We start from the raw sequence: 72,089 nt of genomic DNA, 5'->3' as shown, positions 1-72,089 counted from the left end.
TGTTCCATTTTGGTCTTTCAGTCAAGCTGTGTTCTCAAAGTTAGTTTTACCAAAAAACTGTATACTTTGAAAAATAAAGTTAACACCACATTCTAGTTCCTATACAGCTCCTGTGTGTATTTCTTAGTGTGTTAACCGCTTTGGTGAGAAGGATTGTGATTGATGAATGCCCCTGGATCCAGAGAATAATATGTGAAAATAACAGACCGTATCAGCCAAAGCTGGCACATATGGTTGGGGAGAGGGTGGATGGGAAGACTGAATGTAGAGATCTGGTAGACTCACTTTCAATATTTGGCTTTGATAATTATAAATACTGTATACATGCTATCTATATAATATATGTAATTATGTATCTATGGCAGCTATCTCAGAGATAAGGGATTATGAGTTTCCATCTTAACTGTATTTTTGAGGAGTTTACTTCAGATTTTCTGAAATGAATTTATGTGATTTATATACTACACAGGGAATAATAAACCCCATTGAAAAATAATTCTAAAGCAAAGGGAAGGAACTTCCTTTGGTAATAATATGTTCCACTTAGTGTGCTGAAGAGAACTTTCTGTTCTCCGTCTGCTTGATAGCAGTCTTGCCTGAATACTGATACACACAGAACACCTGCACTTCTAGACTGGAAACGAATTTCAATAGTTCCCGTGTTCACACAGTGCATTTTCTCAGAATAATGCTTTTATCATAACAGTAATTTACTATTTTCAAGAATAAGATCAACTTCTAATGGGAGTGGCTTGTCTTCTAATTAAAATGACTGGCAGGTTGCAGACACATAGTTCATTTTTGAAAGGATTTGAATTAAATTTAGACTCTAACCAGATTCTGCAAGAGGTTTTATTAGCTCAGTATTATATAGTGCCAAGCCTTTTGCACTTATTCCCAAGAAAACAGATTTATTAATTCATTAAAAAATTATTGATCACCTACTATGTTTCAGGCACTAGCTTAAGCACCAGCAATGTGAGGTGGTGTTCAAACACACATGATTCTTGACAGATTTTACTGTTCTCTAGGGAGCCTGCTTAATTCCCAGATAGCCTTTCTCTTCTATCTATGCTATAAATTTAATAGCCTTTCTTTAGTCTCAAAAGTGCTTGTGAAATCTTTATAACTTTCATAGTTCTCATGTAGTATTTTTGTTCTGTAGATTTTGTTTTTGAGCAGATATGGCAATTTCAGCTGATTTCTAATAACTTTTTCAAAAAGGATTTTCTCTATAATATAAAGAATATACATGGTCTTTGAATTATGTAAGGAAAAGTTAGTTACTTTTCTGCTGTTATTTTATGCTAGAACATAAGTGCTAGTATACTTAAAACACAGGTATACATACATATATTGCTTTCAAACTGGGGGTCTTATATTTTCACTTACCCATACGTGTAAGTGTTATGCTTCACTCCTTATCTGAAATTTCCTCCACCTCATTCCATTGACTATCTCTAAATCTTCTTTCAGATCTCCCCTGTTCAGTCCATTTCAAGCAAGTTTGTGTCTCTTCTGAGGCCCTAAAACGTTTATGTTGTGTACCATATGGTCATTTGACACTTATAGTGGGAAGAAACTATTGTCTATCACTGTTATTCACAGTTGCCATCTCTTTGTTGTGCAGCTATGCATGCTATTTTTAATATGTTCAGCAAGAAAAAGTATCTGGCACTTTTAAAAGTAGAAATAAACTTAAATGAATCTATATAATTTGATAAGAAGTTAAATCTACTGAATTTTAAATCCTTGAAATGTGAGCAAAATCTGTTGTTGATTAGAAAAAGATAGTCATAAATGAATATGCCAAGCATAGCCATCATTTTTGCTGTTCCTTATTTTCCCTGATTATATGAGGGGATAGTTGCAAATGGTCAGCTTCTTCCTCTTGCAGAAATGTAGCTAAAGCACTTGCCAAAACAGCCTAGTTTGGCTGTAAGAAACTTAAGTTTCAGTAGAATTGTTAGCTTATGTGGCCCTGACAGTTGAGACTGTTCCAAAGGAGGCTTCAGGCACCCAGATGAGTTTCATGTTTTCTCTCAATAGGGTTAGAATAACCTATTGAAAGTGGTTAAGCACTGATAATGATTAATTTTACTATGATGATGCCTCACCATACTTAGAGTAATAAAGACTGATTCCCTTTTTTGAAATGTTACTGTTGACAGCTTTTAAGCCCACCGTATCTTTTCCTCCATGCCCCAGCTCTGGGCAAGCTGATAAGGAAGCCCAGATGCTCCCTCCTTTGTTCCTGTTGATTCAAACCATAGAAGCTTCTGCCCATATATGGGAAGGCACCCGGCCCCACTCCCTAACTGCGTTAAAACCCCCAACCCTCCCTGTTTCTTTCTGCTCTCACAAGCCATTTCTGGCTTACTTGGGAAGCCCACCCTGCTCTGCTCAGAAAAGCCTTAATTATGTAACTAACAAACCACTTCATACCCTCCTGATGTGTGTGATGTCATTGGCCTTGACATGAACTGAATTTTGGGTGAGGGGGCTATCTGCTTTTAAAGCAGGATAGCCACAAAAGCCAGTGTTTGAATTATAAAATCTTGCCATAGATTATATTCATTTAAAATGATTGGCCATAATGTTTTGCTGTTTTTTTAATAGTAAAAATACAGGTTGTTAGCTTACAGTGGCTCTTACTTATCTAAAAATGTGAGCAAACTTGGACACATGGTCATATAGCTATAGCATAAAGCCATAACTGCTCATCTGGTGACTGATTCTTGAATTAAAATTGTAAGCCTAAAACGAAATTAACAGGCGTATTCATACATGCTCACCTTAGACACCTGAACCAAACTCCAAGGGGCTTGGAGTGCCATTCTTAGAACCCTGTAAATATTAGGACTGGAAGGTAGAGGACTTGTCATAGCTCTTGTTAATGGCTTGTGTTGTTAAAACTTATACGTAACCTAATCAACCTAGTAATCCTTGAAGGCAGGGGCTCCTGCCAGTTTAACTTCCCAATAACCTAGTAATAGTAATTCTACTACTGCTACTAGCTAACTTACCTATTTACTATTATGTTCCAAGCACATTGATAAACTCTTTTCATCTATTAGCATGTGTAATTCTCCAAAAGCCCTATTAGGTAGGTTTTAGAGCTACGCCTCTTGAGCAGATGGTATTTGTATCAGATAATCCCCAGTCCGGGGTCACACTGCTGGTGTGTCAGGCCTGCTTGGCTCCAGAAGCTGCTCTCTATTGACTTCCTTGTGCATCGATCTCAGTCTCTTGTGTGGACTCTACTCTCGATATGGCTAAAACTTATTGAGTAATTATAATTAATTTTGTATGGAACATGCTCATGGAAAAAGAGTGTTGAATAGGTTGTTTGCACACACAGCTTTGAATTTCCATCATGCTACCTATCAGTTGTATTGATGTTGGAAAATTGTATGATTGTCTGGAAAAAGTATCCTTCTAGAGACTTTACTTATAAATATTACAGGGTTGGATTAGGTCTAGGGTTCTTATCCTGGGATTCGGAGAACCCTGAGATTGTATGCAAATGTTATTTTTATGTGTGCATATGCATTTTTCTAGGAACAGTATTTGTAACAGATCTTTCTCAAAGGGTTTCATAAAAAATCTATAACTGGATGATTACATTCACTTATAGTTATAAAAATATTATGACTCCATCCAGCTTGAGGATGACAGAGAAAGAATAGAAAGGATAAGGAAATGACAAAGAAAGGATTAGATTCTATGCTTTTATTTAAACGTTTGGTGAATTTTTTCCTAAACCTGGTATTTAAAATAAATACAAACCTGTAGAGCTTTCTTTTTTTTTTACAAAGCCCAAATCTACCTCTTTATATATAAGTGGGAAAAATAATAAATCTGGTTTGATCAAGATACAAACAGAGAGATCTTAATGGTGTTGTTATGAAATATAATCCATTTTAGGAGGAAAAAATGAATCCCATAACCATTACATGCTTGAATAAACTTATCAATGCCTTTGGTTTGGAAAAATAAAAATGGAGAATTATCTATTGCATTGCACTAGCTGCCCTTGGATTTTGTACCCACTTGACTTCAGAGCTGATAAATCCAATTATTAAAAAGTCATTTTCTTTTCTCTTTCAAATAAATAACTAAAAACCCTGAACCTTCTGATTATGTGAGGCTGTGGAATTTCAGGAGAAGTGAAGAGCTTATTATCTTTCAATTTCTCATACTTAAAAATAATGATATCCTAGGGGGGTAATAACATAGTACGTGTATCCTGATCACATAACAAGATGTCCACCACACTGAGTACAGCAGGGAAGGTGCTGTTTAAACTAATCTCCTTGATTGCTTTTCAAGATACAGAAAGTTTCAATGAGACAGCATCTCCTTCTCATTAGGAATTTTTCTACCTTCACAATTATATGGAAAAAAATCTTAGAGATCATAGGTAACACACAATATCATTGTCTGGATTTGTTAATTATGCATGGCATCTGCCCATAAAATACACTTATTGCCATTAGACTGTAGTCATGTTTGAAAAAAAAAGAGTTTGTCAAAAGGATTATGATCAGTATTCCAATTAGTTTAAAGAAGTTAAAGCAAATTTTCAAAAAATAGGTGTTCATTTCTATCATCACCCATTACTTTAAGATCTTTTTGCAATTTGGCTTCTCCATCTCTAGCACCCAGTCTTCATTCCCTCTTTCTCTCTCCAAGCCTGTTTTTCCTCATTGCTCATCAAATAATCTTGTCACCAGTTTTAATGGTTATTTCTGAGTGACTGACTTCCATATGTACTCAGAAGACACTACTGATCTCCATCGCTTTTTTTTTAATAACTGTGTCTTTCTCTTACTTTCTGTGATTATTTTTATTCCTCTGGTTCTTCTCTACCTTCCTCATCTTTTCCTTCTACCCTCTAAAAGTAAGCTTTCACAAAGGTAATATTTTCAGTCCTCCTTTCATTCTCTCACTTTTTCTTGAGTGATCTCATGTTAAGCGTAGATTCTAAGTGAAACACAATTAATTAACTTTTTTATTTACTAAAACCATAAAATATTATAATTGAAGGGAAATATTATGGTGGTTATTGAATAAATATATCTAAGACAGTGAAGCTACTTGCCTAAAGTGCACTAGTGAAAAGGGGTAGGAAAAGGGGAAATGAGACTCAGATCCAGGTATTCCAATTCTAAATGCAAACTATGTTCCATTATACTAGGAGCCAGGAGGTCACAGCTCAGAGAAGTAGCAATGGAGAAAGAAGCCAAACACAGTCATAGGTGAAGCTACTCAACACACTTTAGCTGAAAGCAATTAGATAGAAGAGAGGTGGCTTTCAGTGACAATTTGTCTAGATGATGATTTGTCTTTTGTAATGAATATTATGTCACTGGTTTGTTTGTTTTCCCTTCCATATTGGCATTTGTTGTGGCCCCATTAGTCTTGGTTTCTTGAAATACTCTAGAGGTCTTCCAAAACATTTCCTTTCTTTTTTTTTTTTTTTAATCTAAGCTTGTTTAAATATCTGAGCTACTTGCAATAAACGAAACTTGCCAAAGATATCTGTATTTGGAGTTTAGTAGAATATATAGCTTACTATCTCCTCACTAGTGTGACCATTACTGAACCAGGTTCATTTTGCCCAATACACAGCAGACCAAAATGCTGGGACACCGAGGTTTGCAGCAGAGAGGATTTCTTCTCAAGGTAGCCAAGTGAGGAGACAGTTGGACAAGTTTCAGATCTGCTTCCCCAAACAAAAGGGGCTCCGTGTATTTATGGGATGAAGAATAAAGAAACAGGGCTGTCTGAGAGTGGGGAGCACCCAAAAGGGGATCGGAAAAATGTTCTATGTAAGGGTAACTAAACTACAAACCTCCGCACGTTCAAAAATGGAGGCGCTTAGCACAGTCTGAGGTTGGAGTTTTCTGTCCTCTAATTGACAGAAGGTTATGGAGTGGACACTCACATGTACCCAGTTGGAGAGTGGGTAGTAAACTATCTAATCTTAACAGGCTCAGCTGCAACTAAGTACAGCTCACTCCAAGTTGTTGGAAGACAACTCTGGCAAACATCTTATTGTTTAGACTATGTGCCACTTGAGGGACATGCAAGCCTGTTATAGCAACAATGAAAACAACCTTGATTAGTGAAGGCAGGTTGCAGGTGAAATGGATTTAACTAATAATTACCCAAGGTTTTGTAACTTGAGTGCCTTCCAGTGGGACCACTAAATAAGTTTAATCTCTTACCCATCTGCTAGGCTGCTTCACAAGTTTCCATTTGTACATGCTGTTACATTACCTAAAATTCCCTTTCCAAATATTCACATTCCCACTTTCTTTATTAAAAAGTCACTTTCTTTTTAAGAAGCCTTCCTTAACTATCTTTGTAAAATTTCAACCCCCAGCCTTTCATATCCTTTTCTGTTTTTTTCTCTACATAGTATGTATTGCTGTCTAACATACTATGTATTTTACTTATTTTGCTTATCACATTTCCTCCTATTTCCTGTGTGCTCCCTGAAGGCAGAGTTACTATCTGTTTTGCTCACTCTTCTGTCTTCCTGGATTTTGGCAGGTGCTTGTCACAGATATTACTGTGTTCCACACAGAAACCTTGTTTACGTCAGTGAGATCAAATGAAGAAAATATGCTTCTAGAGCAGAATGAAAGAAATTCAATTTCTTTATCAAAAAAGATGTCAACATTGGAAGAAAGAACATGTATATAATGTGAAATAGTCAAATCCTGTCTTCCACGTCAAAAGTCACTCTTTACCGACAGCCTTTGCTCTTGGGATCCTGATTAGCAATCCTGTCCTTACCTTCAGTTGTCATTTCAAAACACGGAACACCTGAGATTGTGCCTGTTTTTTGTTAGGAAACACATGCTCCTGTCAGTGCTGCCAAAGTCCAGAAAAGTATCAAGGAAACAATGATTTCCTATTCCTTTTTATGTTTGTTTTCTTAAACAAAATACAAGTAACAAAGAAAGTGTGGGTTGTTTTCAGAATTCGTTATTCAGGCATAAAGCAGTTCAGATGTCAGGAAGCCGGCATGTATCCTCCATTCTTGCCCTCGGAACAGGGTTGGAGGACAAGGTCAGCTGGCAACTTTACCTCCTTTTTCTCATAAATGTTCTAATTTCTCTTAAGAGAAAATTAAAAAAAAAAAAGACTCCTTTCATTGCAATGAAAAAAGTGAAAATTTTCAAAGAAGAAGGACCATTGAGATTGACTCAGTTCACGTAAATCTAAACCAGAACTTGTAAAAGTAGATTTTGATCTCAGAAAAGGCAGAAAGCTTCGTGATGTTCTTATATTTTTGAACTACATACCTTCTTTTCTTTGCTTGGTGTAGTAAAAAAAAGAGCATAAACTTTGAAGGCAGACAGACTGAGATTTTGATCTCAACTTCAGAGCTAATAGCTCTGTCACCTGGGGCAAATAATTATACCTGCTTTATATGTTTCCTACCCTGTAATTTTCTTAGCATATTTATTAGGATTGTTGTATTAAATGAAATAATTGATATGATATACATGGTATAATGCAGGCAAATAGATACATAAATTATTTCCTTCCCCTGACACACACACAGGCATGCATATCCATTTTTCTTACAATGTTAATTTATTTAACATTATTTATTTAGTGTTAATTTATTTCACTTAATTACTAATTTAAAGAAAAGAATGTCAGGGAATTTAATTTTTGATTATGCTCTAGTCTTGTCCTATTTATTTAATGTAGGTATTTTGGCAGTTTGCTGACAATAGCAAAAAGCAACTCTGATGTATTTTTAAAAGGGGTAAAGTTGCAGAGACTGTGGTCAGAAAACTGGGTCAGAATTCCTAGATTTATTTTCTGTGGCTAATGTTGAGGTTGTACTGTGAATTTCTATAACACTGGTGCTCTTCCAAGACATGATTGTCTCAGCAAGTCAAATTTAATGTGCTTGAAAATATTATCCTTAGGATTACTACAGTACTTTTTAGGGTAAATTACTGAGTTATCATTTTTCATTTTGGGTGAAAATGTTGTGTTTCATTTATTATAGTTTTTCATATCAAAAGAATTTAAACTGCCTGAAAAGCTGTTCTTGCTTTCTGTTCTCTGCATTTTCTGCAAGTGAGAAAATGTAATTGCAGTTAAGCCTTAATCATCTGAACATAAGTCTTACACAGTCCGTTCTGGGACTTCTGATTAAAACAGATGACAGAGGCTAAATTGTATATAGATGTCTTTTGCTTAATGCATTAATTATTTTTACATATTTTTATAATTATTTAATAAGTATTTGGCAACTATAAAAATATATCATCTCTTCTATATATATGTTCATTTATGTAAATCTTTGGTCATGTTACATAACTCCAAATTTTATTACAAATACATAGCATCAAGACCCAACAGGTATCATGCTGAAGAATGTTTTCTTTATTAAAGCACCAAAGTATTTCCTTAATCTTGCTTGAAAGGACTAAGTTTTAGGTATTAGTATCCTTGTCAAACTGTCAAGCAGTTACCAAAATAGGAATCAAAAGATTACTGAGGCAGAGACAAAGTAGAATCTTTAAATGTTTATTAGGTGCAAAGTAAAAGATCCAAAGGGCTTGTTTCAAATAACATTTTGTAGCTTTATTTATTTTCTTTAACCTGAAAAATGTCTTGGAGATCTTCTAGTTCAACACCAACACGCCCTCCACCACCATCCTGCACCTTCCCTCTGCAGGAGCATGGTGTCCCACACCGGTGCCCCTAGGATCCCACATTCCAGCTCTGTGCACTCATCCCCCACCTTCTGAGTGCTTTCTTGTGACCTTTGGAGGGTTGCAGTGGCACCTTCTCACCTGTAGAGATTGCTGGATGTACAGAGAGTTCTTGGGAAATGCTCTATTTCCGAAGCCCCCAAGGTCAATGACTGGTGCAGGAGTTCAAAAGCCCAGCTGCTTTTCATGCATAGTGTGATCTTACTATAGGTGTAATTTACACCTCAAAGCTCCTCTTTGTATCAAACCAATTTTTCTGAAAATTCACCTGTGCTTGGTTTGTCTTATTTCCCTTATTCTGCTCTCCTCACAGCCTTTCTGATTACTCCTGGAAGCATGTATATTATTTTCTTTCATTGGAATCCTTGTCTTGGGTTGACTTTTGGAAGAACTTGCCCTGTGACACTTCCTACAGCATTTTATAAAGAAACATATTAGACCTAAGCAGGTTAAGTGCCTAGATGCACTCATGAAATTTGCAAAGTGAGAGAGAGCAGAGGGTGCATATACTCAGTGCTTAAAAGGCGGCTCAGTCCTTAGAGCAGAGATTTAATTGCAGATGCCCATTAGCATCGCATAGGGAGCTTTTTAAAAAAAACACTGATGCAAAAGCCACATTCTATACATATTAAGTAAGAACGTCTCTAGGGGTGGGGGCATGGCAGCAATATTTTTAAAGTCCCCAGGTGATTCTAGTGTGCAGCCAGCATTGAAAACCCCTGCTATGGAGTTAAAACACATGGTAATATTTTTAACATAAGTGGTGAAATAGAAGTAGAGTTGGGTAAGGAATAATAAACAAGGTGAATGTGAATTTGGCAGTGTTAGAATATTTCTGTTTATTCTTTCTGATCTGATAGGGAAACAGGAACAGATACGTCTTTTAAAACAAAGTTTACAATTTTGCATGGCATGAATAAATGAGTACAGCAGGCAAGAATACTCTTTTTTACAAAACTTTCCTTTACTGCTTGATATTGAACATGTAGAAAGTCTATGCTTCCACCATATGCTCCTCCCCTCTCTCACACCCACCTTATTTTGAAATACATAGCCATCTCTGCTGATACTTTTTTTTCCCTATTTTTGACAGAGTATCAATATCAGAACATTTTTTAAATGTTCATCTGTAAAACCATTAGGCAACAGACACTTGTCCTCAGGCCAGCAGAAGCAATAGGAAGACAGAAATGCCCTAAAACCATGAGGACAAGCTACAGCATAGCACCAGCTGAGTATCGTCTTTTGGGGATTAAGGGCCAGTATTGCCGGAAATTTGATTTTTTAAAAGGCCAGCTATTTAGATTTTGTGGGAATTCACATATATTTAAATGTTGACAAATAATTTTATTTTAAGTTTAAGAAGCTGTGATGACCAACATGGTCATCTGAATAACTGCAATAAATTTGTGTGATGGATTTTTCCTGCAGGTCACCAGTTTTTCACTTCTGATTTATAGTATATTTGTAAATCTATATTTTTGAAAATGTTAATTTAATTCAGAATTTTATTTCACATTGCTTTACCACCTAATTTTCAGTGATCTGTAAATTTTATTAGCTTTATACGATTCAATATTGCTTCTCTTCACACTAGATATTTATTTATGTATGCTTATGGGGACATCATTTGATATATACACATGAAAGTGAATGTGCACATATATTATTAGTTTACATAAATTCAAAGATTAAATTTCCACCACAGTCTTCTGGATGGGAATATTCCAATAACACTTACGTAGGTTCTAATAAGGTCAGACTAAAAATGTTTTAGTGGGATTGTATTTTTTTATTGAGGCCACATTTCTTATATTCTTTTCCCTTCCTGTTTCACAGAGCTTCTTGCTAATCAGTAATCTGTAGCTGTTCAATGTATATTTGCAGAAACGCTGTGTTTATGTGAGTTTGTGGGGTGAGAACATATAAGAGAAAGGAAAATTAGGATCTAAAAATTTAAACATCTGTAGTCTCTATAAATCAAAATGTGAACCAAGGAGAGAGTTGTATCTCTGAAACACCTTGTCAAAGGAAAAAATACAAAAAATGCTTTCTAGACTTCTAAATGTAGTCAGAGCCCAGAGAAAAGGTACACAGTGAGAATCTTTAGCTGTAGAAGAAAAATGAGACAATGACTTTTCATGTCTACATATTTATCATTGCAATTAAATATCACAATATTGGAAATTTGGATCTCAGGGTGGAAGCAAGATAGGATGACAAATTTTTTATAAGCCTATCACATGAATAAATGATTTACTTTGCAAGAAAAAACTTAATGTCTGAAAAGAAAAGAATAGGAAAGGGAAGGATGGAAAGGCTTGTTAAAGGCCAGCTCTTGCTTAATTAGCAATCAGAGATGGAACAACAAATATGAAGGCCTGAACAATCTTTTGTGTCCATTAATAAATGTCTGAGTGGAATGGGAACATAAAGATAATTACGGCAGGAGGTATACATCGTTATAGTAGGTGTGCTTCAAGATAGCAAGAAGAGCCCTACTGGAGAGAGGTTTATAAAATAGGTGCCATAGCATTTTGAATTCGTACAAAATGTTAAATAATAATCTAATTTATGAGATGTCACAAAGAAGTGTAGGATTTTACAAAAAGAGATGTGTAAGTGCTATGAGTTCACAGGACAAAGGAAGTTCATGAAAAGAAGTAAGATGAGTTCTATACCACCTCAGTTGAAGTGTTAAACATTTTTAGGTCAAACCCAGGATGCTAATCTTAATTCTCTTTTGTTTTAGTGAATATCTTTGCTTAGGTTGATACTCAGTTCTTGTTATAGGCTATCTCTTATCCTGTCAAGTGATTTGTAGTCTATTAAGAGTTCTGTTGTTCTCCATTTCTGTTTAAAATAGCAGGACAGGAATTTTGATTGTTGCCAGTAAACGTCTGTTTATTTTCTTTTCCTTCACATTCTTTCTTTCATTAGTTCCCCCTCTACTCATCTTCCAGAATTTTCTTACAAAATGATGCTACTTAGGAATGAAGCCTTTGTATTCCTAACTGCTCTGGAAGAGGTGATTATTTAACCATATTACATAATTTTGGAAAATAAAAAAATAAGCATAATTAGTCATATATTTATGCAAGTTCTTTAACATCAGATAGATTTTTAGAAAAATAAATATAAAATCATGGCTGTGTAGTATTTGAATATTAACTTAATTAAAATTTTATACCATTTTTAACATACATATTGACCATTAGCTATACTGGGTGTAAAAGTTATTAACAATAGACTTACCTTTGCATGTTTAGAGTGTTACATATATTTGTATAAGACAGTTCATTTTCATTTTTTAAATAGGAAATAAAAGGTAATACCTGACCACAAATTTTTTTGGTTTTGGTTCATATAAAAACATATTAACTGCATAGGACCTATAATTGCTATCACCGTCTTTTCCATGTTCTCTTTGTTTTTCTTGTTCTTCTCATCCTCTTCCTCTTCCTCCTATTTTTCTTTTCTTTTTTCATCATTTCATTTCATAACAAGAAAGATATCATGGGGTCTACTTCCAACAATAAAAAGGATGTGCATTTGTCTGGGATATTCTCTGTAAAAAAACAATATTTTACATAAAATAGTTCTACATGCATTTTAAAAATGTGGAATAGACATACAATGGAATATTCATGATAAAAAAAAAGGAAATCCTGTCATTTGTGACAACAGGATGAAACTTAAGAACGTTATGCCAAGGAAATGTCAGACAAAGATACTGTTTGGTGTTACTTATATGTGGACTCTAAAATACATAGATAGAGTAGACTGGAGCTGGGGATGGGGGAAATAAGATGTTGGTCAAAGGGTAATGAACTTCCAGTTGTAAAATAAATAAGTTGTTAGGATCCAATGTACAGTGTGGTGACTGTCGTTGACAATACTAGATTGAATACTTGAAAGTTGCTAAGAGAAGATATCTTAAATGTTTTTACCACGCACAAGCACACAAAGGTAATTATGTGTGATGATAACTAATCGTAACTAATCTTACTGTGGTAACAGTTTCACAAAATATTTGTGTATCAGATCATCATGTTATACACCTTAAACTTACAGAGTGTTTTATGTCAGTTATATTCAGTAAAGCTGGAGGAAGAGAAAAATGTGCCTTTTAATAATACTCATAATTCATAGCAGAAAATAAGAGTAATATGCAACTATACTAATTTAAACAAATAAGGAAGGATAAGGAAGAAGTCATAGCAACAGGCTTTAGACTGTGAGCAAGAAGAAAATTTCACAAAGACTAAAAAATCTGCATATGACTAATAGATCAAATGAAGAATTAAATAATATAGTAGTAGAAACCTAAAACACCCATAAAAGCAAAGTGGTTTTAGGAGGTAGAAGATTCAGGATTTGGCTTATTTAATAAAATGAATTATAGTGAATTATATTGATAATTACATATATACATTTCATCTGGCATTTAGATAAATATTCATGGATTGATAATTCCTATACATTAGTAATATGAAAAATAATACTAAGCATAAAAATTACATTTTGCAATTATAGATACCATATCCACTATGTTTAAATAGCAGGAAGAATAATTATGATCATATATTTTAGACGACCTTTTGTTTGTGGGTGGTTTTATTGTTCATAATAATGGTTGTATTTCCATGGTGTTGACATTGGGGTGGTACACTCTCTCTTTATTCAACCTCACGTGTCAGGAGCGGGGACTGGTGGTCTGCCCTGCTTGTAGCTGCCTCATTTTGGTTAAACATTGTGGGGATACAGCTTGTTTCCCCCATGAGTCTCCTGAGAAAGATAAAATAGTTTCTTATTTTGGGGGAATAAATACAGTGATGCTAGGTTGCTCTCAAATTTTAATAGTAAAATGGGACATTAATTAATATAAAAAAGGGAAGAAAAAATACTGAGCAATCCCATATATGTACCCCATGCTTACAATTTTATCTTTTTAAAAAATTCAATTATTTATTCCTTTTTACTTATATCCTACCTAGTCTGGAATAGATTAGAAATATTCTATCAATTAGGAACATAAATTAATTAAAAATTAAAAGTACTTTAATCAAATCATTAGAATACGAATATAAAAGGATCAGTAGCCACATGGTGAAGAGAGGAGATGGTCTCCTAGATCAAAATCAATTAGGCAAAAAAAAAAGCCAATCACCATTTTAAACACTATACATGTACTCACCCATTTAAGCTTCTCAACCACCCTACAAAGCAGGTATTGTCATTCTTATCCCAATTTTAGGGACCAGAATACTGAGGCACAGCAAAGTTAAATGACTTTCTATCACATGGCTGACAAGTGGATTGCCAGGATTCCAACTGAAGATAGTAGCACGTCTTTAGAGTATCCCCCACTCCCAGTGAATGCCATATTCCAAGGATATAGAGGAAAACTTACTAGAATAAGTGAACTGGGGCAGATATATTCAAATTAAAATTAATTAAAATGACCAGTTACCTCTACTGGCCTTGCCCTAAAACAGTCTTAAGTAGATGACTAGCCCAGATGAAATAACTGTTTGAGTAATGAGCTCAAACATAAGCAGGGAGTTACATACGATACTACAAAATGAAAGGAAGAAAAGAAAACGAACTGAAGATTAAATAAAAAGAAAGGTTAATGAGAACGTACATTTAAAATTGAAAATGATTTCTAATAAGAGGTAATAATCAAAGAAGACATGAATGGACTAGATGAAAGAACAGACAATAGGAGAGAGTGAAAGAGGATCTCCCAGATGTTAGGAAATAATAAAAGTTACAGTAAGGGCATCACAAAAATAGAAGTCATCTTAAAAGCAGAAAAAATGGAATTAAATCTGCTGAAAAATTGTTAAGGAAATGGAGGAATTTTGTAAATTGTCATTAAAACTATTTAAATATAGAAAATAAAAGTGATTACAGATGAATTGAGGTGTATGAAAGATAGACAAAATGTATTCAATTTATGCTTTTTTTCCCTAAAGAAAGCAGAGCAAAAAAAAAAAAGCAATAAGACAGTTAACTGTATTATAAAAGGAGCATTTTTGAAATAAGGCAAGTTGTGTTCCTGGAAAAACGGATAAAGAGAAACTAATCCCTGGAAATACCTTGATGAAATTGTCATACCTCAAGGAGAGAGTTTATACAGAAAAATGGTGAGGCAGTTATGAAGGGAAAAGCAGACTGGCCCCAGACTTCTTCAGTGCTAGAAGATGGGGTCATAAGTCTAGAAGACACAGTGGAAAGAAATGGCAATCAACTAATTATATAACTAAACAAGCTATTATTCCAATATAGACAACAGACGTTATGAAACACAAAACGACTTAAGACATTTAGCACTTGTATCATTATTGAATGTAAAAATACAATACTTGATGGCAAAATTAATCAGGACTTGCATCAAAATAAGTAACTAAAATGATGAAGTCACATTATAAATGAAGAAGTGAAAAAGGCATTGATAACTTAAATTTTGGATGAAGGCCAAACTTACAGAAATTGTGGTTTGTGGGACAAACTATTGTATTATGAACATTAAAATGTAAAATGATTGACTAATGAAAATTTGGAACTGTATGACAGATGATTAGAACAACGCATAAATGCAATTCATTTTCTTCTGTGTCAGGAATTCAAAGGGATTCTAATTTATAAATAAATACATAGGTAAGTATATTAGCCAGAGTTACAAAGAGTAACTCTGAAGGAACCAAAAACAGCCTCTAAGAATTGACTTGGTACCGGCATACTTTGGATGAGAACAAGAAAGTACAAAAGAGCTTAGTGGCCTTTGGCAGCACCAGAGAACTTATAATACTGCAGATAGAAGTGAGCTGCCTGCTATGATGGAGCAGGGGGTGGGGTGGGGGTGGGGGGAGACCACTTTGCAGCTTATCCATGGGAGAAAAAGAGAAAAGCAGACCAAGTGTCCAATGTTCGGACTTTACCGGGAGTTGCCCAAGGGTCTAGTTTCTGACCTGACTCTGGAATGAGGAACTGACATGCTTTGTAAGCATGGGGGCCATTGAGAACAAAAGAGTAGCTTGTAGTAGTGCCAGAGAACCTGCAGTACTACAGAAAGACACCAGGTGAAGTAAGAGATGACCAGCTCCTGACAAAGAAACTGTCCAGACTCTCCAGTTTGGAAGCTAAATGCCCAAGCCCAGAGACAGTGCATGTCCACAAAGGGTGTGAGAGGCCCCCAGAATCTTTAGCTGGGCTAACTGGTGAAGGTATTTTCCTCTATGAAGCCAGTTCATAAAGACTGGGAAAGATGGGTGTTTTTCCAAACACAAAATCCAACAAAATATAACAGGACACATGAAGAAACAGAAAAACATGGCCCAGTCAAAGAAACCAAATAAATTTTCAGAAACTGACCTTACAGAATCAGAGATATATGAATTACCTGACAAGTATTGCATATAATTTTCTTAAAGAAGCTCAATATACCACAAGGGAACATGGATAGACAACTAAGCAAATCAGGGTAACTACACATTCACAAAATGAGAATTATCAGCAGAGAGATAAAAGCTATAAAACAGAACCAAACAGAAAGTCTAGAACTAAAGAATATTTAATTCCCATGGTAACCATTTAAAGAAAATACCTATAGAATTTGCACAAAAGAAAATGAGAAAGGAATCAAAGCATGCCACTACAGAAAAATCAATAAAACACGAAGGTAGCAAGAGGGGAAATTACGTACAAAATAACTATAAGACAAACACAATTAACAAAATGGCAATAGTAAGTTCTTTGCTATCAGTAATCACTTTAAATGTAAATAGATCAGACTCCTCAATCAAAAGACAGTGGCTAAATGGATTTAAAAAAAAAAAAACAAACAATGTCCAGCTATATGCTGCTTAAAAGAGACTCACTTTAGATATAAGAATGAAAACAGGCTGAAAGTGAAAGGCTGGAAAAAGATATTTCATACAAATAGTAATCGAAAGAGAGCAGAAGTGGCCATACTTATATCAGACAAAATAGATTTTAAGTCAAAAACTGTCATAGCAAAGATACTATATAATGATAGTATCAGTACAGTAGGAAGATATAACAATTATAAATTGTTATATATGCATCTAACAGCAGAGTACCCAAATATATGAAGCGAACTCTGACAGACTTGAAGGGAGAAATAGATAGTAAAATGATAATAGTAAGAGATTTCAATATTCCACTTTCAATTAGGGATAGATCAACCAGACAGAAGATTAACAAGGAAACAACTTGAAGACTGGAACAACACCATAGACCAATTAGACCTGACAGACATATACAGAGCACTCTACACAAAGACAGCAGAACAAACATTCTTCTCAAGCATATGTGGGACAATTTCCAGGATGGATCGTGTGTTAAGTCACAAAACTAATCTCAACACATGTAAGAATATTGAAATCATACCATGTGATCCTTTCCAATCACAGTGAATACTAGAAATCAATATCAAAGTAAAATTGGAAAATTCACAAATATATGAGAATTAAACAACACACTTTTGAACAACCAGTGGGTCAAAGAAGAATCATGGGGAAAATTAAAAAATATCTGAAGACAATGAAAATAAAAATACAGCATATCAAAACTTAGGGGATATCGCAAAAGAAGTATTAAGAGGAAGTTTATACTGGTAAATACATTAAAAAAGAAGAAAGATCTTAAATAAACAACCAAACTTTACACATCAGGCAACTAGAAAATGAAGAGCTAACTAAAGCCAATGTCAGAAGGAATGAAATAATAAATAACAGCATAGAAATTATAAGAAAATAGAAAAAAATCAATAAACGTAAGAGTTGTTTCCTTGAAAAAATCAGCAAAATTGACAAACTCTTAAGGTAATCTAAGAAAAATAGTATACCACTGGCATAAAGAAAACACATTTGCCAATGGAACAACATACAGAACCCAGAAGTAAATTCTCACATATATGGTTAAATGATCTTTGGAAAATTGCTGACACTATCAACGGAGAAAAGATAGTCTCTTCCATAAACAGTGATGGGAAAACTGGATATCCACATGTAAAAAAATGAAGTTGAGTTCTTACCTTATATTATATGCAACAATTAACTTATAATTGATTTAAGACTTAAACATGAGACCTGAACTAAAGAACTCTTAGAAGAAAACATAGGGGAAAGCTTCATGATATTAAATTTAGCAGTGATTTCTTGGATATGACACCAAAACTACAGGAAACAAAAGCAAAAACAGGCATATGGAGCCACATAAAACTAAAAAGATTCTGTGCAGCAAAGGAAATAATCAGCAGGGTGAAAAGGCAAACTCTGGAGTGGGAGAAAGTATTTGCAAACCATATATCTGATAAGGGGTTATATCCAGAATATATAAAGAACCTTCCATAACTCAAAAACAAGCAAACAAAAATTTCATTTAAAAATGGGCAAAGAATTTGAATAAACATTTCTCCAAAGAAGAAATACAAATGTCCAGTAATCATAGGTAAAGATAATCAACATCACTAATCATTAGGAAAATTAAAGTCTAAACCATAGTTTGATTTTACCTCACACCAGTTAGGATGACGTTATTAAAAGACAGACAATAGCAAGTGTTGATGAGGATGTGGAGAAGCCAGAACCATTGTGCAGTGTTTGTGGGGATGTAAAATAGTGCAGCCATTATGGAAAACAGTATGAAGTTTCCTCAAAAAATTACAAATACAACTACCGTAAGATCCAGCAATCCCACTTCTGGATTATTATCCCCCCAAAAATTGAAATCAAGATCTTGAAGAAATATTAGCACCCCCATGTTTATTCCAACATTATTAATAGATGCCAAAGTGTGGAAACACCTTAAATATCCATAGACAGATGAATGGATAAAGAAAAGATGTTAGATACAATAGGATATCATTTAGTCTTAAGAAGAAAGGAAATACTGCCACATATGATTACATGAATAAACTTTGCAGATATTACACTAAGTAAAATAAGCCAGTCATAAAAAGACAAATACTAGATTAATATTTATAACTCTATTTATATCAAGTATTTAGAATAGTCAAACTCTTATAAATAGAAAGTAAAATGGTGGTTGCCAGGGGCTTGGGGGAAAGGAAAACGTGGAACTTTTGTTCAATGGACATAGATTTTCAGTTTTATAAAATGAAACAGTTCTAGAGACCTGTTGTGCAACAATGGACAAAATAGATACCACTACTTCTAATTTAAAATGGTTAATAAGGTTAGGGTGATATGTTTTATGTTTTGTGGTTTTTATCACAATAAAAAAACATTTAAGGATTATCAAATGGAGAACACATACTAATACACATATACCTCAAAGAAAATGAAAACCAAATGAGAAAATAAAGAAAATGAATAAAGCATTTAATACTGAATATATAAAGTAAGATAACAAAATTAAGGTAAAACTATTTGCTGTTTTAAGTTTCAAAATGATATAAACATATTTTTAAAAAGAAAAATTCTCTGAATCAAAATCAATATCTGATTACCATATAAAAAAGTACATCTACAATAAAATAATTGAGAAAAAATTGAAAGCAAAAGGATGTGCAAAAGCATTCTAAGCAAATGCAAACACAAATAAATTAGCAATGAAGATACTTTTCACAAAGTAAAAATGAAGATTAAAATATCTTACAAGTGGTCCTGAAAACAAACTGTGAAGATCTTGCTTGATCATTCATCTAGTTAATAACATAGCCTCAAATTTCATAAATCAAGAACTAGATAAAATACAAGGCAAAAAATCCATAGAAAAACAACAGTTACACATGAAACTTTATCACATGAGCCCATGACGAACAGACACTATGAATATAGAAGAGCAAATAAGCATGAATAATAAAGTAGATTTTAGATAGCCATATGTATTTATGTACTTGGATATTTCAAAAGCAGAAAACTGACCACTTTAGGCCACAAAAATAAAGACCAAAGAGTTGAAAGAGGACGTTTTATTTTCATCAACTCATTCATTTTAATGGCTGCAGACGATTTCATGAAATGGCTCATTTACTAATTATTCAATCATTTTTCAATTGCTGGGCATTCTGTTTCCAACCATCGTCTTCCCCCAAATCATTGCCAAGTTTATACAGTGCTGTAGTGAACAGCTACTATTTTTTTTCTAGTATTTTCATTGGATTCTTTCTTAGAGTTTCTACCTCTCCACTGAAGTTTACTCAGGAGGCAGTTTTTTCAGGGCTCTCATTAGGTGAGAACTGTGTAAATGAAACCCACGAGAGGGTATCGGCTCCCCCTTTGTCTGGGCCAGCATTTGTAAGCATTATGTAGCTAATAATCAATCAAGTAGCTAATGGCCATTTTCCAAAATGATTGAACCAATTTATTATCACTCTTAAATTTTAATCTAGTTGGTCATGATAAGAGTTATATATCACTATTACTTTAATTATTGTTTCCCTGGCTACTTATGAGATGAGCATATATTTTTAATCCTTTTTATTAGTTCTGCTGGACACTTTCTATTAATCTCTTTTACCTGTTTTTCTACTAGCTTTTTTTTGTTTTCATTTCATAAAGGACTTTTTATTATAGGATTAAACTCTATGTGTGTAATAAGCATCCTTGAAATATTTTGCAATCTATTCCTGGTCTATTGCTTTTGTTTATATCTGAAGTGATGCAGAAGTTATCAATTTTATATAGTCAGTATATCTATCTAGGATGTCTGTCTTTTGCACTTCTTTTTTACTGGTCTTAGTTGGAAGTCTCCCTGATGTCTAGGTTACATATGTATAATCTCCTAAATTTTCTTTTCTTTTCTTTTTAAATTTACTTTTTAAATAACATTTTATGTTTAAATTTTAGTATATTGGAATTGATTTTATAAATGGTGTATGATAGGATCTTTATTTTTTCCAGGCAGAGAGCCAGTAGTAGTAGCACTATTTATACATAAACCATCTTTTGCTAACTGAATTGAAATTATTACTTCATCATAGATTACATGTATGTGTCTGTGTGGGGATGTGTCTACGTGGGGATGTGTCTGTGTATTTATTTCAGTGGATATATTTGGTCTTTTTTTTTCCTTCATATCAGTAACATACAGATTTTAAATTTAAAGTAATTTTATTCAATTAATAATCATTTGGGATTTTAATTAAATGTATATTAAATTTTTATGTTATTGAAAGTAAAACAAATGCTTGCCTTCGCAGCCCAGAAAATAAAAGATACTTTCTTATTTAAGCCTCTTAATAAGGTTTATAATTTTAAAATACATACACCTTTATGCCAATTGTTAAATGTATTTTATATTTTTCTTTTGTTATTGTGAATGAACCTAAATTTAAAAAAATTTTGATCTGGATATTGCTCCTTTAAAGAAAAGTTAATGTTTTCTACAAATGTACCTTATATCAGACATTTTCCAACATTTTCTTATTCAGTAGTTTTGATTTTTGTTGTATTACTTTTGCTAGAAGTTATTGGATTTTTCTAAGTATAATAGCAATATATTCTGTAAGGAGCACAAACAAAATCCCACTTCAATAGCTTTAGGCTAGAAGGAAAATTAATTTCCACAGACAAAACGAGTTTCGTACATAGAAGAGATCTGACATTGTTTAGTTAAGTGACACAAGGATGTGGGTTCTTTACCTCCCAGTGTTGCCTGTCAGTGTCAGCTTCCTCTCAGCTAGCAACTCTCATTGTTACAAGATGACTGCACGGTTTCATGTGTCACACGGTGATATTCCTATTAGAGTACTACACAGAGCACACACCATGGGAGAAACCTTCTCAAGACTGAGAAAATTACTTTCCCAAATATTGCCAGCAGATTTCTGATCGTGTCTAATTGTTGATACTTGTGTTACATGCCTCTACCAAAAGCAGTAGCTGATCATGCAGATGGAACCCCATGACTGACGTAGACCAATAGGACTTAACCATGAGTATCAAGGAAATGGGAGGTTACCAAGTAAGGCTAGTTTTTTAGCAAATAAAGTGGTAGGAGTGACTATTCGGTAGGCACCTACAAAACCTTACATGTTGTCAGTAGTATTCGTTTTATTTACTTTTGGCCAATTATGTATAAGAATAATTTTTTCACTTGGCCTATTAAATTTGCTGGAATAGCCTAAAGATGTTGAATGTAAATGGTGATGGTAAGCACCCTCTGTTCTTTCTGTTTTTAATAACTTCAGCATTTTACCAACTTGCATGAGCTTTGCTGGGTTTTTTTCCGTCATAATTTTAAATAGTTTTCTTCTATTCATACTTTAGCAAAGTAAAAGCTACTAATTCAATAGAAAACAAGAGCAACAAAGAGTATAAAAAATAATTAAATCTAAGAAAAGAATCCTTGAAAGACTATAAAGGTAAATGATTTTCTCTTGCTGCTGCTAAGGGAAAAGGACTTAAAATATTTGAATAAATAAAAGACACACCTAATATTTGGATAATAATTTTTAATGCTGTAAAGATGTGAATTCTTCCTAAATTAATCTATAAAATATGTCATCCTGATAAAACAAGAGATTTTTTTTAAAACTTGATATGATGATATTAATGATTAACTGGAATGGTAGAAATAGGAGAATAGGCAGGAAACCTTTGAAAGCTGAGTAAAGGAGCTGTCTAGAGCTAGCCCTCCCAGAGAATAAAGCTTTAAATTAAGCTTGAGGCATTAAAGCAGTGTGGTACTGACTCATGATTATACAGACAGAAAGGCAGAAAAGAAATAGGCTTAAAGACACATAGAAATTTGGAATATAACAAAACTATTTCATACTAGACATGTAAAGATGAGTTACTTAATAATTATAAAATTATTGTGAAAATTTACAAGGTATTAAGAAAAAGATAAGCAGATTATACACTTAATTCCATATATGTGATACAATTGCAGATAGAAGAAAGATGTAAATTTTTTTTTTAAAGACCATAGCACACACTATAGAATACTAGTTTTATGTTTAGGTAATTTTTTTAGAAAGTGGAGTGATTTTAAATAATATAATAAAACCCCAAGTTCACAAAGCTAAGAAATAACTGACAAATTATATTAAATATTTTAAAATTATATAGCAAAAAAATCCTTAAAAGAGTCAAAAGACAGCTGTAAAATTAGAAAAATTATTTGTCACTCACTTTACAGGAAAGACATGTTGATGTATAATTTTTGAAAAATTAATAAGATGACATATACAAGTATAAAATGAGTATCTCAAACATTTAATTAACTCATTAATGAAATTGCAAAATTTTTAAGAATCGTATTTGACATTAGGTAATTTCCTAGTATAAAAATAAACTCTTAAAAATCAGAAAGGAAGCAAGACCCAATGAAAAAATTATGCAATGAACATTGAAGACAGTTGACAGGATAATTTAATATCCAAAAATATCATTAAGAATAGTATGACAATGAATAGGGACAAAGAATACATGTAACAAATTCACTAAAATTTGAATTTTACTGAAACTTACAGAGAAATTTTATTATCCACATTTTACAAGAAACTTGGTCAAGTCTCTGGGTAGCTGACTTTAAAGGAAATTTTAAAAATTGGTTATTCCAAATAAATTACCTTAAAATTCTTTAATTCTAGACCTCCATTCTATTTTTTTTTCAAGTTTCTGTGCAAACATTTTGCTAATGTAACAGTGATTTTTTTCAGATTTTTAAGCTTTTAAAGGATTATTGGCACTCTTGTGGTATCCCAAAGAATAATTATCAACTTTCTTTATCCTTTGTTCTTGTATAAAATAAAATAATTCCCAGGAAAAGCTTATTCTCATTTTCTAAAGATAATGATTGATGTGTATAAACTAAAATTTGTGAAAATATTTTAACACTATTGTATTTTAGTTCGTGAGGAATTATAAAACAAGATAAAATTATCACATATACCTATATTCATAGGATCTGGGAAGTTTCCAGTGAACCTCTTTTAATTATAAATTGAAAAGGTTATTTTACTTTTTTTCTAGTGAAGCTAATACATGCCCATAAACAAAGCAAGACAGAATATAAATTTACTTAAAGTTATGGCTGTCATAAGCACCATTGAGAAAGACCCTCAGCAATATCTCTCTGATATTTACATATCTGTTTAATAGCAATGTCAAAACTTGTTTATAGATTGCCTAGTGATATCAGCAAACTGAAGACTTTGGAATAGAGAGAGCTATATTGACCCAAAAGACATTCTTTAATGCAAGCATTGAGGCTGCAGCAATCTCAAAACTGGAGATTCAAGGAGTGTCTTTTATAGTTGAATGTAGATCTTTTGTGTCTGTCTCAATTCTCCTCTCTCACCTTAGAAGAATTCCAAGAATGGAATTCTAAGGATAAAAATATACACCCTTAAATTTTTATATATTACCGACTCTTTCTTAGTGTAGGTTCTCTTGAATGTTAAACATGAGACAGAGGACTGGGTCTAGAAAGGTAATTTGGAAATACAATCCCAGGAAGTAGGAGTCCAGCACAGGGTAATGAAACATGGAAGGAGGGAAACATGAAACAGTCATTTATTATTGAATATCCACCACTTCAGGCACAGGTGCTAAATTTCCTGGCACCTTATGAGGAATTGTAGGAAATGATTCTTAGTGCTGTCTGCCCAGGGAATAAGTTTCGTCTTTTCTCCATTGGTCAGGGTGGCCCCTCAGGCATTAACTCCGTCTTGCTTGCAGGCTGCTCTGAGAAAGTTCTCACTGAAAACCCTCACCAGAGCATCACACAAGCCCTATGTCCTGAAGCAAGAGAGAGACAGTAAGGCTTGAGGCAAAGGGCTGTTGATTGTACATGAACAAAAGCAGGTAGCAGCGTCAAGAGTGAGAGGTGGAGTTGAGAGGAATTTCAAGTAGGGTAGAAATGTCCAATAAAACTGACAGCTTTGCTTTCAGAAAAGTTATTCTAATTTAGATTTCTACCAGGAGAGTGGACACAGTCATGTGTGCATTCATGTACATATGTGCATGCAAACTAAGTAATATTATCCTGATATAAATACATAAGAGAGGGCCTTAAAAATTATTATAAAATATAAATGTATGTTTCACTCATCTTTATAAATTCAGTTAGCAATGATCTAGTGGGTCTGTCTCATGCTGTATTACAGGAATTGCTGTAGATGCAAAAATGATAGAATGACCGTTACTCCTCTTCTTTTCTTGACTGCCTCCTGCTTGTCCATCTAGTTACCTTAATCATCGTCTTCTCCATTACATCACAGTGTATTTTCATTGTCATCAGAAAAAGAGATGAATTAACAGACAGTTAAAATGGCAATGATAAGTACTTAGAGGCACATATGTGAGGAATATTAGAGGATCTGATGCTTGATCACTGTGTTGAAGAATGGTTGAGTAGAGAGTATCCAGTGAAATGAAACTTGAGAAGTAATAGATGCTTGAAGCAAAAGAAGCAGAATGTACAAAAGCCTTGAGGTGAGAAAACATGGAAATTTGAGCAAATAGCAAACAGGAATTGAATATCATAATACAATAAGAAATAAAGACCAGCATTCAAGATCTATAAATATTTCAGGAGGAAAAAAATGTGTAAAAGAAACTAATAAACCAGAAACCAAAAGTGCATCCTTGATATTTCCCTCTTACTTCTGTATCATCTGCTGAGTTGATATTTACCTCCTATACCTCTGTCCTATTAGTACGCTCTTTTTCATCTCTGCTACCAACACCCTAGTCCAAGTGTTTTCGTGTGCTTGGGCTGCCAAAATAAAATACCATAGACTGAGTGTCTTAAATAACAGAAATTTATTTTCTCACGGTTTTGGAGGCTGAAAAGTTCAATAGCAAGGTTTCAAGAGAGTTTGATTTCCTTGGCGCTCTCTCCTGGCCCTTAGACAGCCACCTTCTCACTGTGTCTCTGCATGGCAGAAGGCGATAGATGCTTGTATCTCTTCCACTTTTATAAGGGCACTGGTTCTACTGGATCAAAGATCCACTCTTATGACCTCATTTAACCTTAGTCACCTCTTTCAGGGCTTTGTTTTCAGTATAGTCACATGGGGGCTTTACTGTGTCAACATATGAATTTGGGAGGAATATAATTCAATCTATATAGCACCAAGCTGTCATTATTTCTTGCCTGAGCTACTAAATTAACTTTCTAATTGATGTGCCTGTATCTCCTTTTGTCCCCATCCAAATTGCTGTCATTACAGCTGCAATCTTTTTAGAATACATATCACTTTTCCATTGATGATAACTAAACGGCTTTCCATTAGTTTTCAAATAAAAACAGTGATTAAAATTTTGCCTAAAATGCCCTGTATGTTTTTGTCCATGCCTACTGCTCCAGCTCTGTCTCCACCATGCTCTTATGTGCTCTGTCTCCAGCCACGCTGGACTTAAACATTCACGGTCCTTACCACCAAGTGGCCTTCAGACATGTTTTTTTCTCTGTAGGGAATGCTCTGCCTCCCACAGCTTGCTTGTCTAATGAAGTCTATTTCTTCAGATCTTAGAAAGAATTATTGTGTCTTAATTAAGCCAAAACTCCTGACACGAGACCGTGCCCATTTTGTTTGTGTGTGTTCTTAGTGCCTATTAGAATGGCTGGTGCATAAGTGGTGCTTAATAAAGTCTTTGAATACATTAATAATTCATGACAGTATAGATCTCAGAGGATTTGTTTTAAAAGACTCCATAGCCAAATAAAGCCATATCACTCTCTCCAAGTTTCAAGATGGAATTTCCCAAACTATAATTTATTAAATACTAATGTCCTATTAGATATTAATGTGTGACAAAGTAGAATTTTGGATTTCTAGAAATGCTGGGTTAAATGAGATTTTTTTTTTTACTGCAAGATTCTAGGTTCTTTAATAGCTTACTGTATAAGATAATCTTCTGGAGGAGATCATCCTATTTAACATAACCTCTTGATCTCAAAGTTGTGCTTACAGAACATCCCTTACCATCATGAGTAAGACACATGTTCCAAATGCATACTTCGGCACATAGGCTTAGGGAATTTGGCTATACCTACGCTAAGGTAATTAAAAGAAATGCCAATTGATAGATTCAGAATCATTCATCATTGTCCATTTGTATTAAAAATTCCTTCTCTGAGATCCTTTATTAAACAAGGTAGTTATTGTTCTCTCCTTTTATTGGCTTCTAAATTTGAAAATAAATTATACAGCCTGTAGAATACCTTTACACTATTTTTATTTTGAAACAAATAGAATGGTAATAGAAGCCAGGATGTTGTCATTTCTTCCAGATACATTCATTTAGCAAATATTAATTAAGAATTGTTTGCTTACAAGGCTTGGCACTGTGGGAGATACTTATTTGTAGTAGGTGTGGCCTCTATACACAAGAAGTGTGTAATAGACAAGAAGGTTTAACCATGTATGCAGTAATTGCAGCACAATAAGCACAAAATAAGTACCATATTAGTGGAACAAAATGCCATAGGAATTCATTAGAAAAACAGATAATTTTTTCCTTTGAGACACAAGCAAACAATACCTAATAAAGATATAATTATAATGAGTGAAGTGAGGGTTTCAGCTTAATAGTCTTAATAATAATGTCTTCAGTAAACAAGAAGGCAAGGCTACCTGAAGATCTAGAGTGTGTAGGAAAGTTAGGCAAGAGAATTTGAGAAGATGCGAGATTTGAAATTTGAGTTGTAAGGGGTGGACTAATTTGTCATCTAGGGGTGAAGAATCAGATTGTCAAGTAACTTTGAGAACACAACTGAAAATAGTCAGCATGAATTTACAATAGGTCAGTCAGCATGATTCTATGATTAACAAAGTCAAATGAGAGAAATGCTCTTCTTAACTATCTGTGGCAGACAGTGTGGGAAAATTTAACTCTTTATTTGAGCAAAAAGTCTATTTTGAACTATAATAGGCTATTAATCTTCACTGCTAATTCCTCAGGTCATTGAACTTTTACAGAGAGGCTGACATCACTATTGAAGAACCATGCACTTCAATTTATGTTTCTGCCTCAGGGTGTTGAAATATAAAATAATAGAGGACTCAGACTTTATCTCATGCTCCAGGTGCCGTTGGTTATCTGTAAATATTATACAATGAGAGAGGGTAATGTCCTGTACAGCTGTATTTCACTCAGAATACAGTGTTATGTTCCAAGTGGTTACACATGATTTATAATTGTCGGTGAGACAGTTCTGCCAGGCAAATTGTGTTATGGCTTATTTTCACTTATCACATTCAATAAATCACTTTAAAAACAGGCCACAGCATACATGAAGCACTGCAAAACAGCAATTAAAAATTCATTTGCCTTAATATCGTGTTATGGAGAGCTTCAAGTTATTGGGAAAATTAAATGAATTTTCTTCTGTAAAGATTAAGTATATACCCCCAATATTTTTTTGTCCTGTTTCCACAAAAGGAATAATGGAGTGGGATTATAGTGCATTATTTTATACTTTTATACTCTCAGTGCTTTTGGGTATTTCCAACTCTGTCACCACATAAGCTCTGAGTGCACAGTGTAACTCCAGAATGTCCTCAAAAATGAGTCTTCAGTAAGAAATTTCATATGTTCTTAGTACTGCAGTTTGTAATTTCTCTTCCATTCACCTTCTGTGTATAAGTCAATGGAAACAGAAGGAAGAAAATCTTAAGAGGGAAAGAAAGAATGTTTTTGTTCCTACATCTTGACCTAAGCAAATAAGCTATGCCCTGTGTGAAGGTGATCATTACCTATGAGGATTAAGTCCATTTTCTCTTATTTCTCTTACTTGTGTACAAAAGTCAAGAAATAGTTCTTTGATCTAATAGCCTCCAAGTACATGGACTGGTGGATGGATTCCTGACCCTATTCAGTGCATGGATGGCCACTGCATTGTGATGCATAGAACAGGGAGGGCAGCACTGTAAACACACTCAGCCCTAGACTCAGTTTTCAGGGGTGTGGCAGCTGCTGTTGAGTCATCTGATTCTGATGACACCCTGAGACCCAATGCTGCTTCTCTATCTCTCCACAGACAGAAAACTTGGTGTCTCACATAGTCAAGCCATGGTCTTAGAAAGATATGGTCCAGACCAAGAGATTATCAAGTTAGCAGATGGGAATAAATGCATTCAAAACCTACAACATCCAGACTCTTCTTTTTCTTCTTTCCCAATTCAACCTTCATGACAATTCCCTCTACATGTTCTCTAGATTCCAGCTCTGTGTATCTCCTCAAATATCTTGGCTAAACTGAGTGTCCTCTTTCAGTCCTGAAATACCAGTATTACCTCTCCACTGAATTATTCTTTTCAACACACCAGTGTGGTCTAGTATCTCCCATATTTAAAAAAAAAAAATCCTGGCCCCACATATTTTGGTGCTACCAATACTGTTTACTTCCTTATGATGTAGCCAGACTTTTGTCTATAATCTGGTGCTTTCGAGGTGACAGAGTAGAGACATATTTCTTATTTTTTGGGTTGCCTTGGTTCATGGTCCTAGTTGCCCTGTCTGTTCCCTTTCTAGGTGACTTGCCAAAGAGTTGGCTCCACAGCACTGGGTAAGCTCATCAAAAGAAAACAAGGTCTCTACAGCTCATAAGTGACATTAGTATATGACCTCTCCTAAGTTACTGTCTTACAAGACCATATCCACAGCCAGGAAGCTTCCATTATTACGTGGTTGGCTCCAGTTCCTTGACTTTTCTTAACTGTCCAATAAATATATGTGCCACAGAGAGAGAGAGTCCTTCTCATACAGCACTTTCCATGTTTTGTCCATCTGGCCCATGGTATGATGAATAGAAAGGTAACTTGTGCATCCTACTGACTCTATTGCCTCTACACTTTCCCTAATAAATACTTCCTAGAGACTAGTATATGTGCATCTGTGTCCTGCATAACAGTCCCCAGTGACCTCCATGCTCAGCTCTAATGGATGCTCTCCTGTCTTCATTTTATTCAAGCTCTCAGTAGCATTCAGCATGTGAACCATTCCATCTTTATTTTTCCCTTCCCTAGTTTCCATGACTCTATACCAACAGGTCTCAAACTTGAGAGTGAATCAGAATCACCAAAAACACAGATGGCTTCCCACCCCAGCCCCTGGAGTTTCTGTTTGTAGTTCTGTATCTGTAGGTTTGAGGTGGGGCCTGAGAATTTGCATCTCTAACATGTTCCTAGGTGATGCTGATGCTTTTGTTCTGGGGGCCACACTTTGAAAATGACCACTGTATACTCTCATGGAAACTTCATTTGTCTTTATACAAGGTCCTCATTTAATTATGCCATCATTGTGGACACTTCTCATCATCTTCTTTGCCAGATTAGCCTCCTTCAAATGACCTCTAATTTCTCCTCATAGTTCAGTCCCATCCTTCAGTCTTCATCCTGTCCTAGATAGCTTTACCATTTAAAAAACAAATCTCTAGCCTGCACATTTTGAATAAAGTTGGCTAGTCTTTAAGCCTCAGTCATCACATGGTGTCGTGGTGAGGATTAGGTTGTAAATTTCAATTTGGCCCAGACAGAAATAGTGCCATGATAATTAATAAAGTAGGAACACTAATACTAATTATGGTAATCAATCATAGAGTATATACTCCTTTAAAGTAGGTCTTTAAAAGATAAATTCAGAACCTAAAATATTTTCAGAAACATTACATTTTATATAGATAATCCTATAAATTACATCTCCATAGCTTTAATTATTTTTGCAATCCTTGTTTTAAATCTGTAGCATCATTCATAATTCATTAATCTTCTGACTAGATAAACTATTTTAAGTTCTGTTTTCAGTCATTCCCTGAGCAAATTTATATAAGACCGGCATTCTGTCAAGTTTTATAATTATTTATTACATAATTTTCTTCAGTGCTGGAATTTTATTGGTGATATGCCCAAAGAAAAGCTGTTACTTAACAAAGTGAAGATGTAGTTATTCAAACAAATGGCTTTTTGACAGCATAATTCTTTCATGTTGGACAGAAACACTCATCACCTTTTTGTGTAAGAAAAGCACTATTTTTTTCTAGAAACCCATTCTAATTGCATTATTTCTTGAAGTTATATAATCATACTTTTCACGTTGAAAGAAATCTGGCATACCCATCCAGCCCACCTCATTGCATACAAGCAGAGGACTGTAAATCATCTTAAGAATTCTTCATTCTTTCACCATGTCTATCTTTATTTAAAAGTAATTAATTAATTAATTCCATGTCTATCTTTCCTCATGATCTTTGGGAGATTTTCATGATTTACTTAATTTTGGTTATTAAAAGGCTTTGTTTATGATGTATCTGTTTATGATGTAATTGTATACAGTGGGCAAGTTCCTCAAAATCATTTGTAAATTGATTCATTTGAAAAATATAAAGCAAAGCTTAATATTTATATGAGGTTTACTTTTCAATAGAATTATTCACAAATAATTTACCTTGTTGAAAGATTATTTTTCATATCTATATTTCTGGAAAATTCTGGGCAGATATATTCTGTATTGTGTGGCTACTAGAGTTTAACTCTCTGGTTAGATTCCTAATTGACCTGTGATGAACATTTATTTGATATAAGTGGAAAATAAACATTTTTGTTTTAAACCACAGATATTTTGGGAACTGTTAGTTATCACAGCATGATTTAGTCTAGCCTAACTGTGTCAATAAGCATATTTGGGAGATTTTATTTTGGACCCTTTTGTATAAGTTTTTAATTTCTCTGAATATCAAAGACGACAGGAGGCATGTGATTATCTTCCATGAGATTGAAAATATCCATCTTGCTAAGAGACTTTCTCCTTTGTTGGCTTTGCATAAACAAGTTGCCAGTGTTGTAAGATGTCATATGAAAAGGACCACACAGCAGGGAACTAAGGACAGCCTTAGGCTGACAGCCAGCAAAAAAACTGAGGCCCTTAGTCTGGTAGCCTGTAGGAACTAGAAGCTGCCAATAATTTTATGAGCTTGAAAGTAGATCCTTTCCTAGGTGACTCCAGATGAGAACCCAGTCCTACCTGACAATTTTTAAGGGACCCAGCTAAACCATGCCTGGATTCAGGACCCACAGATACTGTGAAATAATCCATGTGTATTGTTTTTAGCTGCAAAGTGCATGGTCGCATTGTTATGTAGAAATACATAGCTAATACAGTTGAGAATCTAGGTTTGTGATGTATTTCTAATTCAACAACAAAGAGATTTCCCTGGTTTTGTTGCAGTGACTTCCAATAATAATAAATTTAATGGAGGCAGTTATAAGATAAAATATTCTGAAAGTTCAGTTCAATTTCCATAGCTTTGTGAGCTTTATTCAGCATTTACTATCATAAATGATGTAGATTAGATGTTTTGATCTTTTGATTAATTAATATTCATTGAAGAATACTTTGGACTATTTCATGATTTCTGTGCAGAACCATTATATGGCTATGAGTACTTTACGAAACGTGCACTTTTCTGTATGTATATTGTTCTTCAATGAATTGTGGAAAAGTATAGTCATATTGGTTTTAAGTAAAATCATATACTCTGTATAATTATTTTTACTAAGATCTAGAGTGAATATAAAATAAATTGAACCAATAAGGCAATTTTAACATCATGGCTGATAATTTTACTCTAGGATTGGTAAAGGCTGGCATCTTTGGGAAGTAAAGCAACATCAGAAGGCAGTAAGTTAAAATTATAGATGTGATAGATCAGTAGATGGACGATAGATACACTGTTCTAAAATTGTGTATGTTTTCCCCTCATTTTCTGTTTTGGCAGGAGAGCTACAGATGTTTGATTTTACAGGCCTTCTAATTAATTGTATCTTCAAGTTCATACTCATTGTCCAAGTCTAGTCTCTTAGTTTCTTTAGTTGTCATTTTAATCTCACCAAGGTACTTAAAAAGATATCCTCACTATTACTGTCCATAATCCTGTGCATATGAGTAATTGCTCACTGGTTAATTTTATTATATAATCTCCTTTCATTCACCTAGCTTTCCAAATGTGGAATGCTGCTAAAGAATCACTGAATCAGTTTTTATTGCAGAAATTGGATCATGATTTCATGTTTAGTAAAAGGCCTGTTGCTCTGCTCAATCTGATGTATGGTTCAATATATCTTCCCACAGTTCACAGCAAAAGACTAACTGCGTAATGTATTATTGTGGGATGCTGAAAAAATGCACATGAATCTACACCAATAAATCACTGGTCTAAAGTCTTTATCTCCAGATCTGTGAGGCATATGATCAATCTCAGCTGAACCGTAGAACAGTTACTGTGTCATTGTCCTTGGTGAAAGTAATTGATGACACTGTTGGCAGGTTTGTGGCAGGGAAAGAGCTATATAATTTTCAAGCCTTTGAATTCATGGCTGTGGAGAACAGTGGAATGCAGTAATCTACCAAGATTAGTGAGTTCTGTGTTAAAGGTGGAGAACATGCAGCAGGTTACTTGGATCCTCAGATATGCTCTCTGTGTATTTTTGCTCCTAAGCCTTTACTGGTTCTTCCCCTCAACCCCACATTTATCCCTATAATATATGGAGAGATTAAAAATCACTGCTTACTTGTCCTTTAAGGTACAAATTATGTTCCAGCTTCTTCATATACTTTCTTGGACTTCATTGTCTTCCCTTTATTACTATTTTAAACTACTCATCTCAAACATGTGACTTGGAATTTAATAATTTCTGCTCATATACTGGTCTCATTTTTTTCAGTGATTTAATCTTAAGATAATTTATAGTTTTAAATGGGATAAACTTTGTATGTACTTAATCATTCATTCTTATTTAAAATATGTTTATTGAGTGCTTTAGTATTCACCAGGACAGATTGATTGATTGATTGATTTTTTTTTCTCCCTTTCTTTCCTCTTCTGGTAATATATACTAGAATTCCTGACTGCTTACTATATGTGTGAGGCACAATGAGAAGTATATACAGAAAAGTAGATGTATTGGCTGTACCTACCTAAAGGAGTTCTTGTATAAGAAAGGAGGCTACATCAGATTTCATTTTCACAAGCATCCCTAGGATCCCTGGGAGAAATGGTGAAGAGGATTATGAGACTGAAAACAGGTTTTCAACCGTACATCAAATGTCCTGCAGTGGTCAGGGGAGCACAGAGGTGCTCTGCTTTTTGTATTTGCTAGGGAGAGGTAGAGCTCTGGGAACTTAGGGGACTATTAAATTAGGGAAAAAGAAAATCCAAATACACATGCCCAGCGATGGAGTGGATAGAACAGTATGGTATCACTTATGTGGATTCTAGCCCAGAGTGTGAAAAAAAAAAAGCTATATATTTCTCAATAGGAAAGACTTTAAAACTGAAAAAATAATTCAACCTGTTGAGGAGTAAGTTATCCATATTCTCTTGTAAAGAGTAGGTTTGCCTAGCTTGAAGACCTAAAAACACTTGAAGGGTAATTGCTTCTCCAAAGTCATGGGAGTGCAGTGTCCATGGCAGAAGAAGCCTGGAGAGAACTGAGCACCAAGAATGCTCAGAAGAATGGAGAACTAGTGAGAGCATCAGTGAAGGAGCATGGGCTTAGGGTCAGTACCACTGAAAATTCTCTCAAGAATAGACCCATGTACTTAGACTCCCTAGAAATGACATGAATAAAAGAAACAGAGATGGCTAGCATTTTGGGATACCTGCTCTCTGACAAGCATTTGTTAAACTCTTTGCATGTTTTATGTTACTACTTTTCTTAAAAATCATCTGACATAGGCACTATCTCTATTTTACAGAGACCGAATCCGAGGCCACACAGCATTACCCAAGGCCACACAGTCTTTAGGAAAAAGTCAGGATCCCTGCTCTAGTCTAGTACACTGGGGAATCCAGCATCAGGTTCTTGCCTACCTCTCTACCTTTATAGTCTTTTACCTCACATTATAAGCATCCTTAACACCACTCTAAAAGGATGTTTGTTATCACCCTACATTTATTTATGTTGTTTCCTGTTACAAGGACACCTACCCTGCCTCCAGGTCTTTCTTCACCTTGCTAAAACCATTGCAGTTACCTCCTGCATAAATCTTTACTGGCAGACAGAGTTAGCTGCCTCTGAGCTTGTGTGACACCTATGAATATTTCCAATACAGCCTTTATCCTCACTGAACTGGAGTTCCAAACTAAGCTAAGAGCAGAAACTCTGTTTTAATCTTCTATATGAAAAGGACTTGACATGAACTGGAGGGCTAAAATCAGGACTCATATCAATGGCTCTGTGATTGCAAAGTTTATTCCATATAAGATATACATATTCACAACAATTATTGCACAATATACTTAGTGAAAAGCTCCATCAATGAAGTTCAGATAAAATGCTGTAGGAATTCATAAGTGTAGAATTCTCTAGACTAGAAGGAATTTGATGTGACTCCTAGTAGCCTTCTTTTTCTGCAGCTAACTATTTCTTAATCCAAATTGTAGAATTTCCTTGTCATTTCCACTCCCTGGACACAGAAAGAATTCATAGGAGCTAGCCAACACCTGTTTTTTAATTAAGTATGTTTTTTAAAATTAGTGGTGGAGTCAAAAGAATTCACATTTCCTTACACAAAATTTGTTCTTTGTTACTAGAGGCACAAAAATAGTTTTATGTTTCTTAGTTGCATTTTTATATTGATATTTTGACTAGCAAGTCCTACTCACAAACATTCTGTTCATTAGTAATTTGTCGTAGTATTATTGACAAATGTATTTTGGTATTACACAATATTTAATAGTAGTGATTTCCTACGGGTGTTATTTTGGTGCTACTGAAACTTCTGGGATTTGAAAATACTTTTTAGGGAGAAGAGATCAGAAAAACTATAAAATTTCATTAGCACTTAAGGGATGAATCCACTACTTTTTAAAAGAGGAAGTTAAAAAGCTTTAAATTATGTCAGGAATTCTTTGGGTTAAACACAAAGAAAGATTTCCTGACAGTAAAGTATGATATGCATGAGCAAAAAAAATGACAGACTGAAGCTTCAGAGCCTTGCTGTCATTAAATAAGCATGGAGATTCCTCTCTGCTGAGAATAGCTAAATTTAGGTAATATCTGCCAAGAAGTAGATGAGGTGAGGCAGAAGGAAGGGCATTAGCTAGGTGACTGCTAGAAGAACCTTTCAAGATTGTTGGAAGGGTTTATGAATGTGCTAAATGAATGCAGTAAAGTAATAAGCTACAAATGTCAAACAATTCTTTCTTACTTTATCCCCTGAGAAGTTTCAGGGATTGAAACAAAGAGTTACAGAAATTTAGCTCCTTCCTAGATACTTCCAACAGAGAAAAATAATAACCAGTATTTTGTAGGAAAAGAAGTCAAAGGGAAAAGCTTAATATTATGTACATATCACTGATTGGGTTATTATATGTAACGATTTATGAAATTCAGTCTTTATGTGAGTAAGTGTTTTAAATAAGAGATTTTTGTAAGTGTTTGTGGTAGGCCAGATAACAGCCCTCCGACAATGTCTACACCCTAATCCTCAGAACCTGTAAATATGTTACCTTACATAACAAAAGGGATTTTTGCAGATGGAACTAAAGTTACTAATTAGCTGACCTTAAAAAGGAGAAATTACCCAGGATTACCCGGGTGGTTCCAGTGTAATCACATGAATTCTTAAATGAAAGAGGAAGACAGAGGACTCAGTGAGAAATGTGACCAGGAAAGAAGGAACAGGAGAGATCTGAAGCATGAGAGCAACTTGGCCTACAGTTGCTGGCTTTGAAGATGGAAGGAGGCCATGAGGCAAGGAATTCAAGTGGCTCTGAACAGTCACCAGTGAAAGGAGGATGTCAATCCTATAATGAAAAAGAATTCTGCCAACAACCTGAATGAGCAAGGAAACAGATTCTCTCTAGAGTCCAGATAGGAATGCAACCCTGCCAGCACCTTGATGAGACCCCTTCAGATTGCTGACCGAAGAACTGTTAGGTCATGAATGGGAGGATTTTTGTTAATTGCAAAATTTATGGTAGTGTTATGGGGCATCAATCGAAAAGCTAATACAGCATGCAACCTATTATATAACAACATTAAAGTATTTATAATTCAAGATGCACAATAAAGAGTATCATGAGTTTTCTGATTTATAAAAGATAGTTCAAAATATTAAGTGAAGGTATAAATTTTCCCACCATGCTCAGGAGAATGCAGCCTCTGAAGGATGACGGAGCCACAGAAATGGCATAAGTGCTGACAACCATTCTAAAGCCAGGAGACAGTTGTCTGCTCTCAGCACCCATATGGCCACACAGAGTCATCTGTGCTGATGACTGCCAGGATGCTAGGTGCCAGCAGAGGAGAATTCAAGAGGAGGGAACAATGATACCCGCCTGGGATGGTGCAGCATAATTTGAAATAGAGATTTGATAAATGCACCACTTATCAAATCAAAATTGCACAAATACTTACTTCCCTTTCAGGCATATTTCTGATCTCCATGAGCTGCTGAGAGTATTTGGCAAGAAATGACACCAGAGCTGCTTTTTCACACACTTTCCACTTAGACAGGCATCCTTTAACCCTAGTTTGGCTGCCTTAGTGCCTTCTTCATTTTGCGATGTCACTCCCCCCCCCATCATGTCGTCTCCATTCTGACCCATTCACTGGGAAGAAGCAGGACAGTGGCAGACGGTGTGACACACTGGGGTGTGCCTGGTGCACACCTAAGCACGTATTAGCTGGGAGATGTGCATTACTGTCTGGGCTTGCGTCTGCTCTCGGGGCACTTACCAGGATGGCAAGTGCTGGATGTGCTTTCTGTGTTTTTGTGCCAATATAAATGCGGCATTTGCCATCTGGGACTGTGCTTTCTGTATTTCATCCCTCAGACAGTTCTCCAAAGAGAAGCAGCAGCTGAAAACACAGATACCAACTCTTGAACAATAAGCTTCTATTTTTCATAAACAGCTAAGTTGCAGAAGTAATAACCTAAGCTATTTACTGTAGAAATTGTATATGACCATACGTAGGCAAAAAGGGCTTCTTTTCACAGTTGCTGATATGATTACTTTCCTCCCTCATTACCTCAGGAATCCGTGTTTCCAGAAAGATGCAGCACACGGAAACATTCCATTTGAAACAGACTTCACACCAGTTTTTCCAAGCACAGAAACAAAAGTGTGTACTGATCAGGAAGGAAAGTGAGTGAATTATTCTGCACCATAACATAATCTGAATGTGGTGAAACAGGTTTTATTTACTATACTGCTTCAAAAAAAGAATCATTCTGCTGTAGCATGGAAGACACTGTGCATGTACGATATTTCTGAGAGTCTGGGTTCTAGGACAAATCTATTTCGATACTCTGTTCTACCTCAATTCTGAGTACTCTAAAGGGATTCTTTATTGCAGTATGATGATAAGCATATGAAATTTTTCATTAAAATGACTAAGGTTAATAGTGGTTGAAATGTAGGTATGAATCCTATGTACACATTTAAAAGGGAGGGTGGAAATAAGGGTGTATCAAAGCCTTTTTGTTCATTGTGTAGAGAAAGTTAAGAATAAAGATAAAGAAAAGAAGAGATGAGAGTTGGACAGAAGAAAAAGTAAACGCTTCTGACAATAATGATACAACCCTGGATCCAGTCATGCCTGAGGCCAGGCCCCTCAGCTTTTAAGTAGTCTGTACCCCCTCTCATAAATCGCAGATCTGAGTGTTTAGGAGGACACAACAAGATGTGCAGTATCCTAAGGCTTTAGGAATGAGAACATGTATGTGTAAAATGGTAACCTGTTTCATGTGTTAGGATGCTCTGTCAGAGAGTTGTGTAAACAAAATGAATTAGAATGATTTCAGAAGAAGGGGTCACAACTGTAGTTGGAGATGTGAATAAAAGCTAAATGAACAGGACTGAATGTTCCCTACAATGGTTGGTATAATTCAAGTGAAAGTGGGAAAACATTTTTTGAATTGATAATTTTGTTGAATCTTAACTAGGACAGAGTCAACATTTTATAAACCATTACCCCCCCACCAAAAAACATATCTAATGAAAATTACTCTTTTTAAAACACACATTTTTGTGCTCTTAAACTGTGTGCCCTCGTTCTTCCATTATGGTCTTAAGTGGTACTCTAGGCCAGCATAGGTCAGGGTGCTGTGTGTGGCTACTTGGGCTGGTAATGCATAAACCCAGGGGCATCTTATTTAGACTTTGATGTGTCAAGTATCCTGGAATGAGGCAGTGCAGAGATTGTGAGCATTTCGATAAACTGAACACAGGATACTACTGAGTATATGATTGGAGATAGTTCCAGAAAACTGTATAACCTACAATTTAGAAATAATGATTGATGTCACTGTGCTTATGTTTAAGTAGAATCATCTTCAGAATGCTGTCACTTATTCATTCATGCAAATATTTTCTAAGCAACACTCATGTTCTAGGAACTTCATTAAAGTCTAAAGATACCATGGTAAGCAACAGAGATATGATTGCTATGTTCATAGAGTTTGCATTCCATTCTGATGGGAGGCAGTCAGATGTTCTTATTGTGATATGCATAAATGCTACATTGAGAGAGCTATATGGTACTGTGGGCAGATGGCAGAAGGGCATTTAAATTGAAATCTAGTCAATGAATCAGACCAAAGGGTTTAAAATATTATATAAGTATCTTCTGTAAATAGTCTGTAGGGTTTACTTTTTCATACTTGTGAGTTGGAAAAAAGCAGCAAAAGTCAATCAAAGAAATGAAAGATACTGAGGTTTTCTGGAATTCCATCATCACGACTTCTTACCAGTTACTATACTGAATGCACAAATTCTGCTAATTCACTATTGTTCTTACTTTTACTGTTGTTCTTTGTTGTCGCTGGTCACAACTAGGGTTAAACAAATATTATTCTCATGACAGATGTTCCTCATTGATATCAATTTATAGACCACTGAGAGGAATCTCAAAAAATTAGAATTCTAAAAAGCCATCCACAGCCTATTTTAGTGTACCCTCTTCTTGAGCAAACCAATTAGAACCATTTTATAAAACTGTCTGCTCTGCAAGTTTCTCCTCTGCTTAGTCTTCCTCCCACTCATGGTCCAAAGCAGGACACAGGCTCAGACCTCTCTTTTGTTCTCCCTTCAGCTGGGGAGTTTACCTCAGGCCTTCCAGTGAATGCTTGCTCTCTAAAGGAGCTGAACTCAGCATTCAGTTATATTGGAAGAATTTTTGTCATATTGCCATTAGTTTAGGGCCTGTGCCTCCCTCTTGTGCTGAAGTGTACAGGCATGGTAAGCCTCCCTATTCACTATACTTCTTGGCTACATATGGCGTAACCTTCTGTACCCTGGGATACCTAACCTAATCTTTTGTAGAGAAGGTACGTGCAATATGCAAGAAAAGAGGACAACATCATTGAGAATGTAGCACTGGCATGATTGGGAATATGCAAACCCAACCTGGCTAAGAAAGCAACAATAGGAATTTAAGAAGCCATATTCATGGATTTTTAACAGGACCTAGAGGAAAATTCCAAGAGTAAAATTCTTATAAATCCTTGGTTGAATGTGCTCAGAAAAAAAATAAAAACAGATACATAAAGTATGCTAAAAATATTATACATTTTGTAACTATGCACATGAATTCTCAGAGAATGAGAAACAAAGATAGGTAACACTGATTTATCCTAATTAATTTGGTAAGGTTGGAATTGATTTGGCCTCCTTCTTATAATTAATTTGGTCTGTGATTTCTAGTAAGAAAACAAAACAGCAATTTTTATTATAATGCTTCAATTAATTAGAAGAATATAATGATAATATAAATAGAGCTAGCTATATGTAAAAATAATTGGACATGATACATTTAAACAAAAAATACTAGCTTGTAACCAAATTCATTATCATAAATTCAATTTAAATAGGGTTGAGAAAATTAGGGTATAATTCTGTAAAATTACCTAAGTTAGGCCATCCCTCAAATTGGGAAAGAACCCAGGTTAGGCTGAGGTAACTAAGCGCTGCAGAGGAGAATTTTGGCACTGGAAGCATGCAGGTTCCCCAACTATGGTAAGCTTTTGTGCCTCCCTTTGCCGATGTTTAAGAAGCCAACTATGTATTACCAAAGATGATGCTCTGAGGAAAAATATGCCTCAGAAATTCTAGGAACCTGTATCACTTCAAACAAAGACCCCTTATATAAGCTCCTAGACTGCTGGTTCTGATTAGGCTATAAAGATTGTTTGGTCCAGTTTTATATTACTATATAATTTGGATAAACGAAAGACTACGTGTTGTATACATGTGAGTGGCTTCTCCACTGTCTCATTTTCCTATATATCCCCACCACACCTGGAAGATAACCAGTATCTTTATGTTTGTGTTTATTGCTTTCTTTATATTTGTTAAAATTGTTTCATCACACATGTATGCATCTCTTAATAATATATTACTTAGTTTTGCTTGTGTTTTAGCTTTGTAAAAATAATATCATCCTATATATGTTGTTTTTATGACTTTTCCCATTCAAAAGTATGTTTCTAAGATCCATCCATTTTACTGCATATGGCTTTTTTCATTGCTGTGTGATATTCAGCTGTGTGAACTATTACAATTTATGCTCAATTCTCCTATTTTTGGATGCTGGTGTTGCTTTCAATATTTTTCCATAATGAGTAGTGATAAATAAGTGATGTGAATGGTACTAAGTTTTTTTTGCATTTGTCTTTTGATGCACATTTTCATTAATTTCTCTAGAGCATATATTGAGGAGTTGAATTGATGGGCTTTGTGTATGTGAATATTCACTAAAAAAATAATTTTAAATTGTTTTCCAAAGTGATTGTATCATTTTACATTCCCACCTCAGTGCATAAGAGTTCCTGTTCACCTACAAATTTTCCAAAGCTCAGGATAGTTAAAATATTTTTTTCTGGTCTAGTACACATAAATCATTTTGGTTTTAATTTACATTTCCCTAATCACTAAGGTTGAATATATTTTTATATATTTATTATTCATTTGGGCTTTTTCTTCTGTGAAATGGCCATTCTATTACTCATTCTCTTTTTAGATTTTTTTTGTCTTTTTAAAAACCTTATTTGAACATTTTCTTTATATATTCTGGCTTATGAATCCTTGGCCAGTCATACGTATTAACAAATACCTGACTCCGGTTTGTAGTTTGTAATTTTTCTTTTTACGAGTGTGGGTGGTGGGAAGAAAGATATATATTATTGAATGGAAGTTCTTCATTTTAATATAAGCACATTTATTAACATGTTAATGGGTAGTACTTTTTGTGTTCCCTTGGAAAAAAAATTCTTATGTGGAGTAAACAACAAAGGAATTCTTTTCTTATATTTTCTTCCTAAAGGTTTAAAGTTTTGCCTTTTATAAGCCTTTAATCTACCTAAAATTGATCTTTATACTGTTGTGAGATTAATGTTCAATTTCTTTCTTCTTCTGGTTAACTACTACTCTCAGCACAATTTATTGAATATTCCCTCCTTTCCCTGCACTGTATCTTTTGTCATACGCTGTATCCACATATATGGACCTTTTCCTGGGCTCTCTCCTTGGTCTAGAAAGAATTTCTGATCTGTTTAAGGCTATTCAGCCATACCTTGCTTCATTTTACTATGCTTCACAGATAGTCATTTCTTGCAAAATGAGAGTCTGTGGCAATCCTGCATCAACAAGTCTATTGGCATTCTCTTTTCAATAACATTTGCTCACTTCCTATCTCTGTGTTAAGTTTTAGTAATTCTGGTAATATTTTAAACTATCCACCAGCAAAATGATTACAACTTGCTGAAGACTCAGTTGATGGTTAGCATTTTTTAATTAGAGAATGTATGTTGTTTTTTGAGACCTAATACTAATTATTGCACACTTAATACACTACAGTATAGTGTAAACATAACTTTTATATGCACTGAGAAACCAAAAATCCTGTGTCTTACTTTATTGCAACATTCACTTTATTGTGGTGGTCTGGAACAGAACCCACAATATCTCTGAAGTATGCCTGTACTTCAGTCCTGGTCTTCACCTGAACATAGCTATGTCTGTTTTCTAAGTCTGTATTCTTGACTATCTCGTTCAAGATTTAACTTGTAAGAAAGTAGTGTTTTCAATTTTTTTGAATAAAGGGAAAAATAACTCACTTGGACTGTTATTCTCCTGCTGTAGTATTTTTGTTTCTGTGTCCTTTCGCACATTTTCCCACAAATGTTGAAAACTCAGGAAACACTTTCTTCCTATGAAGACATGCCCCACTAACACCTGCAAACTAGAGCCAAAACAAAAATATATACGTTCCTTAGCACTGTTGATGTATGCCTCAGCCTTCTTAGATAGGGGGAATTTTAGACCTTCCCCTTGGATTTAGGCAAAAAGAACACATCTTATACACTATGGTTTGTAGGAGATTGTCCCCAATTCTTTACGAACTCTTCATTATGTGGTAGTTTTCTATGTTCTAACGTTAATATTTCCTTGGAAGTAGCAGCTGGAATAAAAAAGTGGGTTGTGAAGATTTGAGTAGTTTTCAAAACATTGGTACAGCTTAACTATTGACTAACAGGAACCTCTAGTTTCTGACAAAAATTTAAGGTTGTGGACTTAAATTAGAAATGTGGGTTTGTCATAAATAGCTTTTATTATGTTGAGATATGTTCCCTCTATACTCACTTTGGAAAAGAGTTTTTATCATAAATGGGTGTTGAATTTTATTGCATGCTTTTTCTGCATTAATTGAGATGATCACATGAGTTTTGGCCTTTCCTTTGTTGATGTGGTGTATCACACTGATTTGTGTATGTTGAACCATCCTTGTGTCCCTGGTATGAATCCAACTTGATCATGGTGTATGATTTTTATTATGTGCTGTTAGATTCTGTTTGCTAATATTTTGTTGAGGATTTTTGCATCTATGTTCATCAATTATATTGGCCTGTCATTTTCTTTTTTGATATTGTCTCTGGTTTTAGTATCAGGGTAATGGTGGCTTCATAGAATGAGTATGGAAGTGCTCTCTCATTTTCAGTCTTTTGGAAGAGTTTGAGAAGGATCAGTATGAGTTCTTCTTTGTATGTTTGGTAGAATTCCCCAGTGAGGCCATCTGGTTCTGGACTTTTGTTTATAGGGAGTTTTTTTTATTGCTGATTCTATTTCATTTCTAGTGATCAGTCTGTTCAAGTGGTCTGTTTCTTCTTGTTTCAGTCTTGGTGGACTGTATGTTTCCAGAAACTTGTCCATTTCTTCTAGGTTGTCCAATTTGTTTCCATATAGTTGTTCATAGTATTCTCTTACGGTTTTTTGTATTTCTGTGGTATTGGTTGTAATTTCTCCATTTTCCTTCCTTATTTTGTTTATTTGTGTTCTCTCTTTTCTTCTTGGTGAGCCTGGCCAGAGGTTTGTCAGTTTTGGCTTGGCAAAGATTTTTTGTTTAAACAGTTGTGTGTTGTTTGCCTTCTTAACCTCTTTGCAATAACTCTTTGAAAACAAAAAAAACAGCACTGTAAGTATCTGATGTAAATAAGACATTTATAAGCAAACATTGGAACTAAATATTAAATTCAAGTGTGAATTGATAGAAGAATGTGTTGGCATCATCCTTGGTTCTGTGAGACTTTGTAAGTGCTAACTAATATTGCCCTATTTCTAAATAAGGTAGGAAATGTTTCTTAGACAAAATTAAGCATGACTCAAGTTATGAGTCCACAAAGAACATTTGACACTGAAGGCCCACAAATTAGTCTTTATCTAAACAGGTCTATATACTGAAACTAACATATCTCATTCCTCTCCTTTCATTCAAGTTCAAGATGGATCTGGAGAGTTTTCTGAATTAACTCACCCTTCTCCTTAACCACATCACATTGTTTACTTGGTCATGAAGTTCAACTTACTTTTGGAATTGTATTCGATGATTACAATGTTATGTGACTATATAATTGTCACTTTTACCTCAAGTGCCTGGTGTCAGGAACTCAAGTTATGTAACATGTGACCCCCAAACTGCACAGTTATGTTATCTGAGGGTCTTCCAGTCATTTCATGTTGAATGTCATGATCCGTATGCATAATTCTGTTTGCTTCACCAACCCTTCAGTGCACCCAGGGCATTAAAAGAAATTTCGAGGGAGAGAAGCAAGATGGCGGAGTAGAAGGATGCTTGTAGCTCACCCTCTCCCACAAATACACCAAAACTTACATCTATGGACCTACTCAGCCAACCAGAGCACCTGCCGAACTCTGACAGAACATCACCCTCTTCGAAAGACAAAGATGCCAAAAATCTGGTAGGAGAAAAGGAAAAAGGAAAGAAGAAAAAGCAAAACAATGCTGGACCGATCCTGCGAGGAGGGAGTGGCAAAGGAGTACTGGTGCTTGTTCGCTGGGTCTCCCTCCTCCAACGGAGAGGCCAGCGGGATGGAAGGGGAGCCTCTGAGGCTCAGATCTGCCCCAAGCACCCCTTGACCAACAAAACTGAGTAAAACGGGCACAAAGGGTCCCCGCGACACCCAGCCAAAGGTGCGAGCCAGCAGCTGGGGCCATTATGGGCTGCCCAAGCCGGGCGGAGGACTGGGGCGGCTGCACTGAGGCAGCCCCGGGGGACTGCAGGGTGCTGCGCACCGTGGCTGGGAGGGGATATGGAGCAGAACAACCTCTGTCCCCCATAAATTGCGAAAAAAGCAAAGCAACACAACTGGTGATGGGAGGGGTGCCGTAGCCTTTGTCTTCTCAGACCTGTGCCACCATTACTGGTGCTTCTCATGAAAAGAGAGGCAGGGCGTAGGCACAGCTGCCATGTCCTCCTGTGTGCAGCGCCCAGGTGGGGGCCGGCCAAGCCCTGAATCGGCACCGGGGGGCTCCTCAACCTCCTAGGCAGGACTGAGACTTGTTTACAGCCCGAGGCAGATAGGATCTTTCTGCCCTGGCACCTCAGAGAACTTGCCCCTCCAAGACAAACAAGGAGCTGAGATTTGGCACGGAGCAGGAGTGGGGCCGTTCCGCAGTCTTCCCTGAGCCCACCTTTGGAGCGTTGACCTGAGGCAGAGCAGGCAGCTGCACAGAACAGCAGAGCCACTGGCCCCGGGAAAGGGTGGGCTGCCACCCCCCTTCCTGGCAGGAATGCAGCACTTGACCACGGTGCTGAGAGGGGGGCATGATCCACCCATCTGCCTTCCCCCAAGCACAGCATCTGACTGTGGTATCGGGAGGGGGAGTGACCCGCCTGCCCACCAGGTAAGAGCTCAGCTCCTGACCCAGTGTTAGGAGAGGGCGCAATATGCTAGCTGACAGCTACTGGGAGCAGCACAGATGAGGTTGCCAACAGAGGGCCTCTGGAAACAGCAAGCTGAGTTCGCAAAACAGGGCAAAGACACAAAGATCTCTCGATAAAATCATTAAGAGCACACCCTCTCCAGGAGAACTAGATAACTGATAGATATGAGCAATATGAAGAAGCAGAGGAACCACTCCCAATTAAAAGAGCAAGAGAAATCCCCTGAAAGCACGATCAAGGAAATAGACATTGATGGCCTACTAGATCAAAATTTCAAAAAAGGAGTGATCAAAGTACTGAAGGAACTTAAAGAAAGTGTTTAAGATATAAAATATGTGAAAAATGAAATAGAAGCTATAAAGAACAACCAAGTAGAATTAGTAAACTCATTTGCTGAGATGAGAGCTTACCCAAAGGCTGTACAAAGCAGTCTAGATAATGCAGAGGAATGAAGACAGGACAACAGAAAGCACCCAATCAGAACAGCTGAGAGAAAAACAAATAAAAAACAGTGAAAACAATATAAGGGACCTATGAGATAATATAAAGCGTGCCAATCTATGCATGATAGGGTTCCAGAAAGGGAAGAAAGAACAAAGGGGATTGAAAGCTATTTGAAGAAATCATGACTGAAAACTTCCCAAACCTAAAGAAAGAATCAGATATCCAAGTACAGGAGGCTCAGAGGGTCCCAAATAGGAAGAACCCAAACAGACCCACACCAAGGCATATCATAATCAAGATGGCCAGAGTCAAGGATAAAGAAATGATCCTAAAGGCAGCAAGAGAAAAACAAAGAATGAGTTACAAGGGAACGCCCGTAAGGCTCTCAGCTGATTTCTCTACACAAACACTACAGGCCAGAAGGGAGTGGCAAGACATATTCAAAGTCCTGAATGAAAAAAAGATGCAGCCTGGGATACTCTATCCAGCAAGGCTATCCTTTAGAATAGAAGGAGAGATAAAGAACTTCACAGACAAGCAAAAACTCAGAGAGTTTAGCAACACTAAACCCATGCTAAAAGAAATATTGACAGGTCTACTCTAAATATTGACAGGTCTACTCTAAGAAAAGAAGGAAGGATGCTACAAAAATGAGAAACTCATAACTGGAAAGGAGATAACTGCCATGAATTACAAAAAGAATAAACACAAAATTGTAAAAGAAGACCTCTAAATCATTAAGAGTGGGAGAGGGAAGCAAGGAAAGCCACTGTGGAAAACAGTATGGAGATTCCTCAAAAGACTAGGAATAGACTTACCGTATGACCCAGGAAACCTGCTCCTGGGCATAAATCCAGAAGGAGCCCTACTTCAAAATGACACCTGCACCCCAATGTTCATAGCAGCACTATTTCCAATAGCCAAGACATGGAAGCAGCCTAGATGTCCATCAACAGATGACTGAGTAAAGAAGTGGTGGTATATTTATACGATGGAATACTATTCAGCCACAAAACCCAAGAACATAACGCCATTTGCAGCATCATGGATGTTCTTGGAGAATGTCATTCTAAGTGAAGTTAGCCAAAAAGAGAAAGAAAAATACCATATGAGATCGCTTATATGAGGAATCTAAAAAAAACCAAACAAAACATAAATACAAAACAGAAACAGTCTCATAGACATAGAATACAAACTTGTGGTTGCCAAGGAGGCAGGGGGTGGGAAGGGACAGACTGGGATTTTAAAATGTAGGACAGATAAACAAGATTATACTCTATAGCACAGGGGAAAATATACAAGATCTTGTGGTAGCTCATAGCGAAAAAAAATGTGACAATGAATATATACATGTTCCTGTATGACTGAAAAATTGTGCTCTACACTAGAATTTGGCACAACATTGTAAAATAACTATTACTCAATAAAAAAATGTAAAAAAAAAATTTCATTTCTGCCAAGATGATTTTTTAATCTGATAAATGGATAGGTATCTTATGAATACATTCAAAATTAAAAATCTGTAGAGTTATAATTTTACTTTAGATAATCAGAGGGCTAAATACCTTTAAAAGTCAGAAGGAAATCAAATTAAAATAAAGAGCTAGACTTGTAAAAGATGGAAAACTTGCCAGCCTATCAGCCTTAGTAAACACCTCTTGATTCATGCATTCATTATGAATTTTTATAGGTGTTAAGTATGACACTACCACTAAAATGTATGTTTAAGAAAATCATAAAAACAAGTAATATAAGTATTATATAAAAACATGACATACAGCTGTGTATATGTGTATAGACTTATTTAAATTATATTCAGAAAAATACCCTCTGCATAGATAAATAACTGGAAAAAATAGCCAAAAGTTACAAGTGATTCTCATGGTTGGTGTGGTCTGTATTTATTATTATTCATTTTACTTTCTTTTATCTTTTAAATTTTAAAAAATATATAATATAGAATATCAATTATATAACATACTGAAATACATAAATATTATAGTATTTATGGTATATATTATAGTAAATGTGTATAATTAAATATCTATTATCTTTAGTCAAATAAAAATGTGTTCAGTGTAACAAAATATTTCTTAAATATTCTGAATTATAAACTGTAACTTTTATGCTATTATTCAAAATGGTATTATCATTATTCCTTAAATGTAAATGAAAATTATTATTGTACAGAAGTCACTTAGATTTCCCAGAGCTGCACAAAAGGCATCATTTGATGGTCTGGTATGAAGTAATAATTTTATTAATACTTATAAAATATATAATATTTCTTTGGATTTTGGTTACAAATTTATGAAAATGTTCCAAAATATCCAGAAAAGATGTTTAAATGGGTAAATATATATATATATATCTACATAATTGTCAATATAACACATTAAACTGAATATTATAACTGTTAATGTAGAATCAAGGCTGAGGTGCTTTAGGCAATATGAGTAAGAAATTTGGAAAGATACAGATGCATACAAAGTAAAAAAAAAACAGTTATGCAAAAATTCTCAAAGAGAAATTCACCTATTACGTAGAAATGTTATATATTTTACCGAAATGAGTATTTCAAATACATTACTAGGTGAAAGTGGTTAATTTTATATTTGAATTCTTTCCTTAATAGATTATTTTGGTATTGCATCACAAGAAGATTTTGGTGAGGTTTTATTTTACCTAAATCTGTTGTATCATATCATGATGTTACACATACACGTCATTTTATAATATATGGATGATTTTGGCTTTAAATAATCATGAGCTAGGTAACCATGTTCTAGTTTTTGGAAACTTTACTTTAGGGAGGAAGAAAGAAAGGCTGCTTTGTGTTTTCAGTTGTTAATTTACTTTGGCTTTTCGAAGGAAAGAGAAAACTTCAACTTAATATTGCCATCAATCTTTCTTGACCAGCCTTACCGTGTGCTGTATCCATTTAATTTTATTACCTAGCAAAAGTGTTCAGCATTGTCAGTCAGCCCATCAGTATAATATGGAGGAAGCAAAGCATGTCATTTTTAGGGCTTTTCCTTTCTAGTATGGTTTCAGTTCGTTTAAACCTTTTATTCACTCACAAAAATGTAATAAATGAGCCAGATTTTCACAGTCTTTACTGGAATTGGCCCACGGGGCCTAAAAGGTTAAGTTGAACAGGGGAAAATGGAATTTAGTATTATGTGTGCTATTTTAAGCCCTTAAACTGAATATGTAATATGAACTTCACGAAGTTAAAGAATGATTTGTAGAATTAAAGAAGGGGGGAAAGGTCCTGGTATGAAAAAAGAATGAAGTCTACAGAGAAAGGAGTGCCTAGATTAAATTGAGAAGGGAGGCGAAGGCATAGAATTGGTTTGGTGTTAGTGAAATAGCTTAACAGGTGCCATAATAATCAAGACTTTTAGGAGACTGGAAGAAAGAAAGCAGATCAGTGACTAAGGTTAATAGAAAGGCCACTCATGGGGAAAAAAAAGAAAAAGGCAGTATTTCGTGGACTTCATAAAGATAAAGAAAAAATATTGAAAGTTTAGAATACTGAAGTTTAATTTCTTAATTTTTATTTTTTTAAAGAAGTGTTAAAATTACTGTTCACTTAAGTTACCTAGAAATATAATTTTATCACCAAAGAAGTGAACATAATGGACCTCAGAGTTTCTTTTTTTTAAAGACTTTTTCACCAGATGTAAGTCCTATAGAGTCTGTATCATAACACAGTAAGTGGAAGAACAGAAGCTGAAGCAGCCCTACAAGCTGAGCTCCTCATTTAAGGCTTAAAAATAACATTTTTGTTCTTGTTTTGTAACTGTTGTTTGCCCCACAGTACTCTAGCGTATTTAGATTCAAAATATAGAAACATTTTTAAGGACTATTCATGAGGTTTAATAATAATCTACTTCCCTTATTATTTATCTTTGTGACACCTACGAATTTTTCTCTACATTATTTCTTTTCATGGAGAGAAGGACTAGGAAGGTCACTTCACTCTATTGAACAGATGGATGAGAATAATTGAGCAAAACTGAAGGCTTTCCCTACTGGCTAACCTAACAAAATAGATTTAATATTTCTGTAGGGCTGGAAGGGTATCATGTCATTTTATTACTTTGGCTTCTGGAAACTAAACTTTTCAATTTTTAAAGGAAGAAGTCAGAGTAGATACTGGGGGAAAAAAGTATTGAAAGAAGACAAAGCATGTTCCCTGTTCTCCTGTGGGCCCTCAATGAAGATATGTTATTTCTTGGGTCCTAATGGATTCAGTTTTATTTGATGCCATCAAATTACGTTTCAGTAATTTTAGTGGGATTCTGGCATATAGGATTTAGAAATGTAAACTAGATGAGCTAACAAGGAATTAAGCCACTGACTTAATAAATTACCACAAGGAATTCATGTAACTCCTCAGGGTCACAGTTTCCTAAGACAGTTATTTCCCTATTAGGCAGAGAAATAAAAAGCACAGGATATTTTTTTGAGCACTCATGTCTTTTCTTTAATCAGAAGTCTCTTCTGAAAGTTAGGCTTGTCTTACAGAGTTATCCCTGGAGCAGACTGACTCAGAGGGCAGCATGACTTAAAGTCTTGCTACTCTGAATAAATCATTCTGTCTTATATGTAATACTAAGGTCATGATTTTTAAACACTTACGGCTTTCCTTGAGCCCCATGTGTTCAACAAGACATACTTTAGGAAGAATTAAAATCAATGTATTATGTTAAAAAGAGTTATAAAACATGTTGTAAACTTCTTCCATATTGCTCTGACGTGTTTCACACTTTAAATTTTGAAGAAACTTAAATTTCTCACTGTTAACAGGCGTAGTGGTAAAGCTCGGTAGTAACAGACAAGGGTTCTGGACTTGTGTGATCTTGGTTTAGTGAGTTCCTCTGGGGGTCAGTTTCCTGTGTGGTAAAATGAGGAAATTTTAGTAGTTGATACATAAGGTCTTTTATAGATCTATACACCTAAAATTCAAGATTTTTATATAAAAATTTTAAAATGTTAATACACTTTTTATTTTAGAATATGTATTTAAAGAAAAGTTGTGAAGAGATTACTATTACCTTTGTTAGTAACATTGCATATTAGTATGGTACATTTGTCACAACAGATGAACCAGCTGGTACATAATTATTTTTTTTTAACATTTTTTATTGATTTATAATCATTTTACAATGTTGTGTCAAATTCCAGTGTTCAGCACAATTTTTCAGTCATTCATGGATATATACACACTCATTGTCACATTTTTTTCTCTGTGATTTATCATAACATTTTGTGTACATTTCCCTGTGCTATACAGTGTAATCTTGATTATCTATTCTACAATTTTGAAATCCCAGTCTATCCCTTCCCACCCTCTACCCCCCTGGTAACCACAAGTCTGTATTGTCTGTCCATGAGTCTATTTCTGTCCTGTATTTATGCTTTGTTTTTGTTTGTTTGTTTGTTTTTGTTTTTTAGATTCCACATATGAGCGATCTCATATGGTATTTTTCTTTCTCTTTCTGGCTTACTTCACTTAGAATGACATTCTCCAGGAGCATCCATGTTGCTGCAAATGGCATTATGTTGTCGGTTTTTATGGCTGAGTAGTATTCCATTGTATAAATATACCACCTCTTCTTTATCCAGTCACCTGTTGATGGACATTTAGGCTGTTTCCATGTTTTGGCTATTGTAAATAGTGCTGCTATGAACATTGGAGTGCAGGTGTCATCCTGAAGTAGATTTCCTTCTGGATACAAGCCCAGGAGTGGGATTCCTGGGCATAATTATTAACTGAAGTCCATAATTTAGTTAGATGTCCTTAATTACTTACCTCATGGTCCTTTTACATTCCAGTATCCCATCTAGGATACCATGTTATATTTAGTCATCGCATCTCCTTAGGCTCCTCTTGGCTGTGACACATTCCCAGAATTTCCTTGTTTTTTATGACATTGATGGTTTTGAGGAGTAGTGGTTAAATATGGTTCCCTCTATTGGGATTTGTCTGATGTTTCTCTTGTCATTAGGGTGTGGTTTTAGGTTTTTGGTAGGAAGACCACAGAGGTAAAGTGCCATTCTCATCACATCATATCCAGAGTTCACACTATCTACATGATGTATCACTGTTGCTGTTGACCTTGGTGACCTGAGGAAGTGTTTCTCAGGTCTCTGGACTGTAAAGTTACTCTTTTCTCTGCCTTTCTATATCTACTCTTAGGAAGAAAGTCATTATGAACAGCCCATACTTAAGTAGTGGGGAGTTAATGCTCTATCTCCTTAAGGTTGGAGTCATCTATGATAATTGTTTGCATTCTACTGCATAGGAAATTTGTCTCTTCTCACTCAATTATTTATTTATTTAATCAGTTATTTATATCCGTGTGGACTCAGGAATATTTATTTTATAATTTAGGTTATAATATACTATTAATTACTTATTGTTCAAATTGTTTTAGCTTTGGTCATTCGAAGTTCTTTCAGTTGACTGCTGTGTCTTTTTGATATACCCCCATCATTGTGGGGTTTTTTAAAAGTACTTTTTGGCACTACAAGATGTTTTAAGTTCATCTTATATATTTCCTGCCCCAGTTTTAGAATAAACCATTTATCCCAGAAGCTTTTGTTTCTTTTATTAGAGAATGGTACTGGAAACCAAAATCTGGGAACTAGTATGCTTGTTGCTACTAGAATGTCATTGCTTCTAGACACTTTCAGCTAATAGAAACATTTATATCTCCATAAACATTTATATTGATATATCCATCTGCGTCTACATTAAGCCAATACGTGAGTTCATATAGTTTTTGACTATCATTAGTTACCTCATGTGTCATTCAAGCCTTCTCCCCTAGCTTGTCGAAATCTCCCATTCCCGGGGCTCTGATCAGCTACCATCCATTTGCTTAATTACTGAGTTCCAGTGCACATGTTAGCCCATATCCCTGTAGGAAACAACTTTTTCAGCTAGGGTTTTATACTGATGTGAAGTTCTTTTTGCCTTTTTTAAGTCTTACTGATTCCATTCATTTTCAAAGTTACTTTGGTCAGCAACTTTTTTACCCACTCTTTCAGTAAGGCTGTTTTATACATTTATAATGCAGTTAAATGTTTTTTGTCACAGTGTTCTATGCTAAGATCCCCTGTAAATGATTTTTTTAAATCTGCATACATTAAGATTTACTCATTCTGCTATAAAATACTGAGTTTTGAGAAATACAGAATGTAATGTAGCCACCATAACATTATTACATAGAATAATTTCACCGCACTAGAAAATCCTCTGTGCTCTACCTATCCAACAACCTTAACCCCTAACCCAAGTCCCTGGCAACCACTGATCTGTTTGCTGTTGTGATCTGTAGTTTTGTCTTTTCCAGAATGTCATATAAATGTAATCATAAAGTTAGTAGCATTTTCAGACTAGTATCTGACACTTAGCAAAGGCACTGGAAGTTCATATGTGTCTTTTTGTGACTTGATAGTGTATTCCTTATTATTGCAGAAAAAGATTCTATTGTGTGGATATATCATAGTTTGTCCATTAACTATTGAAGGACATCTTGTTTGCTTTCAGTTTTTGGCAGTTAGAAATAAAGTTGATAGAAACATTGTACAGGTTTCTGTATAGACGTAAGTTTTCAAATCAGCTGGATAAATACTTAGGAGTGCGATTTCTGGATTATATGGTAAGAGTATATTTAGCTTTGTAAGAAACTTCCAAACTCTTCCAAAGTGACCATGCCATTTTATATCCCCACCAGCAGTGTATGAGAGTTCCTATTTTTTAGCCATTTAAATAGGTTTCAAATGAGAGCTGATGTATTACTGTAATGTACATTTCCCTATTGACAGATGCTATTTAGCATTTTCCCACATGCTTATTTGCCATCTGTATATTTTCTTTGATAAGGTCTCTGTTCAGATCTTTTGCCCATTTTTAAATTTAATTTTTAAAATTGAAGTATAGTTGATTTACAATTTTATATTAATTTCAGGTGTACAATATAGTGATTCAGTACTTTTAAAGATTATATTCCATTTAAAGCTATTATAAAATATTGGCTATATTATCTGTGCTATATGTTACAACCTTATATGTTATTTATTTTATACCTAATAGTTTGTACTTCTTAATTCTTTTCCCCAACTTTCCCCTATCCCCACCGCTCTCCCAAGTGGGAACCACTATTTGTTCTCTGTATCTGTAAGTCTGCTTCTGTTTTTTCTTACTCATTCATTTATTTTATTTTTTAGATTCCACATATCAGTGAAAACATACAGTATTTTATCTTTCTCTGTCTGACTTTGTTAAGCATAACACCCTCCAAGTCCATCCACGTACTTGCAAATGGCAAATTTTCATCGTTTTTTATGGCTGTGTAGTATCCCATTGTGTATATACCACAGCTTCATTATTGATTCATCTGTTGATGAACACTTAGGTTGCTTCCATATTTTGACTATTGTAAAGAATGCTTCTGTTCATATTGGGGTGTATATATCTTTTCAAATTAGCATTTTCACTTTCTTTAGATATATACCCAGGAGTAGAATTGCTGGATCATATGGTAGTTCTATTTTTAAATTTTGTTAACTGTTTTCCATAGTGACTGTACCAACTTACATTCCTACCAGCAGTGCATGAAAGTTTCTTCTTCTCCACATCCTTGCCAACATTTATTATTTATTGTCTTTTTGAAGGTAGCCATTCAGACAGGTATGATATGTTATCTCATTGTGGTTTTGATTTGCATTTCCTTGATGATTAGTGATGTTTTTAATTGAGTTATTTGTTTCTTATTGAGCTTAAGAGTCTTTGTATATTTTGTGTACAATTCCTACATCAGGAGCTTTTATCATGAATGAATGTTGGATTTTGCCAAATAGTTTTTCTGCATCAATTAATATGATCATATGATTTTTCTTCTAAATGAAATTGATGTGGTGGATTATATTGACTGATTTTTCAACTATTGGACCACTCTTGCATACCTGGAATAAATCCCACTAAAACATGATGTATAATTATTTTTTATACTGTTGGATTCAATTTGCTAATAAAGTGTTTGGGATTTTTAATTTATGTTTATGAGTGATAGTGGTCTGTAGGGTTTTTTGTTGTTGTTGTTGGGTTTTTGGGGGGGGCAATGTTTGTTTGCAGTATCTTGATCTGAACTTTGTATAGTAATGCTGACATCCTAGAATGAGTTAATCAGTGTCCCCTGCTTTTATTTTCTAGAAGAGATTGCTGAGAATTTCTATTATTTCTTCTTTAAATGTTGTGTAGAATTCACAGTAAACCAATCTGAGCCATATGCTTTATTTTATTTTATTGATCATTGGGGGATAATTTGACAAATAAAAATTGTATGTATTTAAGTTGTTCAACCTGATGTTTTGATATATGTAACATACACTGTGAAATATCACCACAGTCAAGCTAATTAACATATCTGTCACTTCACATCATTACCAGTTTTCTTTTGTGGTGAGAACATGTAAGATCTACTCTCAACAAATTTTTTTCAAGTATACAATACAGTATTATTAACTATAGACACCATGCTATACGTTATCTTCAAAACTTATTCATCCTGCATAGCTGAAAAGTTACACCATTTCACCAACATCTCCCCATTTCCCCCACCTCACTAACCTCTGGCAACTGTCATTCAACTCTCTGTTTCTATGAGTTCAGTGCTTTTAGATTCTTTTTGCTTTACTTTTGGGAAATTGTTAATTTATTGACCTAGTTTCTCTCAGAATTATTGTGTGAATTTTGACAGTTTTGTGTCTTCTAAGGAGTTGGTTCATTTCACTTAATTTGTAGGTGTAAAGTTTCTCATAGTATTCCTTTATTATCCTTTTAATGTTGACAATAAGTAGTGATGAACTCTCTTTTGTTTCTGATATTGGTAAATTATATATTTTCTTGTTTTCTTGGTTAGATTGGCTAGAGTTTTATAAATTTTATGGGTCTTTTGAAGAGCCAGATTTTTTTATTGTTGGTTATTTTCTATATTGTTGTCTTTTTTTCAATTTCATTGATTTCTGCTTTTCTTTCTCCAGTTTCCTAATTGGAAGCTTCAGTTATTGATTTAAGATCCTTTGTTCTTTTCTAATAAATTTGTTTAAGCTATAAATTTCTCTCCAAGCACTGCTTTTGCTATTTTTGACAAATTTTGATAAGGATATTTTTATTTTCTTTTAGTTTAAAGTATTTAAAATTTTCTCATAAACTTTTTTCTTTGAACTATAGATTATATATAAAGAGCTGTTTATTTTCCAAATATTTGGGAAGTTTACTTTTTTTTTAATTTATTTCCAACTTAATTTAAGCTTATTCTAATAATATACTATTTATGGTTTCTATTCTTTTAAATTTGTTTTGATGTATTTTATGACCTATAATGCAATCTATCTTGGTGAATATACCATTTGAGTTTAAGAAGAATGTATATATTCTACTGTTGGATGGAGTGTTCTATAAATGTGAATTAGATGAATTTGATTTATAGTACTGTTCACATTATCTATATTTTTAGTTATTGTTTTGCCTACTTTATCTATCAATAACTGATAGAGGGTTGTTGAAGTCTTCAACTATAGTAGTGGCTTTGTCTGTTTTTTCTGTAAGTTCCATCCATTTTTGTCTTATTTATTTTGATGCTCTTTTGTTTGATGAATACATGATTAGGTTCGTTATTTTTTGTTGGAGAATCACCCCTTTACCATTATACCATGCCCACTCTTTATGCCTGAAAAATCTTCCTTATTCTGCAGTTTGCTTTGTTGGAAGTTAATATAGCCCTTCAGTTTTCTTTTGATTAGTGTTAGCATGGACTGCCTGAGCCCATGCATTTCATTTTACCTTATATGAACATTTTTATTTAAAGTGATATTAGTGTGAAAAACTTATTTGGATATTTTTGTACCCACACTGACACTCTATTCCAATATGTACATATAGGCTATTTGACATTTAAAGTTGAGTATTGATACAATTGAACTAATATTTATCATGTTTGTAACTGTTTTCTACTCGTGACATTTATTATTTGTTTCTCTTTCCCCTTCTTTTTCTTCCTTCTCTGGTTTTAATTGAACATTTTTACATGACTAAATTTTATCTCCTCTCAGTGTGTCAAATTACACTTCACTTTAAAAAATTTAGTGGTTGCCCTAGAGTTTAAAATACATATTTTTATATAACCTAAATCTAATTTTAAATAACATGGAACCACTTCCATGTGGTGCAGAGCAATGCAGAATTACTTCATCTCATCCCTTATGACAATGCTGTCATTGATTTTACTTGTCCATATGCTATAGTCACCTAATACACTACTACTGTTATTGCTATAAACAGTTATATTTTAGACCAATTAAGAGTTTAAAAATGAAAGAATTTATTCTGCTTTTGTTAATTTTTTCTCTGTTGCTCTTCTTTTCTTTAAATGGATTTGGTGGTAGGAGGTGGGCAAATGGGTGAAAGGGGTCAAAAGGTACAAACATCCATTCCTAGGGATGATGTAATGTACAGCATGATGACTATAGGTAATAATACTTTATTGTATATTTGCAGGTTGCTAAGGGAGTAGCTTTAAAAATTCTCATTACAACAAGAATTACACATGCAGTGAATTCTTCAGTGCTTATTTTTTAAAATTCAATTTTTTAAAACTAAAAATTTTTTTCAGTGGTTTCTCTCACAAGAAAAAAATTGTAACTCTATATGGTGATTGATGTTAACCAGACTTATTGGGTGATCATTTTGCAGTGTATACAAATGTAAAATCATTGTTTTGTATACCTGAAATTAACATCAATTATACCTCAGTTAAAAAACAGGAATAATTCTAATTTCTCAAATTAATGTCAATTGTATCTCAATTTGAAAAACAGTAATAATTATAATTCCTCTCTCTAGTCCCTTGTAACATTGCTGTCATTTGTTTCACTTATTCATAAGCATACATAAACCTATATATAAGCATACATAATCAAATACATTGTTGCTATTAATATTTGAGACAAACTTTTAACTGTTGAATCAATAAGAAAAACAAGTTTTTATTTTACCTTCACTTATTACTTTCCCAATGCTCTTTCTTTACATTATTCCGAGTTTTTGACCTACATTACTTTCCTTCTCTCTGAAGAATTTCTTTTAACATTTCTTGCAAGGGAGGTTTACTGGCAACAAGTTCTCTCAGTTTTTGCTTGTCTGAGAAGATCTTTATTTCACCTTCAGTTTTGAAGAATATTTCACAGCATACAGAATTCTAGGTTAGTGAGTTTTTCTCTCAACGTTTTAAATAATTCACTCCACTCTCTTCTTGTTTGCATGGTTTCTGAGAAGAAGTTGGATGTAATATTTATCTTTGATCCTCTAGGGAATGTTTTTGCCCTCTGGCTCTTTCAAGATTTTTTTATCTTTGATCTCTGCAGTTTGACTATGATATGTCTACTTGCAATTTTTTGTTTATTTTTTTGTTTGCTATTTATCCTGCTTAGTGTTCTGAATTTCCTGGGTCTGTGATTTGGTATCTGACTATTTGGGGAAATTCTCAGCTATTATTGCTTCAAATATTTCTTTTCTCTTTCTTCTCCTTCTGGTATTTCCATTATGCATATGTTACACCTTTTGTATTTGTTCCACAGTTCTTGGATGTTCTGTTCCATTTTTTTTCAGCCCTTTTTCTCTTTGCTTTTCTGTTTTGGAATTGTCTGCTGACTTATCCTGAAGGTCAGAAATTCTTTTCTCAGCCGTGTTCAGCCTATTAATAAGCCCCTCAAAGGATTCTTCATTTTTGTTACAATGTTTTTGATCTCTAGAATTTCTTTTTGTTTTTTGTTCTTAACATTTTCATCTCTTTAAGGAATTTTGATAATGTTCATGGAGTCATAGAATTATTATATAAGTAAATCTTTTCTTTTTATTAGTGTAATGAATTATTCCCCACTTACATTGTATAAAATGAATATGTATTTCAACATTTCAACAATCTGCATGATTTCACTTCTATACTGTTATGATTTTCATATCACATATTCTTGGGGAATTTTCAAAATCATGGTAAGTGTTATAATGTGTATGTCTGTGTGCTGTGTTATATAATTTTTATGATGCTCTGCTGGTCTTTTCAGGAGTCTACAGTGATTTCAGGTTTGTGAAAGCAGCATACCTTTTCTCTGGGTGCTCTGCTTACATATCACAGACACTTATTTCACATTTATAGTGACTGCAAATTCTATTTGTATACATGTTTCCAGCCAGCCTGCTTTTGTTACTTTATTAAGCCAGAATTTAAAGAAAATTTTGACCCTTGCTTTAAGATCTCACTAAAAACAGTGAGTGTTAATGAAATGCATCTAAAAAGAGAGCTCATATAATCTAAGTCCAGAATAAAATAGAGGTTGCATAGTTTTGAAAGCAAAACATGAACTGGTTTTAGAAACATCTTCTCTTAAGATAGAAACAACTATACAGCCCATACTAACAGCATCAGCATCTCCTGGGAGCCAATTAAAAATGCAGGTTCTGAGGCCTCGCTCCAGACCTACAGAATCAGAAACCTTGGGGGTGGGGCCTAGCAATATGTATTTTAATAAACCCTCCAGGGGATTCTGCTTCTCTAAAATTTGAGAACCCTCTTACAGGGATTCAAAAGAAAACAATCACCACGTACCCCAAAGAATAAAGGCGTAACAGTGTTATGTCAAACTGTTTTTTAACCTGAATCCTGCTCCCTTCTTTCCTTTTATATCTTTAATATTCTGTGTTATTTCAGTAATATATGTTTCTCATTCCATTACATGTGGCCACTGCTAAAAGTTGAGTACAACTAATTTAAGCACTCAGCTTGAATTCTTACCTTAAAGTTAAGATTATGTCTAATTGGAGAACAGTAATTAGCATTCAGTTACTTTAAAAAAAGTCTCAACTCAGCCCTGATTAAGTGATTCCAAGTAGAATTTTGATAGAGGGGGTTGATAGAAGGAGTTGATATAGGGCAAAGAAAGGAAAAGGATTTATGTATTTTCATGTAGTTCAAGGTCCATTGAAATGTAAACTTTATTGCATGCTGTTAAATATGGCATCAGATGTGTATTTACTTTAGCTTTCACTGTTACAATTACTGTTAAAAGGGTGAAATAATTAGACAATTGCTTCTAGGATTTCTCTCATGGAAAGAAAGAAATGGAAAAAGTTTTCTAAAACATAGGAAGGAATCTAAAGAGAGAGAAAGGAAGATAAATAATATAGGGAGGGATGCGTTACGAAAGAGGATGAAAATATGTCGATAGAGTGGAAGCAATCTATCAAGTAGGGTAATGAGAAAAAATTGGGCTGTTTTATGAAAATAAGTCATTTGTCAAATAAAGGATGTGGACTCAGGAGACCTAATCTAATCGTATTTTTTCCATTGATTAAATGAGCTTGTTTCAGTTTTCTGCTGTCTCTGTTTCCATTTGTCTCCTTGAGAAAGAGGGATCTTAGTACCTGTCTTCATCTAATGCATGGAAAAGTTCAATGGTAAATAATGATACCTAAATAGTATTTTCTTTTTCTTAAGCTGAGGACAGAAGTGAGGGCTTGCCTATCTTCTCTTCCCCATGTCTTAGTGGACTTTGTAAACACAAAATGACTTTAGAAAATAAAGGAATTTTAGATTTCAGGAGACACAAGATATCATCTAGACCAATCTTCCCATCTTAAAAATTTAGTGTGATTTGATTTTTAAGCCTTAAGAAGCCAACTTAAAGTCAAATACTAATTAGCAACAAATACTAGGCACAAACCCAGGTTCTTTAATACTATTCTGTGTTTGGTGGGATAATTTTGAGGGCTGAAAGGAAAAGTAACATGCTTAGCTATAAATTTTTTTTTTGTTATTTAAGATTCTGAATAACATTGTGGTAACAAAAGATGAAAAGAAACAGCAGTATCTCTGAAAATGCATTTTGACTTGCCTAGAATTCACCAAAAATCAATTTAAAACTACTATAATTAACTATACTGCTCTGCTTAAGCAATGTAGGGCATCATCCAAGCAGAATGTTGTCCACAAAATATCTTTATCATAAAGCTTTGAAAATGAAATTCACTTCAAATCAACTCAATTTAAAAAAAAATATCTTGAGTGTTAACAATCTTCTTCCAAGAATAATTCTGTATTTTTGGTAAATAAAAGTTGATATACCACACCTTTTATCCATGAAGCCCAGTGTCATAAGAAAAATACATAAATGCACAACTAATTATAATACAAATCAAACTATGATGCTAAAATTCACAATTATACATATAAATTATATATATATTCATTTATGATTCATATTTAAAGTTTAACACATTTCCAAGCCCAAAATTTCCTCCATTAGAAGTAGTAAGGAAAATTCCAGGTCTAGAGTCAGCAACAGAACAATTCACATACCATTAATGGCAAAGCATAATAGAGTAATAAAATTCTGGGTCATTCTCAAATATGTTGATGAATGTTTCCTCAAAACTGAGCAAGTTCTGTACGATATGTCCTAGACTTATTTCACTGGCTTATTGCCCAGACTGCTCAAAGATTTCAGGTAAGGTAGAAAATCTGAATGAAGACTCGATAAACATAAGGAATGGGTAAATTTTGCACAGGCTTGGAAGACACAGAAAGAATCATTTTAAAGTGAAGTAGACTCTGGCATCCTGTCCACTTTTTACAGAAAAATGTCAAGTTTTGGCTAATTCAACAAATCAACAGTGACCTCATAGATAAAAGCACAGATGAGAACAGCAGCTGTACCTGGATACGCTGCCGTTTCCTTATTTAATTGTTTATGTATGGTCATGAACTGAAATATAGTCACACTTCTCCCAGCATGACTGCTAATGGAAGTGGTTTTTTTAAAATTATGTTATGTAATATAATTCTAAATGTCTGCTTCTCTGTCTACCACATGTTGGTATTGTGTCTAGCTACTACAACAAAATTTATATGTTTTTAAGAAACTCTGGATTCCTTCCATAAATGGTGGTAACAAAAAAGACATTCCATTCTTATTGCCTTGTACATGGAAAATGCCATTTTTAGAATTTTTTCTATGTATGCCAAGAAACTGTACTGTTTGGCCTGAGAAAGCTCACTGGCTTGTGTCTGCCAACTCCTGCTACTATTGTGAGGTCATTTCTAAGCTTTTTTTAAAAAAAAGTTTTATTTATTTTATAATTTTTTGTTTTGCAGGGGGGAGGTAATTAGGTTTATTTATTTTTTGTACTTTTTCAGTGGAGGTACTGGGGATTGAACCTAGGACCTAGTGCATGCTAAGCAGGCACTCTACTATTTGAGCTATACCCTCCCCCCTACTGCTAAGCTTTTTATAAAGTGATTATACCAAGAGCTTTTCCTTGCTGTGATTAATAGGTTTTTCCTGAGAAGTAAATTTAATACAGCTACTTTTCCATTTGATTCCAAATAAGTCATATCTAAAAACATAAATCAGCCAAATTTAGCCAAGTATATATATACACATATATATAAACATAGGATTCAAACAGACCTAGCATTCTTATTTCTAATACTTTGAAATCTATATGGTAAATTATTTATTTAGTTTGTTGCTTTTTCAAGGTATTTTTCTTGTTCTTTCATTTGAAACAAATTCCTCTATCTTCTCATTTTGCTTATTAACTTTCTCTTTCTCTATGAATTTAGGTAAAATAGTTTTCTATCCTAGTCTTGAAGGGATGTCCTTGTGTGGCTGCATCTGTATGCCCAGTGCCTTTGTTGGAAGAGCTGGATTTGAAATGATCACGAGTCATATCTTTCTTGGGGTGTGCTGGCAGCTATCACTTTGATGGGAGGTGGGGCTGGATATGGAGGGGCAAGAGCCAAAGCCAGGTATGCTGAGGCTCTTCCTACACTCAGTGGCCAACAGCATGCTACTGGGGGCAGGGTAGAGTCTCAAGACACTAGAGCAAAAACCCTGAAGGTGGGATCTTAGCTGGTTCCAGTCCCTCTAAATGTGTGCTCTCCCCCATCCCAGCATTGACACCTTTATCCCAGGGGAAAATGCACTGGAGCAAGAGGGCGTGGAGCACATGAACATTTGGGTAGTCCCGGCACACCAGTCAGGGTTCCAGACGGCTCCCAATCTGCTGCTTCTAAGAGCACCGGCAATAACCACCCCGACCCCATTGAGATGTAGTGCTGAGTCTGAGCCGGTTCCATCCCCCCAGCTGCACACTCTCCTCAGCACTGGCAGCCTTTGTCCTGCTAGGGAGCTGTGCCACAGAGCAAGAGGTGCCAGAGTGGGCATTTAGCATGGGTTAGGGCACGCCTTAGGGCAGTTTCAGGAAACCGTCCAAGGTCTCAGCCAGTCTCAGCCGTCTTCCTCCACTTTGTTTTTGGAGCAAGCAAGCCTGTGTGTACACTTTTCATGAGTGGACTTCCTCACAGCCCTTTGCTGGTCCTATTGGTCTTCAAACCAGCCAAACGGACTTGTCTTCCTGGTGTCATACCCCGGGGCTAGGCCACCCAGTGTGTGGTTTGAACCATTCACTCTCCAAGGAGGATCTCCGAGCCTATGTAACAGGTCCTGACCTGATCACTTCTCTTTCCTTCTTACCTGACTCCATGTGGATCTTTCTTAGAGCCCTGTTTGTATAAGAGACTTGCTGCCAGTCTCCAGTATTGTTTTCAGTAAGAACTGCTTCATATGTAGATGCATTTTTGATGTATTCTTGTGGGGAGGTGAACTCAGCATTCTCCTACTCCACCATCTTGATCTCCTCCCCAGTTATATCCTTAAAAGCTGATCACTGTCTTACAATATGATATTTGAACAGATTAGTCATTGTCACTAAATCTACCCCCAAAGACAAATGTCATATTGAACATGCAAATTTTAGTCAGCTTGAAAGAGTTTTAATCAAGAGAGAAAGAACAGAATAGTATACCTTTATTTATGGGAGAAATAAACAGATTTTCAAATGTAAGTGACAAGTATTATTAAAATAGCTCCCTCAGTTTTTTTAATCCAGTTTAGAATTTATAAATATGGATCTTTTAAAACAGATATTTTAACCACTCAGTGTAACTCTTTCTCTTTGAATTGTACTTTCTTCTGCATTATTGCATTCAAGCAGAGAGCCCATTTTTAGTCAGGTATATTTTTTTTTACTGTTAACCCTTTTTACTTCCAGCAGCCTCCAAATTAGATCCAGTTTTGTTTTTGATTAAAATACAAAATCTTAAATCTCAGGAAAACATCAGTGTCATGAAGTAAATCCCCTCTTTTGAGATATGGGGAAGGTTAAGTCCCAATCATGACGGTACAGTGTTTACATGTGCATATGGCCACCCACAGTAATTTCCCAGTCTCCTTGAAGCTAAGCTCCTTGTGTCCAAGGCATGTATCCTTGTAACTAAAATCTATGGAAGGAATGAAAACAGAAGTATATTTTGATAGTTTCCAGGAACCTTCCCAAAGGGACAACTGGAATGTTCCCTTTGCCCTCTGTTTTATTTTCTCCTCATTCTGCTGTAGGAGTTTGGAGTTCACCCATTTAGGCCAAAAGAATGAAGGTTGTAGCCCAGAAAGAAAAGAGAAAAGGAAACAAGCTTTACTTTGCTTCAAGTGCTGCTATTTTTCTATCACTGACAGATAAGCCTAATTCCAACTAGCACACAACTATGTTGTCAGAAAATAATCATCAGTCCCTTCTTGTACCCAGCCACAATCTACATCTTTCCAGACAAGAACACAGAAATAAAATAGATAAATTGTCCTCAAATACAAGCCAGTAGAATTTAATGCCCTATGAATATATTAGTAAGATATGAGAGTGAAAGTAAGAGTCTCTGTAGCGTTATACATAAAGAGTTTTTTTCATTTTTAACAGCTTCATTGAGTTATAATTGATGTAAAACCAAGTGAAGCTATTTAAAGTGTGCAGTTTAATAGAGTTTGATATATATGCACACCAGGATGGAAATCAGAGTGAGATGAGGCATTATTCAAGGGAGTACAAAACTCACAGTTATTAAGATAAACAATATTTTTAAACATTTAAATTGACGTGCCATACCTATGGCCTATCCAACCTACTTTTGTAAATAAAGTTTTATTGGAACCAGAGCTTGGAGTAGGGTGAATTAAGTGAGATAGGATCCTGTAAGTGCAAAATCAAATCTTGTCTGTCTTTAATAAAAATTTTAATATTTTGCTCATATCATGTTTTTAAAAATAATTTGAATTTTAAAAAATATTGCACTGAATGTTGTTTATCTTGTTTACAAGGGTTTGCCTTCTCCCTCCACTCCCTTCTGCCATCACAGCAAGTGTTGGGTGCAGTCTGTGGAGAATTTACATTGCCTCAATAGAAGGCTTATACTGGGAGTCAGGATGGCTAGTTGTTTCTGATGGACGTTATGGGAAGGTCGTTCCACAGTGTTGTGCTGAAAACTTTCTTGGGGTAGCATGCTGTTATAACCAGAAGAAATTGTTTTGTAGAATGATGTGTGTGAAAATGATTTCACTCTTAAGTTGATGTTTATTGGTAGGACTTAGGCAGAAAATATACTAGAATTTGTACCAAATCATTAATTAGAATTGCATCTTGGAGTTTTATAAAGTATTGATTTTAAAATATGTTTGTATATCAAGCATAAAACCAAGCTAAGTAAGGCAAGTACAATGTGATTAGGAAATATCTGACTTAAGCTGTATATGTAAATAGATGTGACTGTATATCAAAACCACACACAGATTTAGAGGGACTTCCTGACTCAGAATCCTGAAGAATCATGTTTCTGAAATTCTTAAGCTGTTACTCATTTTCAAAAGGGTATGTGTTAGAAAATAAGGAATATTAAGTTTAAGTTACAGTTTTACAGTAAGGTTGCTTTAAACATCATCATCTTGAGAGTTAAACATTGGTTCAGAGAAGCTTAGCATAATGGGCTCTTCTGTTTCTGGGGTGAATAAGAATGTGTTGAGAAGACTATGAAAATGAGAATATTCCATTAATGTCTTACTGACTTAAATACAACACATCATCTTTGCTTTGTATCTATAACCTGTGCATTGAGCTCCTTATTCATTCATATACTTAATTAATTCATTAATTTTTTTTACAAATGAAACTCAGTGGTCTTGCAGGTGAAATGTCAGCGATGTCAGTTCCAGGAGTTAGCCATTGATCTGATCTTTTTTTTTCACTCTTTCCTTCTTGTTTCCTACCTCTCCACTTTCCCATGTCTACTATTTGGTAGGATGAAGCACCTGAAACTGAGAATAGAAAATAGGGCAAAAATGCCTTGCAGTACTCTTGACTTTGGCTGTCATCTCATTTTTCCAAGAGTTAATCTGTCAATCACTGAACCTGTATTGGTAGGATGTTAAGTCACATGTGATTCACTACTATTCTACCTGCTGGACAATGGAGAAATAGAAAAGTGGAAACAAATACTATTGTATCAGCCAAAGTGAATCACCACCCATTGGCCGATGGGGTGGACTGCTTACCTAACCCTGTATGTGCCCTGAGGATAACCATCCCCAAAGACTCATCTTCTCTCAGCTATAGGTTAGTGACTCAGCAGTCAAGCGGGTGGAGAGGTGCCTGCAACAGCACAGTTGCCTTGCACTTAGATATCCCCCTCCAGTTAACTTACATACCTGAAACGAAACAAAACAAAACAAAACAACAACAACAAAAAAACAGACCAAGGCAACATCCTCTCCTTATTTTCCCCCCTCTACTCTAGACTGAACTGAAGGGTGGTTGGAAGAATTCCTGTCTTTTGGCTGACTGTTTTAGGCTCATTGCTTATCATATTGTGTTTATAGTATTACCTGCATCTTCCCCAGAGTTATTTGCATTTCTAAAAGAAATCTCTGTCCAGCTGCCCTCATTCACCGAAGACTGAAATGAGTATAAATGAGGACTCATAATAATTTGATAGTAACTGGAGGCCTCATGGATCTCTACAAAGGAAATGTCCCTGACAAGGCAAGACAATAAGAATTCTTCCAGAAATGTTTCTCCTTGTAGGCAGAGAATATCTAAAATCTTAGGAGGGAGAGGCACAGTAACTGTCTTGCTCTTGCAGTTCAGCCCACCCTGCTTCCACAGGTGATGTTCATCTCAGCTAATCTCTTGTGATTCTAGACCTGCCATCTGGTACCAGATCCAGAAGGAGAAGAACAGCTATCTATTCTATTGTCTTCTATCAGGATGCTTTCTGTGCTTCCCAGCTCCCAGAATATTCCATCAAGTTACACTCCTAATACCTGCCAATGAAACTGTGAAGTCAAACAATAAATGAATTAAGTAGCAGAAAACAAAGTTAACACACAAAATCAGTAGTCTACGAATACACAATTATGAGACAATATAATGGAAAAGAAAACCATTTACAATAGCTACAATATGAGATGTTACTTAAGAATAAACTTAAGAAATATGTAAAACCTATATAAGGAAAACTTTAAAATACATATGAAAAACACAAAAGTAGGCTTCATCAAATGAAAATACATTTGTTGTTTTAATTCAACAATATAAAGTTGTCATGCATAATTATATTTATATAACTTGTAAATTTAATGTGAGCTTATTTAAAATACCACCAAATTATTTTTTTTTCCTGGAGCTAAGCAAGTTGTCTCTAAAGTTCATGTTGAATAATCAAGATACAATATTTGCTTGTAAATTCTTGAAGCAGAATATTAATTGCAGGTCATTAGTTTAATAGTTATTAAAATGTGCTATAAAGCGTCCATATTTAAAATAGTGTGATACTGGCACTTTAACAGAAGACTAAAGGAAAAGAATAGCAGAGTCAGAAATAGACTCACATCCACATGGAAATTTAGTATATGGTAAATGTGGAATATCTAGGCGATTGCAAAAAGGTAGTATTTTAATAAAAGATGTTGGAACAAATAATAGTGAAAAAAATTAAACTTGAAACTATACTTTGCAACATGTAAAAAAATGAACTCCAAATAAATCAGAAAATTAAATATAAAAAATAACATAGAAGTACTAGAAAAAAACATGCAAATCCCTTATTCTAGACATAGGGAATATCTTTCTAACTACTATCCAAAATCAGGAACAAGAAAAAAAGATGGGTAAATTCAATTAACTTTTTAAAAAACACTTCTGCATGCCCTCCAAAATTCCAAACAACCAACTACGACAAAAAAATTCAAAAGACAAATGATAAACTGAAAGGAAATAAATCCAGTATAGCAATCTATAGAAAAGGAACTAATAATGTTTACAAACAAACTTTTAAAAATTGGTGTTAAAAAGGCTAAATAAAAACAGTAGAAAGGAGGGCACAAGACTCAACTAGTTCACTGAGATACAAAATAATATGTGTAAATAAATATCCAGAAGTAAAGGGAGAACCTAAAATATGTTTGAAGAAAAAAATGGTCAAAACTTTTCTGAATTTAATAAAAATTATAAACCCACAGATCCAAGAAGCACAATAAAACCCAAGCAGGGTAAACACAAGGAAAATCACACCAAAGCCCATCATGCAAAATTCTGAAAACTAGTGATAAGGAGAAAATATAAAAGGAGCCATCGAGTAGAGTTGGGGAAGGAGCACATTACACGTTGTTATGGCCTGAATGTGTTCCCTCTTTGAATTCATATGTTATAGTCCTAACCTTAGAATGTGACTGTTTTAGAAGTTAGGGCCTTTAAAGAGGTAATAAAGTTAAACGGGGTCGCGTAGGTGGGCTCTAATGCAATCTGATTGGTGTCTTTATAAGAAGAGGAAATCTGGACTCAGAGATGTAAGGGGCACATCTGCAGAAGAAAGACCACGCAAGGACACAGTGAGAAGGTGGCTCCCTGCAAGCCAAGGAGGGAGGCCTCAACAGCAGCCAACCTGCCTACACCTTAATCTTGGGCTTCCAATCTCTAGAACTGTGAAAAATAAATTACTTTTGTTTAAGCCACCCAGCCTGTGGTATTTTGTTATGGCAGCCCTAGCAAACTGATACACAAATGAACAGAGAAACAAAGAATGACCCCAGATCAGCTCTTCATGTCTATGAAGTATAGAAAGTCATATCTCAGGGGCTGTGTTGCTGTTAATGTAGGACATGATGAGAGCGTGGAAAGAGATAAAAATAAATCATTGGTGGATCTTTTATAGCATTTTAAGAATCTTTTAATCTTTTAACTCTTGCCTAGCATTTTAAAAAATATGATCCTAAGGACATTAGTTCTATAGAGTGCCAATAACTTTTCTCTCGGACATAGGAGGAGCTTTCAAAAAATTTATATTTAATTACTATAAACCAAATACTTTTTGTTGTTGTTGTTGTTTCTTGCATTGTTTTTACTTTTATTGAAATATAGTTGATGTACACTTATGTTAGTTTCAGATGTACAATATACTGATTTGACATTTGCTTACATTATGAAATGATCACCATGGTAATTCTAGTAACCTTCTGTCGCCATACAAAGTTATTGTAATATTATTGACAATATTTCTTATGCTGTAGGTTACATCCCCATAGCTTATTTATTTTATTACTGAAGGTTTGTGCCTTTTAATTCCCTTCACCTATTTCACCCATCCCTACCTCACCCTCCCCTGTGGAAACCACCCATTTGTTCTCTGTATCTATGAGTCTGTTTTTGTCTTGGGTAAATCAAATACTTTTCTTATATTAGGGAAAATGTGTCTACCAAACAGCATAAGGTACTGTGCAATGAATTTTCACCAAATAACCTAAAAACAAACAATTTAATTAAAATATTTTGGACCTTAGTAAATGGTCACTGATAATATCTGAAAACTGCAGGAGGGAAATATATTTTCCTCCAAAACATGTTGGAATAATGCTGATCTAATCAAAAAGATAGGATGACCAAAAATTAAACATTTGGAATATTTTTAGTAATTCTTGACTGTTTGTCCATAAACCTTTCCTCAATTGTGACTAGGAGTATGAAGTATCAGGGAGACAAGAACAGCATTTCTGATTTAATTAGATCTCCATGTATAATTAAGTGGGCTTTGAGCTACATTTTAGGACAAGGGTAAACCAGCTCTAGGAAGAACCTCTACTTCAGTCTGAACTTTTACGATAAATTAAGGCTTTGCTGGTAAGTATTTTACTGATCATCTCACAAAAGCCTTTCATGACTAAATTCACAATGATGGTGGTTTTATGGTAAATGGAGATGGAGAATGCATGTAAAAATTTCTTTTAGAATCAAACCCAACTGCCTCCTAGACAGTACTCTAGTATGTCTTCATTATGACTAGGAATACCAACTAGGAATACTAACTGCATTTCTCTTTTTTAAATCATTATTTGACAAAGTATTTCTGAAGATCTGTGGTAAATTCTAAATTCTGTGGATTTTTCTCTTGCCATGTTTGTTTCCCAATCCTTTTACGTTTACAGTGCTTCAAATTTACTGTGGTTTTAATGACTCAGAATACTCCCACCTGCCACAGAATATCATTTGTTTGTTCAAAGTGACCTTCATTTTCTTGGGAAAGAATATTATACAGATGACATGGTTTTGCTACGTTTCCACAGCTGCTTTTGAGAGAAGAAAATTCAGACTGACATATTTACTTTTTAAAGCAGAAAAAAATGTAAATAGTTTTATATGTTTTAGTTTCATAACCGTTGCACTCTCTGTCTCAATTATTTAACTATGAATAAAAGTGAAAAGATTGGTACAAAGCCAAATGTGTGATTGCATAAACAGACTTATGAACAGACTTCTTAGGAAAATAAATGGAGGTAAAAGGAGTTGAGACAAACCAAAAAAATTCTCATAAAACTATGGAATATTAGAACTTACAGTTCCCTTAGAAACTTAATTTTCAGATAAATAGACTGATAATTAGATAGTTCGAGTGATTTGCCCAAGATTGTACAAGTAGGTTTTATGGGATTGTCATGCTGCTTGAGCAGTTTGCCTGCCAAATAAACAATTATATAACTTGTTCCATCTGAAGTGTATTTCAACATTTAAGGGGTTGAGTGGTAAACCCGGTCATTAACATTTCCTAAAGCTTGTTCCTCAAGACTAAGTGTGGGAAATTTCTACCAAGCCATACCTGATTTAACAAGATCATTTATTTACAAATGGTCACTCTAGCCAAGAGCCTCTCTCCATGCAACCACTGCCTTCAGAATACTCTCCTCCCAGTCACCCTTGACATTTTCCTTCTTTCTTCACTCTCTTCTCCAGGCTCCACAGTTTTAGTATCTGTTAATTCATCTCTGTGAGCCTCAGTTTCCTCATTTGTAGAAATGTGAAGTGTAATAATAGAACTTCCAACCACAGGGTTGTTTTTAAATGAACCGTGATCATGTATGTAAAGCATTTGGCATGTTGCCTGAAGCAACGTAAGTTCTCAAAATTCTAGGAGTGATTTTATTTAAAGATCAGCCTAATTCTGTTAAGAATTTCTTATTTATATTTGTTCATGTTCTACTTTTATACCTGAGGGGGAATAAGGAGAAGATGGCAATCAAGCATGACAGAATCTTGTCATTTTGCTTTATTATAAAAGTGTATTCCTGACTTCAACTGTCTGATTATTTAAATAGTCATGAATCAAAGGGCAGAAAAGAGAGAAAAAATATTTTTTGTGACTCTCGCATTTGAGGGTTTTTTTTAGTCACATTGAAAACAATAGGTAGAG

The sequence above is a fragment of the Vicugna pacos genome, chromosome 2 (assembly GCF_048564905.1).
Source record: "Vicugna pacos chromosome 2, VicPac4, whole genome shotgun sequence".
Classification (NCBI taxonomy): Eukaryota; Metazoa; Chordata; class Mammalia; order Artiodactyla; family Camelidae; genus Vicugna; species Vicugna pacos.
This window is presented reverse-complemented; position numbering follows the sequence as displayed.